The 72,089-nt window shown below is 34.5% G+C and overlaps 3 protein-coding genes and 1 non-coding gene across 6 annotated transcripts; 2 read left to right on the forward strand and 2 right to left on the reverse strand.

Moving 5' to 3' along the window:
* Nucleotides 1–4,920: 4,920 nt before the first annotated feature.
* LOC110110237 (protein ESMERALDA 1) lies at nucleotides 4,921–42,870 on the reverse strand. Of its 3 annotated transcripts, none has more exons than XM_020841618.2 (10): nucleotides 42,232–42,870; nucleotides 30,375–30,444; nucleotides 22,520–22,587; nucleotides 22,307–22,395; nucleotides 17,109–17,306; nucleotides 10,386–10,590; nucleotides 10,110–10,277; nucleotides 8,995–9,162; nucleotides 8,732–8,922; nucleotides 4,921–5,633 (listed from the first exon to the last, which is right to left on the reverse strand). In XM_020841618.2, exons 1-10 carry the CDS (start codon nucleotides 42,655–42,657, stop codon nucleotides 5,471–5,473), a joined length of 1,746 nt encoding a protein of 581 aa, XP_020697277.1. In that variant the 5' UTR covers nucleotides 42,658–42,870; the 3' UTR covers nucleotides 4,921–5,470. The 3 variants fall into 3 exon arrangements, with proteins under 3 accessions (XP_020697277.1, XP_028552204.1, XP_028552202.1); XM_028696371.1 differs by lacking the exon at nucleotides 42,232–42,870 and adding an exon at nucleotides 31,154–31,310; XM_028696369.1 differs by lacking the exon at nucleotides 4,921–5,633 and having other exon boundaries at nucleotides 8,738–8,908.
* An 11,291-nt stretch (nucleotides 42,871–54,161) lies between these two features.
* TRNAK-CUU lies at nucleotides 54,162–54,234 on the forward strand. Its single transcript has one exon. It is a non-coding gene; the product is annotated as a tRNA-Lys (tRNA).
* Nucleotides 54,235–58,932: 4,698 nt separating this feature from the next.
* LOC110110223 (DAR GTPase 3, chloroplastic) lies at nucleotides 58,933–63,168 on the forward strand. Its single transcript, XM_020841604.2, has 9 exons — nucleotides 58,933–59,132; nucleotides 59,347–59,493; nucleotides 59,611–59,727; nucleotides 59,811–59,954; nucleotides 60,047–60,133; nucleotides 61,270–61,385; nucleotides 62,084–62,265; nucleotides 62,546–62,603; nucleotides 62,702–63,168. Exons 1-9 carry the CDS (start codon nucleotides 59,010–59,012, stop codon nucleotides 62,835–62,837), a joined length of 1,110 nt encoding a protein of 369 aa, XP_020697263.1. The 5' UTR covers nucleotides 58,933–59,009; the 3' UTR covers nucleotides 62,838–63,168.
* Nucleotides 63,169–69,449: 6,281 nt separating this feature from the next.
* Nucleotides 69,450–70,648, reverse strand: LOC110110225. Its single transcript, XM_020841606.2, has one exon. It carries the CDS (start codon nucleotides 70,560–70,562, stop codon nucleotides 69,927–69,929), a length of 636 nt encoding a protein of 211 aa, XP_020697265.1. The 5' UTR covers nucleotides 70,563–70,648; the 3' UTR covers nucleotides 69,450–69,926.
* Nucleotides 70,649–72,089: the final 1,441 nt, after the last annotated feature.

Consider the following 72,089-nt stretch of genomic DNA (forward strand, 5'->3'; position numbering starts at 1 on the left):
CGAAATTTATTCTAACAAAAAAAAATGGATATTCTGAGAAATTAATATAATAGAGATATGAATTGATTGAATGACTAATTTAGACATCAATATAAATTCATCTCATCGAGTTACTCGATTCGACTATGAGCATATAAAATTTGAAATTCATTTATCATTATTTTAATTTTAAAAGCTTCCAATTCAAAAATTATCTAAAGATTCGTACATATCATACAATTTTTCTATAGTCATATCGATACAAAATTTCTCCAATTATTAAAATCATTATGACTAAAATATAAAACAAAATTATGTAATTATGATCAAAATAGCTTTTTAAATTATTTAATTTTTTTTAGATCTTAAATAGGGAGAGTTTGTGTTAATATTAAAGTAAAATTTTAATGCTTCAAAATATATTCTAACAAAAAAAAATGGATATTCTGAGAATTAATATAATAGAGATATGAATTGATTGAATGACTAATTTAGACATCAATATAAATTAATAAACATAATCAATTATATTTAATTTAATTATTTATTATCTATCGGGTAATAATATCCATATATTTTTAAATTTAACTAAAATTGATGTTTTAATTAATTATTTATGGAATAATTAAATAATTGTTGTGTGATGAAAAAAATAATTATGGATTTACGTATTAAAATTTATGAATGAATTTGTACGAAGATCCTTCAAATTTAGAAAGTAAAAATTGTAAGGCATAGACTTCATTTGAGACAGTTTTCTTATTTTAGATCAAAAATTACTATTTAAAAAAATTATTGAAATAAAAAATTGATTTAAAAAATAGTAAAAAAATTATCCCAAATATTCAAGGTACATATAATGTTGTACATATAATGTTGTGAGTCGATGAACTTTAAGGCCAAGAATTAACTTGTTCCTTCTCCTTTAAGGTGGAGAGTCGAGAAATCTTATCAATGGGGGAGAAGTCCTGACAAATAAATACTAATAAAAACTTATGAAAGATTAAAATGATGATCATGGTTTTAAAATTCTTTACAAATCTTAGATTTTCTCCTATTTACCTGAGAGAATATCTGAGATATATTTATAACTTTTAGGGAGTAATATAGTCATTTATTATGAATTATATAGTGGTTTGAATTCAAGGAGTTTAGTGATAAAATGATAAGAAGCTTAATAAATTATAGCATAAGCAATAAGACATCAATTGAGACAAAGAAGAGGAGTATTAGTTTTATAGTTAAAAAATTTAATTCACCCACATATGCTTAGCTTGGTTGATGGACGAGTACGGTTGGGAACCCTACAACCCGTGCTCGATTCCCTCGGGCGGCAGCGCCCCTCTAGGGGGGGACCCAATAAGCGCGGGCCACGAGTAGTAATATGTGTGGGTTGCTCGTCTAGGTCAGCCGAGGAGACTAGTGGACATTGTTAACTGCATCACAAGCTGACGTGGCAACGGGTCGATACTCCCTGTTCCAAAAAAAATAGCTTTGATTCTATTTAATGTAATTGTATTTATAGTTCATATATCATTAAAAATTTTTCTTAATTGAGCACAAATCTCGACACGAATTCGCATTAAAACTTCTAAAATTAAATTCGGGACCATCTGAACTTCAATTTCAGCAAACTTATAGTCGAACTGAACATCTCAAAAAGATGAACCCAACGACACCAAATTCGACCCAATTCGAGCCCAAATGGGTCTGAAGCCCATTTGAAAAGTTCAAATCATAAATTAGATGATCAATCAGTTTCCAATAGTGACATGCTTATAATTGAATCTAACAGCTTAATGAGACAAAAATCTAACGAGCCTATGATCGTCAAATTCTGACATCATTAATGCACTAAAATACTTGATAAACTGTCTATGATCAAAGGAATCAATATCGATCATCCACTCAAAACAATCCCAACATGCCTCTGATCTCCTCCATATTTACTGGTCATGTCACTCCCAAAAAATTATAAATGCACCACTCATTCTTGATTGAGGGGGGAGGAAGCACGGAGGAATAGAGAGGAGAGAAAGAGAAATTTGAGATCTCTCTTGCCACCAAGCTCCTCCTTGACCATCGACCATCGTCAGACTTTCTCTCAACCATCACTTATCACCGGACTTCCGCTCGGCCACCAACTATTACCGAACCTAGGCCTGTTCATCAATTATCACCAAACTTCCTTCCAACCACCGACTGTCACCAGACTTCCAGTCGGCCACCAACTATTGTCGGACCTATGCCCAGCCATCAACCTTTGTTGGACTTTCACCGGACTTCCGCCCAACCACCGTCGGTTCCCGCCTAGCCATTGATTGTCGCCAACTATGGCCTCTCCGACGAACATTGCCAACTACGGTCCTTACGACATCCGTTCTCAGACAATGATCTTTCTAACCACCGTCACCCTTTGACTACGATCCTTCTAACCACCGTCATCAAACGACTACGGTCCTTCAAATGACCATCGTCTATTATGATCTTTTCGACTTCCTTTACCCGTGCCCGACGACTACGGTCCTTCAAACCACCATCGTCCGACTATGATCTTTCTGACCTCTATTGCCCACCAACTGTAGTCTTTACAGGCTATATCATTCACCTACTATGGTACTTACGAACAATCGAACATGAAAGCACTGATTCTTCTAACTCTCACCATGTAATACAGTCTATATGATATATATTTACTACATCGAGCCAAGGCCCTCCCCCTAAAGAAGGACCTCATTTGTAGCCAGGCTCTGTGATTTTTCCACTTTTTCATGGATTTTCATGTAAAAACTGTCGTGTCTCTTATGAATGTTACACTCCTACTTTCTTATCTGTTTACATTCGTATAAAGCTAAGACATTAAACTTTATATTTCTCTACCAACACGAACATTCCAAGATGCAACAATATTAATATTTTTTAAAGAATTAGGTCATGACTAATCATTCCCGTTGAGTTTGACTCAAACTTAGCCAGCTAACTCATTGGCGTTACTTATAAATCATTTATCAAGTTGAGCCCTAACAAACTCATGAGTTTACTTGAGTTTATTAATAACACCCTTAAACCCAATTGATTGGCCTAGGCGTTGCCTAGACCACACATATGATGATAAACTTCGATGGTGGTGTCACAACAATCATTAGCAATAATATTTCTAACAGATAGATGAAAGTCACTATCTTGAATTACTTCATATTGGGATCAGGGTAAGCGGCCAGTTGGTCGACGACAATTATGCCTCCTTTCTCACCCCGAGCTCGAATCCCCTAACATTCCCCATATTTATCCTTATTGCACGCTTGAGAGAGAGAGAGAGTTCATAAAATTTATTGCATGCTAGAAATAGAAGCTGTGTTTAATTAGAAAGAAGAATTTATTAATGGCGCATTTAATCAGCTTTGAGAAAATAAAATAAAATAAAGTCCAACAAAAGTAGAAGACGCGTCTGTAGAAAGCTCGCCTTAGCAAAGATTGCGTCCACTTTACGACTATTCAAAAATTGATTTGCGAGTAATTTGCGCATTCGCATAGCTTGATAGGATTGCGAAAGAGTCCAAAGTCTTGTGATTGTTAAACATATGAACACATATATATAATGCCGACACTAAAGTCCAAAAACTCTATCCTATACTTACACTAATTAAATGGCTTTCAACTTTTACAAAATTACAAACTAACCTTTAGTTTCGGACAACTTTCTTATTGCTTCTTAAATCAGATTTTTAGTACATAAATTTTTTGTACTAGAAAGCTGTTTTAAGAAGCAATAAGAAAGCCATCTCAAACAAAGCCTAAATCATTGTACAAACTTTTCTAATAAAAATTTAACGGCTTGCACTGAAATTAACTTCTCTAGAACTTTTAATCTATATGTTAACTTATAACGATTTAACACACATAAATAAATAAAAAAATAATCACATGAGCTAAATTACATTGAACGTAGTATGTTTTCCGATTACAAATATTGGGTAACATTAATCAGTCGATAGTTGATATTTGATGTTGTCAGCCATCGATGAAATGCAACCAAAATCCGCCTTTGTTACATTCAACTTGAATTTGGGAAGTTTAGACTCTTCCATAAAATTAATGTGATCATGCGCTCTTATATACATCAAGCATATTTTCGCAGATTCTATGAGAATATGAATTCGTTTGAAATGATTTTAAAAAAAAACTACTTTAAAAAACAATAAAAAAATTGTTCTAAAAGAAGTCTTTACAACAAACTTGCTTAACTCAATATTCAATTTCTATGTAACAACTAACATAATCATATTATTGAAATCAAACTTGCATATTTTCTATAATCATGAAATCATTGTTTTCCTGACTTTTGATTTGCCTATTTACCTTTTTAATTCATTCGCAAGTATATTCAAAACAGGTTATCATGCCCTCGCTGATTTTCTATTCATACTTAACAATCTTATAATACTCATTTTCCTTCATGAGAACATATGTTTTAGTTAAAAGATAGCTAACTCAGTAGACGAACTCAAATATTGTTGCCATCATATCAATACAAAACAATTCAAATACCAACGATACCACTACCGATCTTGGAAAAATTATTCCATGCGGATCCTTGACAGCGTCGGGAGACCAATCAGAATGCGTCACATCACTATTTTGCTTGGTACTTGTGATCGATACCGCTCTGTACTGAGAGATGTAGCGAGTTCTGATTGGTCTCCAAATCATCCAATCAGCAAATCAGACATTACATTGTGTTTTTTTTTTTTTTTTTTTTTTTTTTTTAAATCAGACATTACATTATGTTTTTTTTTTTTTTTTAACAAAATAGATTGATCGATTTGGTTAACCAAAGGGAGAAAAAATGTTATGAAGATTCGATACATCCCGCAAAGTGGACAATGCAGAGTTATTATGCACATGTTCAGAACTAAATTGTTCAGAATTGAGGGTCAGGTAGAACACTGCAATATAAGCTTCCCTCAATTAGCAAATCTGGCATGGCCATTTGATCAGGATAAAGAAATAGACAAGATAAGGCTCGCTTCAACAGCATTAACCAATACAAAACTTCAATGGGAGCATGAACAAATACAACAGACAAAAGCTCAGCTCCACAAAAAGCTAAAAAATGCCCTATTCTTTCTACCTGAAATCTGCAACCATTTCGTATATAATGAACCCAAAAAAAATAAAAAATCAATTCATATACAAGCTACCAGATATTTGGTCAAAACTGAGGAGGCAGATATATGAATTTCAATGCAGAGCAAGCTCAGTGAGCTTCCAGTTATAGCCATCCTCTCTTGATGTAGTAGACTGTACAAAGGGATGCAATTATCCCACACTAAAAAGAATACGAGCAATGTGCTCTCTGCAGGAGCCTGCAAGATTCCCAAAGAACGAGAGGGTAATCTCCAACAGATGCCAATCAAAGAATGAGTGTGCCAGATCAATTCATAAATCAAGTGAATCACGAAGTATGAAAGGACCAAAAATTTTTCCTGAATCATCGGGCGGGCAAGGATTTTGAAACTTCTGTATTATTTGAGCGACACATGCAGTCTGGGCATGGAAAACTGTATATAGAATCATTTGGTCTTTTGATCTCTATACCCTTGGAATCGCTATGAGATCGCATGCTTAGTAATTGACGCTTCAGACTTTTCCATCTGTTTTGTAAGACAACAAGCATTGTAATAGGTATAGAAATCAGTCATTAGAATTTATTTTTCAATTTATGCGATCTGTCAACAGTGAATTGAAAGGAGTCTGAAGAACATTTGCAATTTAGCAAAACAGAAAAAAAAAATGAATAATAACATGGATGTATGAAAAAATAAGGATAAGTTGATGATATTAAAGGAACAAAAGGAGTAATATCTATTTAAGATAAGATACTAAAAAATAGACTCAACATTGTTTTGACCTTTACAAGAACAACAACATCAAGCCTTTGTCCCACTATGTGGGGTCGGCTACATGAATCCTTTTTCTCCATTGTGTCCCGTTAAAAGTTAATTTCTCGTTTAAATCTAATAAAGAAATATCATTTTTAATATTTTCTAACCAAGTCTTTTTAGGTCTAACTCTACCTTTCTTAAGATAATTCAAATCTAATACCTCTATTTTCCTAACCAGGTCATTGGAAGGCCGCCATTTTATGTGACCAAACCATCTAAGGCGACTCTCTCTAATCGTATCTTCCACTGGAGCTACTCCAACCATTTCAAATATATGCTCATTTTGTATCCTATCTCTAAGGGTAAAGCTACTCATCCACCTGAGCATCCTCATCTCTGCAATACTTAAATTAGTATTATGCTTCTCTTTTAAAGACCAACATTCGGCACCATAAAGCATTGCAGGTCTCACCACCATTTTATAGAATTTTCCCTTAAGTTTGAAGGGGGCTTTTCTATCATACAACAAGCCCGATGCATTCCACCACTTCAACCATCCAACTTGAATTCAGTTGATAATATCCCCATCCATTTCACCATCACTATGAGCTATATATCCAAGATATCTAAACCGTGTACTCTTATTAATGCTTGATCGCCAAAGTCACAATCCCCTCACTAGGTCTATTACTACTAAAATTACACTCCATATATTCAGTTTTAGATCTACTTAAGTGAAAAAAATTTAGACTCTAAGGTTGACCTCCATAATTCAAGTTTACCTTCAACTCCATCTCTAGTCTTACCAACCAGAAGAATATCATCTACAAAAAGCATACACCAAGGTACATCCTCTTGAAGATGTCTAGTGAGAACATCCATGACAAAAGCAAAAAAATATGGGCTTAAGGCTGATCCTTGATGTAATGTTTTGACCTGTACAATGAGGGTAAAAAAAGAACTCACAGCATAAGTAGATAAATTAGAGCTAGTGAATTAGGAAGAACATGTTAAACATAGGGTTACATTGATAGGAAGCCACCAGTCCGTCGCCGACCGACCGATGCCATTCACCGCCGGCCACCATCATCCAACACCACCCACCACCGCTCGCCAGCTACCGCCAGCCACACCATCACCAATGTCGGCCATCAACCACCATTTTTTTTGCACTTTACATTGCATCCATTTACTTCAAAAAAAAAAAATCTCATGCATTCCTTTTACACTTCATCCAAACAACTCTAAAGTATTCCTTTTACAATGCATTCATTTTACATTGAATTCATTTCACACTACATTCCTTTTTCAGGTAACAAAACAGCCGCTTTAGGTTTAGAAATGGGCTAGGTTTATGAGGTATATCATCCATTTGGCTAAATACATCTAATAAAAGAGCTCTTTAGTAATCCAACCAATGGTGGTGCATCATTTTGAATATTGGAGTTGGAGTTTTTGGTGATTTACGGGATTTCCACTGACAAACTATTATTTTTCTATTTTTATAGAATTAGGAAATCCAAGGGGCCTTTTAGGGACCTGGGGTATGTAAAAAATTAAGTATTTATGAATAAACTTCTAATTGGATGTATTATTTCTTCTAGCCTGCTCTTTAATCAAGTGGGAAACTAAATATTTTTGGAAAATATTATATCCTTATAGAAGCAAGAGGCTTGATTTGGCGACCTTTTTTTCTTCTGCACAATTTCTTTTCTAAATCTTGTTGTCGGCATTATACAAGTGCATGATATTAAATTAATTGTATGACATTTTGTTATTTTAGATTTCTAGGTGTCATCTCCAGTGGAAACTATTCAATTATTGCATGTGTTGTGAGTCTCCATATTTTTTTAGTATTCTTTTAAAGTAGATGAATAATTGTCAAAAAAAATAGTTTGTAAATTATTAAATTGTGTTCACAAGATGTATAAATCTGCATTAGCAAATTTTAGATCTTAAGAAAATGATTCAAGACCAAGGAAATTGAGAAATAGTTGGAGAATTATATATTTAGTGATGGAGAGAGAGTTATAGAATGATGAAGATATAGAATATAAAGCAAACAGATTAAATTAGCCCTAGCTTATATTCAAGAAACTTAACTTGTTTACTTGTTTAATTTATTTAAACATTTATTTTGGAGACATTATTTAAGAGTTTCTACTAAACAAGCTCTTAAAACTTGGAATGCAATAAATTTGAATTTTTGTTATTTTATCCAGCATAGTTTTAGGTAATCTTTACAATTTTAAGCTATTCAAAAAAATTCTTCACCGTGAATATATAAGTTTGTTAGGTGAAATAACTATTTCTTTTCAGCGCCTTATATCAGTCTGGCAAGTGCATAACGCTTTAGAAGTTGAGCGGCTATAATGCCGTGCAGGTGCCTAGTTCTTTTAACAAGACTGATTTTAGGAGACAAAGTAGTTATTATTTTGCTTTTGCAATTTCCATTAGCATGAAAGCATCAAGCCTTTATCCAACTACAGGGGTCAGCTAAAAAACAAAAAAATATCCCTAATTATAAAAGGTGATTGTGGAATCAATGTAGGATGAGACGAGTGATAACAAATTTAAGAACATTGTGTGCAGATATAGCGGTAGTAGGAGAGAATAAGGGGTGGGAATCTTCTGTTTAATATTATGTAGCACAGGGCTTTAGTGAAATTCTATGGTCTTTTTTTTTTTTTAAACTAAGTTTACATTAAAAGCATCAGTTGGTGACAAGTTTAACAAACATGAATGACCCAACGGGGTAATTTTGAAATTGAGGGACTTGCTCTAATTGCAGCATGATTAAAGAAAAGAAATCTATTAATTTATTGTTCAAAGATCAGTGTAATGTGACTAAACTTATTAGAACATACCTGATATTAGGATTAGCAAATAACTGTGCTAGCTTTCTTTTATCAGGTTTAATAGTCTTGGAATGCCCGGCATATAGATATCTCCGGTGGCCAATCAGAAAATGTGGAAAATTTCCACCTTGAGTCGTAACAAACACCTCACTGTGGAGACAAACAGTGTAGTCTAGCGCAGCCATCCTAGAGGAATAATTCTTCAAGAAGGAAACTCTAGTTGGTTATATGAGACTAGGCCTCTGATTGAAACATTGTGCGAAACAAGATACCTTAAAGGGAGCAAGCTCTTCAGCTGATGCCAATGTCTCCTTTGTTTGCAAAAGAGGAAACATTTCAAGAAGAGGACGCATGGTCTTTTCTGCCCTGTAAATCTTTCCAGAGGCCAGATAAATCAATGTGTTGTTACTGAATCCCATGCCTCGAAGCATCAGTCCAACCTATGCCCACAAATTCATGTAGACCATAGAAATAGTTTTAGAGTATAATTCAGCATGAAGACAGTTCAGACGATCAAAACATCAAATTCAATTCATCTCCTAATGTCAAGACTAGATTTGAAAAATAATCTTCTTTAAAAACATGTCAACAATCAATAACTTTCTATCAAAAATCATATATTATGCACAAAGTCTATAATATCGTAAAGTCTACAATACCATATGAAACAATCCAACAATAGGAACAGGCAGGCAATTCAATAAGACATGCAAGGAAACAGAAAAAGAAAGACAAGAAGATGGGGAAGATTCTTCATGAATATAACAATGAAGTTCATAACACAAAAAATATATAAGAAGAGAGAGATGTCATGCATCACTAGGGTTTTGAAGATCTTCACCAGGCTCTGTTGATATTCAAGTGCTGCTGGTTAAATTTTTCAGCATCTTGGATATGATAAACTACAATAACAAGGATTTCAGCCTTTTACAAGAACTTTATGACATGACTTCAGGCTTCTCATAAACACAAACGCTTATGGTTAATAACTACTCTTGATTTAAAGGGAGCACTTTCGGCAATGTTTAAATTGCACAATTAGAGGCACACCTCAAGGCATGTTCAAGATATCGCTTGAGAGATGAACAATATCAATTTCTCAACTGAATTTTACATAATGTTTCATTGTCAGGGTAAATAATTCTTCTCAAAGCAGCGCTATCAGTAAGACCATTTTAACTATTAGACCAACTAGGCACCACATCAAGCTATTGGCAGCAGCAGAATGATGTGAATACCTGAACTTAACGGTTATCAAAAAGCATTGGAAATAAAGAAAACATTGGAAGGATGAGAATATGTATGAAAGATGCAATTCTGGCAGCACAATATCTTTTAGATCTGAATAAAAAAAAGTAGTCTGTCCTACTGAATGAATAAAGCGTACCTCCAAAGGTGTGAGGGGGCATTTTCCATTTGTTCTAATAACACCAGGCCGAATGACACGCCCAGGTTTAGTAAATTTTCCTCTCCAACCTCTTTCCCTTGCTGCGATCATGTCTTGCCTCTCCTCCTCCCCGCCATCAAATATACAACATGAGAAAGCAACCATATCCTACAGAAAAGAAATTCATATAAAAATTAATAATCTTGCAGATAATGTAGGCGCGCACAATTATCGTAACAAACTCCAGGGTTCGGTCTCTAGAATAGAGAAGTATACTTCTTCAAAGCGCAGGTGAACTGCAATGTATTTTCCACCATTATCTATGCTCCTTTCTTTCATTCGAGAAACAAGCGTTTCAGCCAAACTTTCAATGGGATTTGAAAACCTTAAGGCCTCAAAATTTGCCAAACATCTTAGCCTTTGAACTGCAGGTGGGACATCAAATGACAGCCGATTTGCAAAAGGAGAAATTCTTATAAACCTGAATAGTCAAAGAACAGAAAGATCCTTGATGAATCATTCGAAAATTGAAAGATGCATAAAGAAAGAATATGGCATATATGCCTATGCCTATAAGGTAAATTCACTTGCTTCAATATTAAGTAAATTAATTTCAGGGATGAAATTTCAATAAAAAGGGATGACTTATACCCAAAAATTTATAATATTATGTAAAAAAATATCAAATTTTCATCCTGCATTTTTTCCACCCCATGAAAATAATTGCAAATGTTTTATAAAATTCTATATTTAATAATGATCATTTTAATATACTATACATACATACATACATATATATGTATATATATATAAAGCTTATATAATTTCTTGTTTCAAAATAAATTATTAAATCTAAGTTTCATTAAATTTACTATTCATAGTAATAATGTTATTGTACAGGACATTAATTCCTATAGCAATCAAGTGGGTGTTTCAGCGTTTCTACTCTTTGTTTAAAATTGCGCAATATGAGGCCTGCCTCAGCGCAGTTCTAGTGAAAAACGCCTTGAGGCTTACGCATTTAGCTTTTTAATGAGGCTTGCGCCTCAGCTTGGCTGAGACCCGCCTTGAGGCACGCCTCGTCTCGCTAGCATGAGGCTTACGCCACACCCTATTTGTATACTTTTTTTTTTTGTAAAAATAACATAAATCACGCTATTTATAATGCAACTCATATAAAAACTACCTTAATAACAGTGCAAATAATTCTTAAGTTGTTGCCAGTTATTTCAGCTTTCATTAAAAATTAAATATAAATGAGTAGAGAATTGAGAAAAAAATTTGGAGTTGAACTTGATGTTATATGATACTTTTCTATAATTTCTATATTTAATATTATTTTGCTTTTATAATATTTGGATTTTAATTCTATTTCACGCAATTTATTACTTGTCACTTTAGATCTTGTGCAATTTTTTGTTTTATATGTATGTCAATTTGTTAATTCATAATTCAATAGGAAGTTAGTATGTCATCATTTAACATATTATTTAGGTATTATATAAAAAATCATTTTTGACATTTATTATCACTTTACGTAATTTTTTTATTTTGAGGCTTACGCCTCGCCTCATAAACAAAAATCGCCTCAATACCCAATTGTGCAATTGTAAACATTATTTCTACTTTCATAAGAATGCAATGGCTAATGTAAAAATGGATGGTTGTGATGTTATATGAGGTATGTTTACATCATAATTAAGAACTGATCCAGCCGGTTCAATTGAACTAACCCTCTCTAATACCCAACCGAACAAAGCAGGCGATCGAGCGGGCCAAACAAATCGCACACGAGCGCAGAAGAAATTGGCAAGGTCGTATCGCGTAATCGAGAGAGAAATCGTGTGCGGGAGTGAAAGGAATCGACTCCTCATTGGAAATAACTGCGATTCATTCACTCCTGTGGAACAGCAAATGAATGAAAGGTATTTATAGTATGTGATTTTAAAATTTTATAGTTTTTTTGACTCTTTCTATGTATTGAAAATAGTTAATTAGTAATTGAAATTTAATCAACCGTCTGACCGTTTGTTTCCGCCTCGTTAATTCAAGACTCTAGGTCGGGTCGTGACAAAAGTGGTATTATAGTGCTAGGTTATATCTTAGGAATATGAATTGTAATGAAAGAGCCATAAAAATGATTTATAAAATTATCCGTGAAGAATTTAGAAATTCGATTAGATAGTATAATTAATTATCTTATTCTTATATAAATATATAAACTATGCGGATGATCAAGAGGAAGTAACTGATAGAAATATGGAAAGAGAAGAAGTACCACCTGAAATGACTGTGAACACAAATATATTTACCCAGATGATAAATGTTATGACCCAACTGCTTCAGGAATCAAGATCAAAGCCTGAAGTTGGAGTGGATAAATATCTGAAGTTATTCTAGGACATACGACCACCTCTATTCAAAAAAGGTAACAAGTGACCGATTGAGGCTGAAAATTGGTTGCTTCGTATAGAGAAAATATTAGATAGCATGTCATGTCTTGATTAAAGGTTGGTGGAGAAGTCAATGTGAAGACAGGTTATGAGATATTCCAAATTTACTAGTTAACCGGGAAGACTTTGTAAAATTATTAGAGAATGGTTCGTACCTATGTCAGCAAGGAGGTAGTGCATGACAAATTTATAAGACTAGTTTAAGGAGACAAATCAGTGATGCAATATGAGGCTTAATTTGTAACTCTATCCAGATATGCACCATAGCTGATTTCAACAGCATGGGAGAAATGTTATTGATTCTTATCTGATCTAAAAGATGCAATTAGACAATATTTAATACCTTTAGGAATCGAGAATTATTCAGTGTTCGTAGAGAGAGCTCGAAGGGTGGAAATTGACTTTCAAATAACTCAGAAGGGAAGAGATTATCATAAAAGGAAGAATATTGAAGAAGATATCCAAAGTAATCAGATTGAAGGATCAAAGGGAAAGAAGCCCAGGTTTAACCCTAGTGAAGTTGGTAGTGCTACTTCCAATAGAGTCATGGATGCTTGTACCAAGTGTAGAAGATTTCATAAGGGTGAATATTTGATGGTTCCAATACTTGCTACTAGTGTCGTTAGCCTAGACACATCAAAATATTATCCTACTTTGGTATAGAGGACTGTAGGAGAGATGAGATCAAGTGAATCACCTTCATAGAAGAGCTTTGACAAACAGAATATGATAGAATCAACATTTTCAACTCCATCACAATCTCAACCAAGGCAAAATGTTCAACCTCGAGCTTATGCTTTGACTCAGCAGTAGCCTAATGAATCAATAGATGGTAATAAAAATGAATAAGATGTCTTTAATATAGTACCTTGTTATGTTAAAGATGTTTAGCTTTATCCAGTTATCTTATTATGTTATATCAAATGTTTCTGTTTTTATGTTATATCGGATGTTATGTATCCAATGTTAAAGTTTATGTTGAATGAAATTTAAGATGTTATTTTGCTTAAGTATCAAGTAGTTATGTTCAATTTAACTCATAAGAATATGCTATAACTAAAATTCATGTAAATTTCAAGGATGAATTTTTTTATAAGGGGAGATTGTAAGAACCGGTCCAACTGATTCAATTGAACTGGCCCTATGTAATACCCAATCGAACGAAGCAAGAGATCGAGCAGGCCGAATAGACCGCACGCGAGCGCGGAAGGGTTTGGCGAGGTTAGATCAAGTAATTGAGTGAGTATTCATGTGCAGGAGTGAAAGGAAGCAACTCATGGGAAATAATTGAGATTCATTCACTCCAGTGGAATCAACAAACAAATGAAAGCTTCAACCGAGAGGAAATCGTGCTGAGAGGAAGAAGGAAAAGGAAGCATGGAATGAGTTTGAGCAGTGAATGAGGGAGATCAAGAGGATGAGTGCCGAAGCGAGGAAAAGGAAGGCATGTGCGTGCGATTAGGGCTTGAGCGTTCTTAGCGGCGAGAAAGGTGTAATTTTTTTTATTATAAAGTTACGTTTAATTTTTTTTAATTTGATAGTAAGTAATATATTAATAAATAATCTGTTAATAATTTATTTTTTTTATATAAACATAAGATTTAATCTAATGCCTAATTATTCATATTTTGTTATTTAATTTAAAAACAAAAAAGTTGGAATTTAGCATTAGAAATTAGTTAATAAGTAAATTTAAATAGAGTCTATTTTATAAGTATATTAGATTTTAATCAAATTTAATGTATGTTATAAAATAGATACGTAAGAATAACATATTTATGAGTTAATGATAATTTGTAAAGAAAATGAAAGTTTAGTGAAGAAATTAATTAAAATTAATAAGCTAATTAAAGAAAGGGTTAGTGAATATAAATAAATTATAATAATGCAGAAAAATCATTTTTAAAAAATAATATCAACCAAATAAATTTATAAAGCAAGGAGAACTAAATTTATCTTTGATTATGGGAGTTATTTAAATGAATTAATTAGTTAATTGGAAAGAGAGAGGGAGAGATTTTAATCAAAGAAATTTAAAATAATAAGTTAGAGAAATTAAGCGTAAATTATAAATTAAATTTTAATGATGGGATCTTTTTATAGGTGTTAAGTCTATTGAATTAGAAGTAAAGAGTAAAAGTGAAGCAGCGCAATACCTAAGCTTAAGGTGAGTACTCGTCTTTTTAATTATAGTAATAATTTTATTTCTCTCTTAAATTAAATGCATCTAAAGATAGTAAGATCTCTTTATTAAGTCTTTATTGCAAGCTAGATTATAATTTGTAAATTTTATATCCAATGATTGGTCATGTTGAATGAAATGAAAATTTATTTTTATGATTTATATTTTTCATAGAAAGTAAATGAATGTTATAAGAATGAAATGGTTATATATATTTGTATGTGCATGTTGAATGATGGATCACACCCTCTTATGGTACTGGCTGGGGACACAATGTACTCGTACATGTAAATGAAAAATGTTATGAAAAACAAATGGAAAAGGAGTACCTTCATTGGTACAATCTATATGGTGTCTATTGTAACAGTTGTATCATTTACAGAGAAGATAAAGATATGTCATGTACATAATAGTGATGATATGATAAAACGAAACTAAATGGAAGTAATTTATATTTGAAAATGAGCATGCATATTATTCTAAAGGCCTTGTGTTACTGTAATTTTAGAAGCATAATTTACTCACTGTATTCTTTTATGACTCACTCTTCCTATTGAAAAATAATTAATGGTATAATTCAATTAACTAAAATGAGCATAATAGAAGAAAATGTGTATCGTAGACGCGATGCTCCAAAAGAAAGGTATTTATAGTATTTGATTTTAAAATTTTAAAGTTTTAGTAGCCCTTTTTATGTATTGGAAATTGTTAGTTAGTAATTGAAATTTAATCAACCGTCCAACTGTTTGTTTCTATCTCGTTAATTCGAGCATCTGGCCGAGTTGTGACAATAATTATATTACTACTATAAGAAAATCCAATAAACCTTCATCCCGAGAGCAGCACACAATTAAATGGCTAGGAGGCAAAGGGGAGAAGCAGGGTTTGGAAATTGGAAGCTAGGTTTTCAAATAGATGTTCAGTTTTTTATAATGTATGCGACCAATTGACATTGGATTGTCATTGGTAGGCATAAATGCTAGCATTTTATCAAGATACTATCTTTAAAAGTAGGGCATCTAATACTTATGATTTATATATAGATGCATAATGTTGATTAGTATTTTCATAATAAAAAAAAATGTATTTAAATGTTTAATTAAGTAAAATGCAAGGAGTTTAAAAAATGTCACATTATATGGGATAGATTAGTAATGTTTTTGAGGACCTATATAGGTGGGACAACAGACTAGCAAGGTGAGCTCTCAACAACAACAACAACAACATCAAGCCTTTATCCCACTACGTGGGGTCGGCTACATGGAGAAAAAAAATCATTAAGCTCTTGATATTAATTTGAAGGATGGTTCAACAGTAATAATGCTAGATTGCACCTAGGCTCTATTAACCTTTTTGATGTTTGTTGACGGGCAAGATGACTACCTTATGATAATATATGATGTGGGTCTGATATAGTCCACTGTCTTATAATGATCAAGGAATCTAAATATCTATACATGATATATTACAGTATGATAGGATATAATATAAAATGAAAAAAAATAACCAAATGAATGTTATAAGGTGATTGAGCTAGGGTGTTACCACATATACGCTTGGATAATTAATATTTCTATTATGATTTTTTTAGTAAAATTACCTTATTGTTATGTTATATCTTGTTATATCTTATTCAAAAAAATTCAATTCATAATGATTATCTATAATAAATCAAATTAGTCTATATTAAATTTAATTATTATGTTCAGTTCATGATTAGCACGCCATATTATTTCATTAAGTATTTGAATTATGTATTATAATTGTTTATCTTGTTGAGTTTTATAACTCATTAGATTATTGTTTTAGTGTCGTTATAGCCCTAAGGAAAGATGGATTGAGCCTAAGTGCTGATCGTTTTTGAATCCTACTTTTTGAAATTTAGTTTTGATATAAGATATAAAACGTGCGAAGGTAATGTATATGATGAAAGTTTGACATTATGAATGTGAAATCTAATGTCTGTTATAACTCTGTAGATGATGAATGAAATATTTTCAAGTGCTTCCGTGCCATTGAATTGTGTTTAACTTATTGAATCTCTGTTAATCGTGATTCATGAGTTATATTGTATGTTCATATTTGGGTCATTCAGGTGATTAAATTTATCAATCACTCTATTATAATTAGTAGAATTTTAAAATGATTATTGGTGAAAATTTTAATAATTTGCGTCGTACCTGCCTCTCAAAGCCTTATACTTGATCAAGAGTGATGGTGGGGGTGACAAGTACAATTAAAAGCATCTTATATTATATTCAGAAACATGTTTAGAAGACATCAATAAAATGATATACATATCTAAGACGAAAATAATCCAGGAATTCCAACATAGATGAAAGATGATCACTATGTTCAACTCACCTTTCTTCAATTAACTTCGGTAGAACAACATCCCTGTAATATCGAATGGAAGACCAAGCTTTTATCCTGAAGTTGTAAACATTGCTCATATTATGGCCAAACCTTTCCATTATATATTCTGGAATTTTATCAACCACTCGTACATCACTTTGCAAAGTTGTAATGAAGTAGTTTTTATCATATATATCATTGAACTTGCTGCAACGTAAATGAATATTGCACGTTAGGCTTATCATCAAAACCATTGAACTAGCTGCAACTACATAAATAAAACAAATTATCACTGCAGACAATTTTACAATAACTTATAGCTGCCTTATGCCTTTTTAATATAACATTTATCAAATAATATGGAAGCAAGAGCATGATTCTTCAGTAGATCCATAAAACAGCATACATGAGGATTATCAGAAACAACAAAGCATCAAATAGAAAAAATATCTCAGCTTAACGCAGAAGATCAGCTGCTGTCTGCCAATCTTAAAAAAACAGCCAAAACCCTTAATTAGGTGCCAAATGACACTCTCACAACTCTTTGCATGCAATTCTCCAAAAAAAGTTGATGCAATCTATTTACGTTAGCGCAAAATGAAAGGCAAAGAAAGTTTTTTGGTGCGACATTCATATAATTCATGTGAGCATAAATTCTGAATTTTTACTGTCATGAATAATGGAATTTATTTTATGTCCTAAAAAACTTTTTATTTTATAATGATTGTTTTAGTCAATGTCATTAAATTTGTAAGCAAATTGCTAATAGTTTGGTATCAATTTGTTTGTAATTTGTTAGCAACTTATTAGTTGACTAGTAGTTTGTTAGTTTGTTAATGGTTTGTTAGTATGTTATTTCTTGTATCAATAAATATAGGAATTTCAAGTCACAGAAAATAAATTCTTCTTATGGATGTAGAAACCATTCTTCTTCATCTATTCTAAAGTTTTAACCCAAGATAAAGTCTGCAACTTGAAAACTTGCAAGAAGATTATTTCCTCATAAAAGCATGAGATTTGTTTATTTCTTTATTTGTATTGATATTTTTGTCTTTTAAATCTACCTTGCCATTGCCATAATATTCTAACACTGTCATTACCAGGTCACAAGTCCTAGATGAGAAAAATTAAGGGTTGCATTAGGTAGTTGACAGCAAGTATAATGAATCATTTAATACGTTGTGTTAATGCTAGGGTATTCCCTGGAAGTGAGGCGTTGTATGGTTTGAATACAGTGAGAAGTGTGCAAGGGTCGCTGCACCAGTGCCCAGGTGCAGTGTTAAATAGGCAAGGGTTCCCAAATCATGGACGGATGTAGGCAAAGAAGATAGTTCATGAAACTGAAATTAGGATAAGAACTTGGACTATAGGTTCATTACAGGCAAATTAATGAAATTAATAGATATTATGATTCATAGGAAGATAAATATTCTAGGCATTCAGGAAACTAAATGGGCTAGAGAGAAGGCTAAGGAGATTGATAATTTAAGATTTAAACTATGATATTCTGATAAGAGATATATTAGAAATGGTGTAGGTGTCATTACAGATAAGAGTTTGAAGGATAATTTTATAAAATTAATAGAATTAGAGATAGAATTATAGCAATAAAGATTGTTGTTGATGCTATGATTATTAATATTATAAATGCTTATGCTCCTCAAGTATATTTGGATATGTGTTCAAAATTAAAATTTTGTAATGACTTAGAAAAACTAATATAAAAGATACATCTTGAAGAAAAAAAAATTTATTGAAGGAAATTTAAATGGACATGTTGGTAGAAAGATATATGACTTTAAAAACATTCATGGCGGCTATTGGTTTGGAGTAACTAATAAATGTGATAAGATCATATTAGATTTTTCTATAGCTTATGGCTTTGCAATTGCTAATATGTTATTTAAGAAAAGAGATGAACATCTAATTACTTATAAGAATGAATATAATAAAATTCAGATTGATTACTTTCTTATAAGAATAAAGAGGCCCGTAAGAAGTCTAAGAAAGGAATATGTGATTCAAAAAAATTTAGATTTTAAAATCATCTATATAATAAATTAAATAATAAGGATGACGAAAGATATATGTATAAGTTAGCCAAACAAGGAGATAATTAGTAAGGATTTAGTGCAAGTAAAGTGCATTAAGGATGAAATTCAAAAAGTATTTTTATTTGAAGAATATATTTAACAAAGGTGGATGAGATTTTTTTTTAACTTTTCAAAAAAGATTGTGAGAATACGATTGACTTTAGTGACATTAACATCATAAATAAAACTAAAAATTTTTGTTTTTATCGACATATTAGTGAATTTGAAGTTAGAGAAACTTTAAAGAAAATAAAGTGTGTAAAAGCTATTGGACTTGATGATATTCCAATAGAGGTGTGAAAATGCTTAGGAGATGAAGGAATTTCTTAGATTACTAAACTTTTTAATATTATTTTGAAGACTAAAAAGATGTCAGATGAGTGAAGAATGAGTGTTTTGATTCCTATTTTTAAGAATAAAGGTGATGCACAAGATTGTGTGAATTATAGATGAATTAAGTTAATGTGTCATACTTCAAAATTTTGGGAGAGAGTTATGGAGCATAAGTTATGATGTAATACTAATGTTTCTCAAAAACAATTTGGATTCATGTCAGGTAGGTCTACTGTAGAAGCTATATATTTATTGGGAGGTTTGATGGAAAAGCATAGAGAGAATAAGGAGGATCTTCATATGATATTTATTGATTTAGAGAAAGCATATAATAAAGTTCCAAGAGAAGTACTATGGAAAGTTCTAGAAAAGGAGTTAATAATGTTTATATTCAAGTCATTGGGGATATGTATGCAGGTGTTATTACTTATGTTCAAACACAAGGTGGTTTAACCAAGCATTTTCCTATTTTTGTTGGATTACATCAAGGATCAGCCTTAAGCCGATATCTTTTTGCTTTAGTCAAGGATGTTCTCACTAGACATTTGCAAGAGGTTCTACCATGGTGTATGCTTTTTTCTAATGATTCTTCTTGTTGATAAGACTAAAGGGAGTTAAAGGTAAACTTGAATTATGGATGTCAACCTTAAAGTCTAAAAGTTTTCGTTTGAGTGGATCTAAAACTAAATATATGGAGTGTAATTTAGTAGTAATAGATCTAGTGGAAGATTTGTGAATTTGGACGATCAAGTCATTAATAAGAGTACACGTTTTAGATATCTTGGGTCCTTTGTTCATAGTGATGGTGAAATAGATGGGAATATTATTAGCAAAATTCAAGTTGGATGGTTGAAGTGGAGGAATGCATCAAGCTTGTTGTGTGATAGAAAAGTCCCCCTCAAACTTAAGGGAAAATTCTATAAGATAGTGGTGAGACCTACAATAATTTATGATGCAGAATGTTGGCCATTAAAAGAGAAGCATAATATTAAGTTAAGTATTGCATAGACGAGGATGCTTAGGTGGATGAGTGGTTTTACTCTTAGAGATAGGATACGAAATAAGCATATACATGAAAAGGTTGGAGTAGCTCCAGTGGAAGATAAGATTAGAGAGAGTCGCCTTAGATGGTTTGGTCACATAAAACTGCGACCTTCCGATGACCCAGTTAGAAAAGTAGATGTATTAGATTTGACATATGTTAAGAAAGGTAAAGGTATACCTAAAAAGATTTGGTTAGAAAATATTAAAAATGACTTGTATTTTTTAGACCCCACATGGTGGGATAAAAACTTGATGTTGTTGTTGTACTACATCTACCCTATTACCTCTTTAATTTTTTTCAAGAGCAACCTGCATCAAATTGGTGTCAAAGTCATGATTTTGATCACTTTGCAATAAAATTCCATTATGTTTTCCTCTTTAAAAAAAAAAACAAATTACAATATTCCCTCCAATTTCTACTGTTTGCAGAACAATGAATTTACCATTGACCAAGCAGTGATGGCCGAACGGTAAAATTACTGTTGAATGCACATGATAATTTACAAGTTCAATGGGTAAAACAAAAAGTTTATACCTTCAGAAATGGTTTCTGGGGCTTTGTGCAGATCTTTCAAACAATAAAAATAATATTAGTGCCAGGGCAACAACGGCCGACCCCAAATAGAGTAACAATGATGAAGATGATAGCATCCAAGTAATCATGAGGCAATTTGTAGGGGTTCAACTGTTTTTAATAGGACAAAGCATCCATAAAACATGTCCAAAGATGATGTATTTAACCCAGTAATGGTTAAAGGAATAAATAAAATACTTAACTGAATTGGACTTGCTCCAAGTTTCACCAAAGAGACATTGTCAGTTCTCATCATTAACAAGATTTGTTTAAATGTGATTACAAATCTTATGTATGAGATTACCATAAAAATTTTCATTTTTAAGAATTACCTAGCTTATCATCAACATAGTTTAAGTGTTATAAAAGATAATTGCCTAGGTGCTTGAGTGAGGCAAGTCTCCAACGTCGCAAATGCCTCCTATGCAAGAATCGCCCGTAGGTGCAACCTAGGCAAACGCCTTTGTGCAAGGCGCTAAACACCCAAGTGCTTGCCTTAATGATGTAAACTCTCTACCATTTTTAAAAAAATCAAAACCATATCATGAGATCGATGGTTACAAATTCAACGATAATATAGAGAGAGAGAGAGGATTACAAATTCAATGGTGGCAAAGAGAAATAGATAGCAGTGAATATTAGATTAACCTTACAATATGGAGGCTACCAAACTAAGTTTTTATTAGCTTGTTTAAACGTGAAAAATAACTTTTGATCCTTGTAGACACTTTGTTTTAGATAATCTATTTGACAAGATCATTTTGATATTTGGAATAACACAATTTGAAAATATATTTTTCCCGCAACATTTTTATATTTTATTATGATGATTATCATATTATATTCTTAAAAATCCACATAATTAAAACATTCAAATTTTATTAGTGCCTCATGTTGCTTAGGCGAGCACGTCAAATGCATTACATAAGCTAAATCATCTTCCAGGCACCTAGCTCCTTTAATAAAATTCAAGAATTCATTAGCAAATGTGAACTGCATGTTAAAAATGAGCAAGGTTAATGAAGAAGATGCATCAGTGATTCAGATTCACAAACCTAGGATCTCTCCAAATACTGTGTAATTCATTTGCAAACGTGAAGATCAAGTCTAAATTGAAAAAAAATTAATGAAGAAAATAAATCAGTGATTCAGTGTTCAAAAACCTAGGATCTCTCCAAATACTGTGATAATGGAAATTTGGGATTAGAAGCGTAGCATTAAGGTAGCCAGCCACCGCCACTGCATTGCATATCTAACAGAAACAAAGAAAAACTAAAATCACCAATTGAATCCATTTAGACTATTTAATAACCAAAACAATGAAGCCAAAAAAAAAAAAAACCTCAAATAAACAGATTTTAAGGAAGAGAAATAACCGATGTGCGCTGTTGATTCAAGCCACCATTTGCTTCAACATATATGTAACCATTAGATTCAGACAAACCTAAAGACGATGCAAAAAGGTAGAAGAGAGAGGACAACAAGGATACAGTCAGCAAATGGATATATAATTAAACGATGAAAGGAAGGTAGATATAAAAAGAACAATATCAGAATAAACAGTGTGGAAAAATCAAAATAAAAAACAGAACAATTGCAAATCAATATTATTTTGAATTCTCCAAAACTAACCTAAGAACTTATTAATGCTGTTTTTTAACTTATCTATAAGTATATGTATGCACACATAGATGAAAGCAGGGTAGATCAACCACGAGAACAAATAATGGGACAAAAAAAGTTAGATTATTTTTTACGTGGCACCATAACAATAATAGGCTATTTATTTATGGGAAAAAATTTTTTATAACAATCTGCTAGAGAACGCATGATAGTTGTGATGAGGACATCCGACCTTGAAGAGTTTACCACAGACGGTGCCGACTATCTACGGCCACGATCGCACCAATATATTTTTGAGTTATTATATGTATTTGATTTATTTATGCTTTTTCTATGTCTACCCTCACTTGAGGGATTAGTTGTTTGTGACCCTTAGGGGCATTTGTATCTTTTATTTTTTCACTGTAAACATTAGTTATTTATATCCCCTCCTCTTTGGAGAGGCTAATGATGATTATGATAAAAAAAAATTCTATACTTGTGTGATTTGGGAGAGCATGAGAGTTCTTGGAGAGATTGAAGTCCTTAGGTGATGGCAATGCAATACCCTCCAACCGCATGAAGCGTCCTTAGGTCTACCTCTTCATTCCCCTTCCTCCCCTCTCTTTTTCCCCCACAAACTGCCGGCCAACCCCTTCTTTCCTCCCCAACCGTCAGCCTCCACATCCCTCCCCCTTAACTATCGACTAAGCCACCTCCACACCACCACAGCCCCTCCCCTAGCCACCGGCCCTAAGGCCTTCCCCACCTCCACAACCTCCAGCCAAACCCCTCCCCACAATCCTTCCCTAGCTGCCGCCCCTATTCCTTTTTTCCCTACCTGACTGTCAACTTCAAACCCTAACCACAACCTAGCCGCCGGTCTCCTTTCCCCCTAATCAATACTTTCCATCTATAAAACATCTTAAACTAGGAAAGTTCCTAATTCAAATTCTAATCTATTTTGAATTTGAAATTCTTTCCTAACCTGAGATATCTATTTTAGAAAAGTTACTTAAATCAAATATATTTGAATTTTAAATAGGATTGGATTTAAAATAATCTTTCCTCATTTAATATTCTAAATAGGGCAAGCCTTCAATCCCCACCTAAAAGTCCCCACTAATCCCCCTATGCCGCCTGGCCCCTCCGTCCCTCTCTCTCTCTCCTATTCAATTAATAACCCCATTAAACCCTCCCTGTCCAGAAGCGCTAGTACATTAAAATATGTTATTCTCACATGTATGACAGATCCATAACTAGATCATGAATTTTTTTACAATGATCAAGGGCAAGTGGACATACTCAAGTCTCCGTTCTTCGACATCAACCTGGAGATCGATCAAACAGTAGAAGAATACGTTGAGAGGATCGTCTTCTCCCTCGCCGCCGCTATTGAAGAACAACTGATGTATGCAAAAGGGGGGTCAAAACAAATCCTAAATATTGGCCTAGGCTGCTCTTGGTTTATGGCCTTTTACTGCTCTCGGGTAGGCCTTGGCTGCTTGGTATTGAGCTTAAAATTCTGGATTTTACTTGAAGTTAGCTCATTAATGATTGAGCTGAAGCTTAGCTCAATAAATGGTGAAAATTATGATTTTTGGAGAGGTAAACCTGAGGGTTTTTGGAAAAGCTTGAGAGCTTTGTCCACTTCTTCTTCTTCTTTATCTTGGGATAACTTGCGAGTTACTCCTATCCTTCGTCTTGACTTCTAACCTCTTCTTCTATCCGCAAGAATCCACCCCACTTGTATCTTTCTTCTCTCAATGGTTGAATGCAACTTTCGGTGTTTGTTTTTATTTCGTAAGTTTGTAAGTCCTTTTCTATGTGTCTTGTAAGGTGTTTGTGTTTGTAAGTGTCAAAGTTTGTAAGAGTCTTTATATGATATAAAAAGTCTCTTTTGGGTTAATTTGAGTCTTTCTTTTATCTAGCAAGAGTAATGTTTTGCTTGCGAAAATTTGGGTCCCTCACTCAAATTTTTGCTTGCATCAACAACTCTCTCCAGTTCAGTAGCAGATTGTTCTCAAATCCTGATAAAAGTGATTTTCTCCTCCATGTCTTTTGTTTTTCTAAGCCTTCCCTTTAATTTGTGGCATCATAAAGGTTGTGCAACCTATTTCCGTTTAGCCTACATCAAGAGTGTGAGTGAGTGGATCCAAGTAGTGTCAAATCTTATTGTTAATTCAGGGATTTCCTTTGAAAATCCCCCATGCTATGTTAATCTTGATTGTAATTGATTATTCATGATTCTAACGCTTATATGTAGTTTGACCTAAGCTTTAATCATCTCTCTATTGTTTTAATACTTGTATAAATCACTAGAAGTCAACGTAATTATTATTGCTCTAATTCAAAAAAGGCGTGTAATTTTGACATTGCATAATTTCCCATACATTTAGTTCTACATCAGGTTGGCTGCCCCAAAAAAGAAGGGTGATGATGCAACCAAAGAGGCAGACAAACGAAATAAGGGGGCAAAAAGATGTAGCAATAATTTCAAGAAAATTTTAAGGGTGATTGCATGTAGAGATGCAAGGTAAGCGGTTGTGATTCGCAGTACAACCAAGTTGTGACTGGCAGACAGCAAAATAGGAAAGAAAGAGATGCTTCGATAGATGGCAGTATGCAGATAATGGAAGCCTGAAAGCACACGGATTCAAGAAGCCTTAGGAAACATTTTAAGTTATAATTATTACTCTTCCTAAATATATACATAAGTAGCTCAATGCATAAACACCCTTTAAATGTATGATAATGAGAGAAAGCTTTTGACATTCTCCTTTTTTCTACATGGTATCGCAGAATTAGATTAGGGTCTAATTTCCAACTACCCAACCTATTTTCAACCTAATTTCCCTCTCTTACTTTTTTCACTATCTCTGAGTTTTGACTTCTCCACAAGAGAATCAAACATCATGAATTATAAGAATTAGGCCAATTCAATCAAAAGAAAACTCCATATGTTGCAAACCTCAAATAAGATGAATAGAAGAAATTATCTAAAGGAAAATTCACCACCTAAGGGAAAAGAAGGAAAATTCACCACCTGTTGGTCATCCTCCAGATATTGCAGATTCAAAGTTCACAAATTGAGATGAACTTCAAAATCATGACATGGCTATGGAACTCCATGATGCCCAATGTCAATGGACCTTACATGCTCCTCATAACAACAAATGAATTATGGGAAGTTGTGAAACAAACATACTCAAAATTTAAGGATGTTGGCCCTATCTAAAAAATCAAGACAAAACTCTCAACCATCAAACAAAGCAACCTTATGACTTTGAATACTTCAATGCAATGTAGGTTTTCTAGTTAGAGTTCAATTACTACTGAAATCTCAATATGAAATGACGTGATGAATTTGTAGTTCTAAACAATATGTAGAATGCAAGGATCTTTAAGTTTCTTGCAGATCTCAATATAGAATTTGATTAAGTTCACATCAAAATCTTAGACAATAAAATCATGTTTGTACAAGCTAAAGAAGGAAGAAGAATCTTAATGTTAGAAACAACCAACTTAAAAGGGTCAGCTTTGGAAATCACATAAATCGTAGGTAAATGATTGATTGCTCTTGACTCTTCTGAAAAATAAGGAAATTTTCTACTACAAAAACAAACGGTGATGCAATTTATACAAGGGGCATACCAAGGAAATTGTTAGAAATTCCATAGAAAACCTCAAGGTCATCGTGGATACAATGAAATTCAATTGAAAGGATAGAATCATTTCAAAGAGATCGGTCAAGTCAACTCAAGACAAATTAACAGGCTATGGAACCTTATCAACTCTCTAGAAAAGCCATCAGGGTCCTGCTCTTTTAACTCAAAATAATGAAACTTCTAATCTTTGTGTTTTTAGTGCCTCAAATAATTCCTCCAACACATGAGTAATAAACTCAGGTGACACTGACCACAACAATCTCTACTAATATCTTCTAAACCTAGCAAACCTATCATAGTAATAAAAAATCAAAGTACTTGATCGCTCCTAAACCACTATTGAATGGCAAGGGAATATTCCTACTTTAACTTCGACAATGCACTATATGTCCCTTATCATGTTATAAATCTTTAACATATTCATAAAATAATGCAAGATAAAAAAAGCAAGGATATATTCTTGACTGGTTATTGTTTTTTCAGGACCTAACCAAAAAGAAGATGAATGGGCAATCTAAAAAAATGGATGAGCTATACCTACTTAAAGACAAAAATGGCTTACAATAATCATTCATTTTTCTCTTTTATGTTTATGTCTAATAAAGATACTATGTATGATCATCATTATAGATTAGAGTAGTTACCTTTTAAAATCCTCAAATGTATGTTTCCTCAATATTCAAAATTGGTTACATTGAATTTTTTATTATGAAACTTGTGAGATTCCAAACATCATTGGATATCATTTCATGTGTAAGTGACATAAGTATATCTTTCATCTCACTCATTTATTCTTTCATATTAATCTACGTGGATATTTGGAGACCCTAAAAAATCTCTAATCTCTCATGTGCCAAAAAATCTATAATATTTATTGAACCATATGACATAGCTATATCTTATAATCTTATCAAATAAAAATCTATCTTTATAATAAAATATCAATTTGGTATCATCATAAAAAATACAGGATGATAATGCCCAATATTATTTTAACCAAATATCATCTCCATTCAACTAAAAATGCATTATTCACCAAGCCTCATATATCGACATCCACAACAAAATGGGTCGACTTGAAGAAAAAAATAGACATCTTCTTGAGATTGCAAGGACTCTTCGATTCCAAAATCAAATTCCAAAAGGATATAGTGGAGCCACTATCCTAATCTCAACATTTTATTATTAATAAAATACCATATATAGTGATTGATTTCAGAAATCCCATGAACTACCTCATTGAATTTTTTTTCCTAAGAGAAGTTTCTTCACAAAAATTACTCCAAAAAAAGTTTGATTGTACCTTAAGTACCCATTCAAAACCAACAATGAGTAAAATTAGATCTTAAAGTACTTAAGTGCATTTTAGGATATTCACAAACTCAAGGGATATAAATACTATCATCTAAACACTATAAAATTTTTCATAATAAAAGATGACACATTTGATAAAAACTAATCTTTCTTTAATCAGACTTATCTTCAAAGGAAGAACAGTCGTAGAAGATAAGTACGAAGAACTATTCTTTCTGTTGTTTGTTCAACTACTAATATAATGAATTGAGATAGTTTATTCCCACCAAGATTAACACTCCGATTACTAAATCACTCCAAGTCAGTACAAGAAGGGCAAAGGTCATCCAAACACTCTTGCAAGTCCAATACTCCAAACCCTTAAACTTTCTACCTCTACCAACAATGATTTTGTTCAACCTATTGTTATACTAAAGATTTAGAAATTAGAACACTCACTATATCAAATAACTCAATACAGATACATTAACTACTCTTTTACACATAAAGTCTTCCTTATATTAACACCATTAAATTCCAAAAACCTTGTTTGAGCTAATAAGAAACAAATATAAGCTGAAAACTATAAGAGAAGAGACGAATGCCATAAAAATTAATCATACTCTAGAAATAGTTGAACGACCTAAAGGAAATAGGGTAATAGGATGTAAGTAGAATTTTACATAAGAATATAAAGTTGATGGAAACCTAAAAATATATAAAATCAGGTTAGTTACAAAATGCGATAGTCAAATCTTGTCGGATAGACTACTAGAAACATTTGCTTTTGTTGCATAACAAAATTACATTTCGTATAGTTATCTCTTTGGCTGCTAATTTTGGATGATCCTAAGAAATAAAATGATTGATATAAAGAATGTCTTTTTCCATGATGATTGGGAAAAAGAAATTTTTGTGGATTCCCCACCAACATTCAGTAACTTTTTAAAAAACTAGGTATGTAAACTAAGAGAGACCATACAAGTTAAAGCAATCTCCAAGGGCATAGCCATGAGTGTAAAGAGATTAAACAAAGCCAAACGACAATACGCTCTTTATGAAACACTCAGTGAAAGAAAAGTGACAATTCTGGGTTGATTTGTACTCCTTATGTTCCAATAGCCAATCAAATTGCTGATATATTCACCAAAAGCTTTTGCAATCCCACATTCAAAAAAATTTTGAGCCAACTGGGAATGGAAGATCTCGATTAGCCAATGTGTGGGGGGGTGTTGGAAAACGGAGGATTGTTAGGCCCCCAAAAATACAAGGGTGACAATACATCCAAGTAAATGGACAAAGGCAGCAAGGGCTGGATAGTTGTGGCAATAAGTTTAGGAAGAATTTATGGGAGAATGCATGCTAGATGGAAAGTATGCATATATGATTGGAGATCCAACAAAGCTGTGATTGGCAAACAGCAAAATAAAAAAGAAAGTGACACATGAATCTGTAGAAGCAGATGAAAATTAAAAATCTAAAGGCCCACGGATTCAAGAAGCATCGGGAAACATTTTTAATTATAAATAGTACTCTTTCTACAGATGCATAGGCAGCTCTCTCTATATATATATACCCTTCAAATGTATGAAAATGCAAGCAAGATTTTCCCATTCTCTTATTTTCTACCATCAATAAAATGATCTCATAAGAAAGGACCATAAGTCTGAGGGTTCGCCCACCTACTAGATATAAGTTAACATTTACAATGTTGAAGTTAAAAATTTGACAAAAGAGTTTTTAAAAAAAAAGAATTACAATATTACTAGTCAAAACAAAATAGAAATGGATATCAAATGAATATTGGAATAAATTGAAAGTTAAAATTGAAAATGAAATTAGCTGTACATCAACAGAAATGAATGCTGCAATCAAGCAATAATCCATAAAGAATTATACAAAATTTGATATATTCACAATGTATAGAATCTACAAAAGAATCAAATGATGGGGATTCATATAGACCCGATGGATTATCAGTAAACATGATCAAAATTCTTTAAAAAAAATTATCACAAATGCAATATTTCAAATATGTTCAACCTTCCAGCCTAAGAAAAATAGTAAATTAAAATTCAACTCCAAATCTATCTTGGCACTAAGTAGCTGCTTATGCTTAATGTACAACAAATCAGCTAATCAACTAAATTAAGGGCTGCTCCCAAACTACCAGAACATCTTTGACATTCATATATCAAGATAATCAATTTTGGAGAAACGCAATTAATATTGAAAGGCATACTTACTGCATTATTGACTGCTTTATGAAGGTTCTAAACAAAGCGTGACCACTATTAATAGTACAGGAAAAGGATCCAGTAGAAAAAACTCAGCCTCCACCTAAATATTACGCCACATCTTTAGAATTGGTCAAGCTACGCAGGGAACTTATCATCCAATCAAACGAACTCATATATAATGCCACAAAAGGAATTGATAGGATATCCGTCAAAATTAAGAGAATAGAAAGTTTATTGGAAGAAAGATGAGAAATCAAACATAAATATGTAGACAAATAATAAAAACATAAAACCGTGCTAGATTATGGAACAATATTACAGTTTATAAAACAAACATAGCATCATTAGAACCTTGAAAGTTGTAGAACTGACAATAACTTCAAACAAAAGTGAATGGCATATATATATTTCATTAAAAATATCAGTACCACTTGTGTTCATGTTTATACAGGGTCTCCAACCATCACCTCTGTTAGCATGTTTCCAGACATTTGCCAGCTAAAAAAGAAAAAAATGGAAATATAAAAGCTCATTAGCTTTGCCGAATTTCAGGCTTATGAAACATAAGGCAGAAATGAAGAATGAAGAACTACATTTCCTTGAATGAAATGACAACATTAGCATAAAGTTGAGAACAAACAGACATTCACATGGTTACTATGCCCGGTTATCTGGCATAAGATCAAACAGAATAAGCTTGAGAAATGACATTTAAGGAGACCATAAAAAAGAAAACTCAAAATTCTCATAAATGGTACTAGGATGAAGCAAGACTCTCAAAAAGCTACCAACATCATGATTCTTCAACAGATAACAAAGTCAAAAAAAATGGAAAAAAAAAAACTATTAAAGAAAAGCGTAGTTGAGATATTTAGGTTATGACAATTTGGAGGTACTTTATTCCAGGCCCATAAGAAAGGCAATGCCTTGTTGCACCAGAATCAGCAAAAGTCATGTTCCCACTTTCTGGAAACATTGACTAAGGTACCCACTATATTATCAAGATTTGTGGTTTGAAAGATGCAGAACAAATAAATAAAAGGGACAATTCGTGTTTATTTTAGACAAGAAAAAACCTGGGCAGTTTCAAACGTAAAGATGAAACTGAAATCAGCATAAACTTTTAAATTACATTTTGTGTATGTTTATGCATGGGATTAAAAGAATGGGATCTTTCTTTCTTCTATGGATCCTTTTTTTTCCTTACATTTTTGTTCTGTGAATTGATGGAAGACGTCCCGGAGCTCATTAACTCCAGATTCAGCTGCACAGTATCTGCTATGACATTTGATAAATTGTTCCGGGATACCAATGTGGATTACAGATGACTGCGGAAAATCCAGCTCCACTTGAGGGAGAAGATGTTCTGGTGGAGAATTCTCCATAATGTGGTTCCCTACCAATGCGTGGTTGTGCAATCGAAGATTAGAGGAGTGCAATTGTGTGTTTGGAACTATGGGAAAGCTGAAAAAAGTGATCACATTACCACTCAGTGCAAGATGCTCGTAGATGTATGTGAAAAGCTTGGCCAATGGGGGGTGTTGATTCCTGGATTCCAATCTCTGAATGAACTTATCACTCAACTGCATTTGAGTGTGGCATCGACTTCACCTTGGGTAAGAACCTATTGCAACTTGGTATATCAAGTATATCAAGCTTAGCATGCACGTACCGACAAGAAGCTCAGGAAACAGTTCAGGACACCTGCCGTGTTAGCTGCCAATGTGCTAGCCACCTCTATCGGCCCTCACCAATCCCCAATTTTGAAGCGATGGGACACTAAACAGCTACCAACATTGCGTCACCATAAACTTTGGTGTCCACCCCTATAAGTTGGTTTAAGGTGAATGTGGATGCTACCTTGCTTCCTTCAAACCAGGCGGGGCATAGCAGCAGTATTCAGAGATCATGATGGCATCCTCCTTGCTATTGGGAAGCAAATAGAATATTGGGACAGCACTAAGGCAGAGCTTATTGCTGTTTTGGCAATTAAAGATGCTAAATAGGATTGGATACTTGAAAAAGATGGAATTATCATTGAAGGTGATTGTGAAAGTGTTATAAAATGTTTCCAAAACACAATAAATGCTCAAAGCCACTCTATTCACATGGAGGCAGAGTATGACATATCCTTTTGATGGACTTTAAACCAGTCCTTTTCCACTATATCCCTAGAGAAAGTAATTCTATTGCTAACTTTTGTGCTTCTTTTGCTCTTTTTGGTGATAAGGTATACATGATAGGGACCTTCCTTCAACTTTTTAGTTTATGTTGAGGGAGGATAGTGACAAAGTTACCCATACATAATTTTATTGTACTCTTTCCTTTATTTTGATCAATGCAAAATGCAACTTTCAAGAATGGTACAAAGATGGGGGCTCTGTATGTGCAATCTTGATTGAAAACTTAATCTATAATCCAAACCAAGGTTTAAAATTGCATAATTAGGTATTGAGGCGTTTTTTGTTCGTGAGGTAAGACGTAAGCCTCAAGATGTTTTGAATTGGAATTGTGCTAAGGCAAGCCTCATATTGCGCATTTTTAAAATTGGATTCCAAACTATACTAAAGCTGGAATTTCGCATTTTGGAGTATCAATTCATGCCACTTGGCTTTTGGGAGGGAACTAAAAGTTTCCTAATCAAAAGGGAGATGTTTAGAAAGGTTCTTAATCAAAGAGGAATTGTTTATGAAAGTTTTAATTACAATTGGGTGAGAATTATTTAGGGCAAGAGATCTAATTTGAATTCAAAATCTAAAAGGGAATTATTTAGAGAAAGGGAGGAGGAATCAAGGGGGGATTGCTTAGGAAAGTTTTAATTACAATTGAGATGGAATTATTTAGGGCAAAAAATCCAATTTGAATTCAAATATGAGAATGAATTATTTAAGGAAAGGGGGTTAATTTGGGAGGGAATTAGAAGAGCATATTTAAGGCTAACAATAGGGTGATTTCATGATTATGATGTCTTGTTTGCTAAATTTATATTGTTCTTAGGTTGAATGGGCTCTAGCTGACGACTAGGGATTTGGGAGAGACGGATCTTTCTCTCCAATTGAAGATCCAACTGTATCTTGTCCTTCTTTCATAGCTATTTGAAAAAAAAATGTTCTTGTGAGTTCTTTGATTTTCCATTTTCTAGTTTGTTGAAATCATATTTCAGCCATAGATTTTCATAAATTCTACATCCACTTACTATCAAATTGGTATCAGAGCAGTATCCTGCGCTAAAATATAAATCCTTCTCGCTGTTTTTGTTGCATTTGTTTCCTCTGTCTTGCTGATTTTTGCTGTTAGAAGACCAGATTCGCTATTTTTTGTTGTTTCTTTTGCTATTTGGAGCATAGACCTGGATACCTCTAGCTGGAAGAAAGGTAGAAGTGTTAGAAGGAGAGATCGGACAATTGAAATCTGATTTTGTATAAAATATTTTAGATTTCAAAAAGCAATTTTTAACTACCATGAGAAGATCGATGAGAAGTTTACCATCATGGAGGAGATGATGAGGAAGATGCTCGAGTTCCAAACCAAAACGGCATCATCACATGCAGAGGAACCGCCGGTAACCAAGTGAGTGGAGGAAACCCTAATTCGATAAGGAGAGTGGAAGATCAGGAGGTGAAAATGTTGGGAGAAGAAGATGAGATGCCACCTTTGGAGCCACTTCCGAGGAGGGGAAAGGATGGAGTGAGATTTTTTGTGGAGCTACAGAGTTTGGAAAGAGAATAAGATGGGAAGAAGATAGAAGCACACATGGTTCAGCCACCCCTACAACAATATTAAGGGGTGTTCCAGCCAGTTCAGGGGTTGTCGCCTAGGCAAGAACGAGAGCATGCTATCATCTTGAAGGAGTCTCACCTATCAGTATTTGTCTGTAACATCATCCCCAAATCTTAAACGAAGAGATTGAGAGATTAATCAAGGAAATGCAGGAGGCAGGGATCATTCGACCCAATGACAGTCCATTTGTCAGTCTAGTACTTCAGCAGCAGTTTTCTTCGTTCCACCTTTAAGACAAGCCGGCAAGGTGACACTTTAGGAGGGGAGTATTGATGGACCGGCTGATTTGATTGGGAGGGAATTAGAAAGTTTCATAATCAGGAGGAAACTGTTTAAAAATGCTCCTAATTAAAGGGGAATTGTTTAGAAAAGTTTTAATTACAATTGTGAGAAAATTATTTAGGGCAAGCGATCTAATTTGAAAATTCAAAATCTAAGAGAGAAAATTATTTAGGGAAAGGGATGAGGAATCAAGGGTAATTGTTTAGGAAAGTTTTAATTACAATTGGGAGGGAACTATTTAGGGCAAGAGATCTGATTTGAATTCAAATATGAGAGGAAATTATTTAGGGAAACAGGACTTATTTGGTAGAGAATTAAGGAAGCCTATTTAAGGCTAACAATAGGGTGATTACATGATTAAGATGTCTTGTTTGTTGAATTTAGATTGTTCTTAGGTTGATTGGGCTCTAGCCGGTGGCTATGGATTTGGGAGAGCCGGATCTTTCTCTCTAATTGAAGATCCAATTGTATCTTGTCCATCTTTCGTAACTATTTTGAATAAAAAAGTGTTCTTGTGAGTTATTTCTTTTGTTTTCCAATTTCTAGTTTGTTGAAATCAGATTTCAGCCATATATTTTCACAAATTTTGCATCCACTTCCTGTCAGCCTTCTTCTTTCATGAAGTGTTATAGGCCAAATTCATACCCTTTGCAATTAACTTTGTCAAATTACTCGGGGTGGGCCTTGTGAATCCTTCTTCGCTAATCCAATTAATTTCTGCAAATGTTAACACAAATTTATAGCTTTTTTTTTAGTATTATTTTGCTATGTTGTCATTTGCCCACCCTTCATTCCAATTCCTTTTGCATTAACGCCATTAACTAAATCACACAACCTTAGCAATGCATCATCTATACTCTTATAAATGAGAACAATCCTATGTTCCCTATTTTCTAATGTCTAATAAAGTTTACTCCTGAAACTAATCTAATATAATCATTCTCCACTCTACGTTCTAGTTTAGCACATCCATGTTAGCTCTCTCATAAACTTAAGTTAGTGCATACACTTGAAATGTAGAGAAAAAAAAGGTGTGGCTAGAATATAACTCAAATCTTATGGGAGAAATCACAATAAATTGATCATTGAAGCAATCAAGACTTTCTAAAATAATTGAGTGCACATTCAAATAATTGCTTAAGTACAAAAGCATCAAGCAAGCCCAAGGATAGCAACTATAAATTGTATAATGATCAGCATCTTCAGATAGCTTAGTCTGAAAGGAAGTGTTGAAATAATCTTAAATTCATGGCCAGCACATTTCCATTCATAGCAACCCAGCAATCTATGAACAACTTCCATCAACAACAATCTTTTAACAGCAATATTCCATTACTATTGCATAGTGAATTATGGATTCTAAAATTAAAAAATAATTTCCTTTTTTTTATTTTTCTTTTTTTTTTATAGTTGCTTCTCTACTTAATTATGTACAGTTTTCCATCTTATTTTTTTACACATAATAATTTAATAAATCCAGTCATACAATCTCCCATTTTCAACTTGCATCACTTCTCACTCTAATTTTCAAAAAGATATCAGAGACATTAGGCATAGGTGCTTCACCGACAATAAAAGTTGGTATTCGTCCAAGAAGAGCAGTGAAAACATATGTGAAGGATCCTTTAAGAAATAAGATGGTGAAAATTGCCATGAAGAAGCTCGTGCTCAAAAAGCAGGCAAATCCAATGCTAGAAATCAAACTCAAAATGAAAATCCATGATAAAATTATGAAAAATAAAAATAAAAGAGAACCAACCTCAAAAAATCACGACATCCATCTCCTTCCTATTTAAACCATTTAGACATCAAAATAAAGACCATCAACCATTCTCCCATCAGAAGCTTATTTCAAAACATCACCAAAATAAGCTTGTTTGATCAAAAAAGAAAATTATCAGATGCCCACATCACAAATAAGAAGAAACATGCTGTTTCGATAAAGTCGGGAGCATCTAATCATGATAGGATACCAAAATATCTTCAACAATTACAACTCATATCATAAAAATTATAAAGTCTGTATTGTAAATTGTTCATAATAGAAAGTGGTTGGAATATGTTTTATTATTCTCTCAAAAGATCTAAAGCTTGACTCTGGTTCTAGTGCCTAAACTAGATTGCAACTTACTACCAATAAATATACTCACTTGAGCCAAAAAATGTGTCACTAATTTCTCATCTTATCTTTGTCACTTTCAGAACTTGAACTCAAAGACAATGACTGACAGTGCAAAGATGTGTTCAAGCCTTTATCTTCTAAATAATGATCCCTTAATTAAGATAAGGGCTTAAACAATGGGGTGTGTATCCACCAAAACCCACTTCAAATTTCAAACACACTTCAAATAATTATAGTGGTGCCTAGCTTTGGCACTATCGACTAGGACACCCAAACTTTACTTGTCTTAAGAAATTAAATCTTTCCCAATTCACCAACAAAAATTCCAAGGACTTATAGTGTGAAATTTTTCATCTTGCTAAATACACTCATAGTTCTTATATAAGTCAAACCTATAAACATTCATAATAATTTGCTTTAGTCCATAATGATGTGTAGGGACATCAAGAGCCAAAACTATCTCTAAAACTAGATAGTTTATTCCCTTCATTGTCGATCATAACTGTCTCACTTATGCTTTCATAATAAAAGAAAAACTCAAACCAAAACAAATATTTAAACATTTAAACACCACGATCCACTTAATTGCAGCCCAAAATTCAAGTTCAATCAATAATGTGAAAGAATACTTCAAATTTACCTTACAAAATAATCTCGTATATCTAGTTATTAACCACCAAAGCTCTGCGTCGACACCACTCAACAAAATAGAGTGGTTATAGGACAAAAAGGCATCTCTTAGAGTTGGATCAATCACTAATACTCTTCACAAATGCTCCTAGGTATCATTGGAAAGAAATTGTTATAATAATGATGTATCTTATTAAAAGAGTGCCTTTAAGAGCACCCAAATTTCAAAACTCTATTCAAACTCTTTGTTATTCATTTCCCAAGATCAAAAACATTTCTTTTGTTCCTCCAAAAATTTTTGAGTGTTCAATTTTCTTTCATGTTCTTTCTCAGCAGCACAAAAACTTAGACCCTAAATCTATTAAGAGTATTTTTATTAGATTAATCCGTAAATCAAAAAGAGAATAAATGATATTCCCTGGTTGTTAAAAAAATTAACAATTCCACAGATGCAACCTTCCATGAACACCAACCTTCTCTTGCATGTGAATAATGCAAGAACATAACTTTCAAGTTTAGAACTCATGTAATCATCCACCATCATCTCTCATCATACATGTGAATAATGACCATTTCTCATTGCCACTCATTCAACCTATTGAAGCTTTGTCACACCAGCAAACTCCCTTATCACCTTGTAAATATATCCAACCTACTGAAGCCTCATCATTACCACAAACTTCCTCATCTCCTTGTCAAATACACTCAGCCAATGGAGAATGAGCTTTGTTTCTAAAAGAAAAAAGAAAAAAAAAAAAACTTAAGAAGGGCATCAATCAATATATATCCCACACACCCAAGAACCTAAAAATGAAATACAAACCTGTGAGAATAATCCACGGATACTGATATTGATCTCCACTATCCTATTGCCTTATGAAAAGTATCGAGGTCATGCACAAAACATCCAATCTATGATTTTATGACTACTAAAAAATTTTTCACTTGATTTCATGTTTTTGTTATTGGTCTTGATAAAATATATATTTCAAATAATGTTCATGAAAGCTCCCAAAACCTCTAAGCGGAAGAAAGCCATAATAGAGGAAATATAAGCCTTTGAAAATAATGGAAGGTAGAAAGTTTTTGAATTTCCACTGAGAAAAAAAAATCTAATTGGATGCAAATAAGTATTTACAATCAAATATAAAACAGATAGAGGGGTGGATAAATTTTAACTTCGACTTATTATAAAAATGTGCATCCAATCATATAGTATTGACTATCAAAAAACTTTATCTAGCATTGCCAAACATAATAAAATTCATGCTACACTCTCCTACGGAAAATTTGGATTAGGCAATACATCAACTTGACATTAAGAGTGTTTTTTAACCGGGATCTTTAGAAAGAAGTATATGTGGAGACCCCACCTGAATTGAAAACTTAAAAAAGAAATGTCATTAAAGCATGTAGACTTAAAAAAGCTCAATATAGCCTCAAACAATCCCCTTGTGCTTGATTTGGCATATTCTCCTAATATGTTGAAAAATGAAAGTGGACTCAGTGCCAAATTGATCACACTCACTTCATCAAATGATTACCTAAAAAAAAAAAGTGATTTTGATCATATGCACAAATGATATTATACTAATAGGCGACTTCAATAATGAGTAAACCAAATTAAAGTGATTTCTGGCAAAAGAGTTTTAGTTAAAATATGAATCTAAAATATTTTCTTGATATGAAAGTGACATGATCAAATAAAGTATTGTTATTTCCCGAAGGAAGTATTCTTGATTTATTTTAAAAAATAGTAATACTTGGATATAAGCTCATAGAAACTTCAATTGACTCAACAAAAAATAAGGAATCAGTACTAATTCCACACCTACTAATAAAGGGTGGTAGCAATGCCTGATAGGCCTCACCTACCTCACTCATGTTGCTATTGGGTTCTATATTAGTATCTTAAGCCTATAAATGAACAAATCTACTAAATACCACATGGAAGTTGTTAATCGCACCTAAGGTGCCTGAAAATGGCACTATAAAAATGCATGTTATAAAAAAAAAGTCATACAATAAAATAATCAAAATTTCAAAGATGCTAATTGAGCTGGAGAGCCATCAAACCAAAGATCCACCTCCAGTCATTGTACTTGTGCATGGGGAAACTTGGTAACATGGAGATATAAGTATGTGATCTCAAGAAGCAGTGCTGAAGCTGAATATACGGTAGCAACACTAGGCATTTATGAAGGATTGTGGTTAAGAGATTGTTAGAAGAACTAAACTATCAAGTGAAAAAAAAACTCTAAAAGTGCATTATGACAACTAGATTGTCATAATTATAGCAAAAAATTGATAGGTAACACTTGTAGATCTCAAGTATTTCCTATCAATCTTCAAAGAAACAACGAGAAAACTCTTTCAAACTCCAATGAAAATCAGGAAAAACAATAGATTTTATTGCAAAAATCAATTAACGGACGAAAAACAAACAAGAAACAAGTGATCCTCAATTCGAGAGGAGGATCGATCTCTCCCAATCTCTACACGCCGCTAGAGCCCAAGACAAACTAAGATATCTCAAATTTCAGACAAATTCAAGATGCCCTAACCCTAGGAAAGCAAACTATTTAATGCATACAATTTAAAAGGAAATCTCTAAGCAGTCCCTACATTTAATTTCCCTCCTAAACTCCCTTCAAAAACCTTCCTAAATGGCTCTCACAATGGTAGTCAGATCGCGCCTACAGGAAGAGGCGGACTCTTCCGCCTCTGTTTCGTTGGGCCAGTCCTGCGTGGACCGGCTGGACCAGTCTAACAAAAATCCAATCCAAAATGACAAAACTAAAAACATTGAGAAAGAGCAATATTTCATCAAAGAAACATAATGAAAATGGATTTAGCCCAACCATACAATATTCCAACAAACTCGTAAATTACAAATATCCTCGCCAAAGCTTTACCCAAAATAGTTTTGATAAACTAGTCAACAAATCGGGAATGATCAACATATGCAGCCTAATTTGATGGGAAGTGTTGAAATAATCTTGAATTCATGACTAGCATATTTCCATCTACAATAACCTAGGAATTCATGGATAACTTTTTATGTACAACAATCCATCAATCTATGGACAACAACAATCATTTATACTATGAAATGAATTCAATATTCTAAAATTAAAGACTTGTTTCTAAAATTTGGTTATTTTCTTGGTAATTGTTTCTTTAACTATTAATATACAACTTCTCATCTTATTTGTTTAAATGAAATACGAAAATATAAATTAAGCATACAATCTCTCATTTTCTAGTCCCCTCTCCTTTCATTCTAATTTCAAATGCAAGTAATTCTCGAATCATTGAGAAGAATAACAATAACAAATTTATTTTTCACAAACAACTTTACAACTAAGAGATCAATTTAGAAGATAATTAACTGTCAACACTTGTATAAGACACCATTGGCTACTAGTACACTAACTCCCCATGTACTGTTTCCTCTTCACATGTACTGTTCCCTCATCACCGTTATAAAAGATTGATGTTGTCTCAACTTTTTCCTAAAGATAACCATGAAAAAAAAACTCAATCGTAGAAAGAAATTAGAGAAAATTAAAAAATAATATAAAAACAAAAACTAGGCTTACAAACTTAAGTTTCCATCTATTATTCCAAGCAAATGATTTCCGTTCACCTCTACTATTATTCTTTGTTCATCTCTATTATTCTTTTTAAGCATAACACCAAAATTCTCTATTATTCTCTTTAAGCATAACCCAAATAATTCAAAATCAATGCCAAAATATGAAAATGAATGATGTTGAACAGCAAATCAACATAGATAAGTAAAGCATTTCTTAGCAAGACAAAATGTCCCAGATCTCATACAACCTACAACTGTAAACGCTTCAGATTTTTCATTGTTGAGGAATTGATATTTCAAGTAATATTTTGATTTCTGTATGATCTTTTAATGAACTAGAACTTCAAAAGTAGTCCAAAACAACTTCCTGGCCAACTTCAAGAAAAACTTCGGCATAATTGACTACTAGTACATCTACCTTTCATTGAACTAAATTGGGAGCAAAAACACTTGAATAGTGTCTCCTGGAAAAGTTTGAAATCATACCACATTTATAGAAGAACTGAAAGGCACTTCACAAAAGCTACAGCATTTATTAAACATTCTGTTAACATTGATAGGCTTCAACCATGTTACATTTCAGAACATTATTATTGCAAGCAATGAAATGAACTAACAAGCAACTACAGAATGAAGAGCCTCATCTCCTTTCAAAATAAAGGTTCACCTCTTAACACAAGGATAACATTGATAGACTTCAACTATGTTACATTTCAGAATATTATTATTGCAAGCAATGAAATGAACTAACAAGCAACTATAGAATGAAGAGCTTCATATCCTTGCAAAATAAAGGTTCACCTCTTAACACAAGGACAACAACCATCGGTTTAATTCTACCTTTTTTCATCAAACTGATACCACAATGTTTCTTTTTTTCATTTTCCCTTAAAGATGATTTCATCTCAACACATACGAATTAAACAAACATCACCTAGACAATCCTACATGGCTCGAGTAAAAGATGAACCCTTTTTGAAGTGAAAATAGAACAAAAGTGAGCTGACAAATAAGCAGGAATGCTCTCATCTACTTAAACCTATTCTTGTCAATTACAGCTCAATGGAATGAAAAAAGATCTGTCAATTGCAAAATGCAGGCACTTCCATTGTCCTAGCACCATCTAGTGCAAGATAGACTACAAGAATATATTGCCGGAAGAGTTTTTATGTTCAAAGTGTATATCAACAATACCTAGAACGGATTTCAGGTTTTGGCATTCTCGGACAAACAAGGTAAAACTGAAAACTACAGAACAAAGTCACTTCAGGCATAGGCAGCAGGAAGGCCATCAACTCAAAAACTCTGAAAGCATGCTAATAAAGATTTAAGAAAAATGGAAGTTAGACGGAGAATAAAAGGCCAGAATACCAGAACTGCCATTAACTTAACATGTACTATTTTTCCTACACCCCATCCTCTAGGGCAGCCTCAACCGGGTTTAAACATCGACTTTTGGAATTAACAGAAAGCTGTCACCTGCTTCCAATGTCAAATCACACTCCATAACAATGTCAAAAAAACATATCAGAAGAATAATCTTGAATCAGATGAAAAATTCATTGCATCACGAAGAATCATTTACTCCAGACACTATCCCAAGCTTCACTATCAGTGTTGTTAGGAACCCTAAATGCACCAATCCTCATTACGAAGAAACATCAAACAAGAAATAAGACTAAAGAATCCCCTCAGAGCTCCATCTTTCACCGATCAGCTGATTCGCCACAGTATTGTCCACACTCAAGGCTTCCTCCTCACCACCGAACTATAAACAATGTCAAACGCCTAACCATACATTGTATGCAACAAGAAACGCAGAGTACTTCAGATCCGGACGAGGAGTGAAGCACTAAAGCTAGAAGGGACTAACCCCGTCGGATGAGTTATCGGCGTCCATGTCAGCGCGGAGGCGTTCATAGAGCTGAGGGCTCCTGTAAAGTGAGCCAGGGGCGGGTCGGGAGATGATCGCAGGAACGCCGTCGAGCGAGACGGTGCCCATGTAGAGGAGCATCCCGGATACGTATATCAGTGGCGCGAAGAGGAATATGGCCTGGCGCCGGAGGAGAAGAGAGAGCAGCATCCACGCCAACTTCTGTGCAAGCGTCCGTGGCGCCCCCGGCGGTAACCTCCGACCGCCAAATCCGCCGCCATCCTTCGCCCCCCGCCGGTGCATCCTCGGAGACCTCCTCGGCGAAGCCGGCGGCGACGGTGTCCCGCTTCCGCCATTCGCAACCGCGGCGCTGCCACCGCCGCTGCCGATGCTCCCCACACGGATGTACGCCTGGTTCGGCATCATAATCTTGACCCCGACAATCGATGCTCCCTTCTTTGCTGTCCTCGTTTCTCACCCCTCTATTTCGTCGACTTGTGATTTCCTTGGGCACGGAGAAAGTCGGGGAAGAAGCAGAAAGCTGAGGGGCGCGATGACCGCAGGTTGGTTGCGGCGCACGTGAGGCGATGTTCTCCACCCGGGGACGACTCTTGAGCTTTCTTTTTAGACCCTGAACACAGTTATGAGTTATCAGACCCACTCCATCTGCCGGCTTTATATTAAAACGCTGGTTCGATCTGGGTTAAATCCAAATTGGTGCGGTGCCGTTCTAATTTATACTATTTTGATCGATATCTCGAACCGTTGGGAGTTTTTGGCTACATAATCCATTAACCCTAATCCCGAGCAGACATCGTCAACGGCTTTAGGGTCTGTTCGGTTAGAGTAATTTGAAATTGAAGGAAGATTTAAATATGAATAAGATAAATATTTTCAATTTAGAAATGTTTGTTATTTATTTTGAAGTAAAATTGAATTCAATGTTTTTAATGATGTAATCCAAAAATTATATATTTAGAAATAGATTAGGGAAAAGGCAGTCGGTGATGAGTGGTGAAGTGATATAATGTATTGCCGTATTGGAAAATTATGTGAAGTAGTTGATTTTAAAATACATTAAAAATAAATTAATTGATAAATTTTAAATATATCGTCAAATTTAATTTAAATATAATTTGTATCTAATTAAATATCTAATTTTTTAAATATTTTTTTATTTTATTTTACACTCAAAATAGCTAAAATTTCATGGCCTCTAAATAAAATAATATCTCTTAAGTAAACAATTATTCTTTTTATATTTTTCTTACTTGAAAAGAAAATTAAAATAAAAATAAGTCAACAAATATGTACTAGAGTAATACATTGGGGAATAAAAATAAGAAGCGTTGCCCGTGTTTGATTTTGTGACAATTTGAGTAAATAAATATTGGCTAATAAGATATTGGTCATGTATTTAGGTAAGATTTGATAAATACACAATTTCGAGGGATTAATAAAGGTGAAAAAAAAAGTTATTTTATTTATATATGAATGAACATTTTTTATGAAGACCTAATTTACCCAAGGAGATGTTTGAATTTGTTGCATTTATTGTGTAATGCATTTTAAATTCATGTATTTTGAGAATTTAGATGTTTAATAGAGTAAATTTCAAATGCAATGTAATTTATTGATGGATTTGTAATTCACCCTCTAGTTCATTTTGTATATTTAAAAATCAAACACTTTGACCGATTTTTATAAACTTTGTAAAGCCGTCACCAACTACTACCATTAGCCACTGCCTCATTACCCTACGCCGACTATCGCTCATCGTTGAATGTTGCTAGCCAACAATCAACACCCCATCTCCGCCAACAACTAGCATTTCACATGAATTCATTTTACTCCATATTAAATCAAAATAGTAATCTTTTATATTTATTTTATACCTAATCAAACAATTTTAAATTAAACACATTGAATTTATTTTATATTGTGTTTCTTTTAGCATTTCTTTTCTAACAAATTAAATGCCCTCTAAATAACAAATAATAATTGCAAGCATATTTTAAGCATCAAATACAAATTTGTATGACCGCCTGACGGCCTCAGTTTGTTTGTTTTTTTCAAAAATCCCAAAAATTTGTTAAAATCACAAGATAAATGAGAGGTTCAATGTTTTTTTATAATGTTGGCTCGATTATTATTATGGTAAATGTGATATAAGAAACATTATCTTAATTCTTAAGTATTATGCTCATGATTGTTAACATTGGGAAGTGTATTGCACAAGAGAATTTCACTCCATGAAATTACACACTTGAGACCTCAGGGCACGTGCTACAATTGTATGCCATGATTTTAGTGTACGAGTCCTATCTTAATTTATTTTTCATGTTGTTCTCATCATCATCTTGTGTGTATGATCGATAAGAAGATATATCTTTTTCATTATATATCTTTTTTAGTAGAGTTTCTTGTGTAGTATAGGAAGGATAGCATGCCTCTTAATTAGGGTTTCTTTATACATACAAGAAGAAGAAGGTTTATCAAATTGGATTCCCTCTAGGAAATGATGATTTAGCGGCATTAACCATTATTCTTATCAACTTCATCTTGTGTTTGATATATTGACTAGAGGTAATCTTATATAAGAGTTTCATTGTGCTTTTCTTATTGAGCATATATGTGCTTGAGAATTGGCATGATTTGAAAACATTTTTATTATATACACATTTTAACCTTTCCCATTGAGGTATATCTTATTCAAGCTAAGCCATATAAATTTGTTTCCATTATGTATTGTTTGATCAATTTGTGATTGTTTTAAGAAACATTGTATTTTTCAGTTGCTAATGATTTTGCATAATGTTAGGCATTTTTTCTAACAACTATTAATGAAGCTTATCCGAGATATGGTGATCATGAAGCTAGAGTTTGAGATGTTGAATAGATTTAAGCTTTGGAAGTCTGAGATTATTTGGGATCGACTAATATTTTGTGTAAGTCTTTGAAAAAGCAACTAAAAGAAACTCGTGAAAGTTAGCTATAGTTTTAAGTTTTAAAATATAATGAGGCACATGTTGAGGGGTGGGAGATTAGGGGTGTCAAAAAATGATCCGACCACCAATCTGACCCGACCCATCCTGAAAAATTTGGATTCGAGTTGATCATTTAATAAACAAGCTAGGTTCGAGTTGACACGCCAATCGATTTCATTCTGAAATGGCATGTTTAATTTTTTTCTTAATTTTTTTATTTGTTGGTATGATTGTCTTATTTGTTATTAATAAATTTAAAATCGATTGCTTGAAAATTATTTAAAAAAAATTAAAAATAAAAAAAGGTTATCAAATTGGGTTTGAGTCATTCAAGTTACTAGCATGTAAGTTTGTATTCACATTTTTAACCACGTTTATTAAATTGGTATGGTTTGGGTTGACCAAATTTAGGTTGGGCCAATTTTAGGTCAAGGGTCAGACCAAAACCCAACCCATTGACCCATTTTGGCACCCCTATGGAAGATGAGATGGGGGGTGTTAACCTCAGTTTTATGTGAGATCATCATGACTATCAAACTTCTGATATTCAATCCTATGATTAATAATCATCCAATTGTTAATCATCTAGCCTACAATCACTTAATCTATAGCTCCTTGGTCAACAATTAGTTAACCTATAATCACTAAGTTATAATCAGTTGATTCAAAATCACCTTGGATATCTAATTGCATTTATCAATCATATTTATAATTAGTAATTATTAATTGTAATCATTGAACATCAATCACCTGAGCAGCTAGCAATCCTACATTGCAATCACGTAGCCTAGTACACCGCCTTATATAGTGCACTAGCCTCCCAGATCTCAGTCACCATCCAAATCACTTTACTAGGAACTCCATACATCACTAGGTCCCTCTAGCCAGTGATTGATCAATTTACCTAGCTGGTCTAGCCCGAGCTAGGCCAATTGATCATACAACACTATCACCCCCAATTAAACCCCAGACCACTATTGAACTTCATTCAACTCCCCTGCATGTGATTCTTAGTGAATTGGACTTGATTGACTACATTGACCCAATTAATAATTGAATTTGTCAACTAAACTCATGTTTGGTCAAATCAAACCAATTTGGGTCAATCAATACATACACTTAAATCAACCTTATCAAATTTCTATAATCCTTTCGAAGCATGAATCAAAAACACTCAAGCCATTGGTGAGTCAATCTTTGACCCAATTGACTCAGTCAAACCATTAAGTATGGCCAAACATGCTTACTTATGCATTCATTTAGTTAAAATTTCCAGCTTATTATCCCATACTCCTTCTATTTCATTCCACAAGTATTTAAAGCCTTCCTCAAGTCCATCTCAGTAGCCATTGACTTCTTAACTAGTCAAATAGTCTACAAATTCATTAAATAAGGCTTGACAAATGGGGTTAGAATAGTACTTACAATATTACTTAACCTCTTACACCTGCTTCCAGTAAGTGGGACCAAAATCCCTCTCACATTTGCATCAGACAGATGGGGCCAAAAGAGCACATCTAGGGCTTTTTATAACATAACATAGAGCGCACTTTTACATACATTAGAATGAAACTCCTCTAATATTATGAATGTAGGATACAAATGTAATGTAAATGTACTTAATTTAGGTTTTTGATGTAGTACGCTGAAAGCATATAAATTACCTATAAAAGCACTTTTACTGTAGAACAAAATGCTCAATGTACTTTCCCTTTTTTAATTTCTACTTTGAGAAGGAAGTTTACAAATAATATTTCAAGACTTTTATATAACTACTATTATTGCCAGAAAAGTCTAAATTGGATAATATGCTCATAAATCCATGCTAAAAAAATTAATAATCCAAAACTCAATTGCATATAACCAAAATATACGTAATAAAGAGCACAATAACCCACCAGAAATCATGCAGCAAAAACTTCATAAAACTCAAGAAAATCATATTTTGTTCATATCTTTTAATAAATTTACTGTAATTGAAATCAGAAACTTGGGTTAAGAAGTCTACCTGAAGCTCTACAATTTACTTAGCTAACCCATGGACGAATCCCGAACCTTGGCCTCCAAATTTCTTCCCTCTTTTTCTTCTTTCTTTTCCTCCTCCTCACATTTTCGACAAGCCTAGGGTGGTGGTGAGTTTGACAAGTGGTTTATGACATTTTAATATTAAAATTTTCATTATTTTGAACAAGCACCGCGGTGCCCGACTATCCCATCGCCTCAGTGCTCCAGAAAATCTTCTAGATTCTCCCAAAATATGCTCATCTAAGACCGAGCACCGCGACGTTCACCGAAGCCTATTTATTTTCCTATTTTCTCAAGAGCTAGACTTCGTTTTCCCTTGCACTACCGCACCCTATGAGCAAAATCCGAACTTAATTTTTTAACTTTTAATCGAAATCATGCTTACTTTCTTCCCCATTTAACATTCTAAGGCTCATAAATACCATTTAACTTAAAATTGAGAAATAATTAGAGAAAATCACTTGAATTTGAAGACGGATATTTCACTGTAAGTGGCGGATAGGAGCAAGGAGGGATGCTATTATAGATGATTGTGATTTCCTAATGCAGGAAGAGATGGCAATGGCAAGAAAGAGGCCTGTTATAACATTGTATCAAATCAACTATGAAAGAAAGTTTAGTATTATACACAAGTTTATTGAATATTTTTTCCTCTAAAATTATGATAAGAATTTGCATATCATCATTTATTAATCTGAGCTTTTGTTATTTTCTCATCATGGCTAATGATAGAGATAATCCGTTGAAATCTATTAGTGTGAGATTGAATGGGGACAATTATTCTTATTGAAAACCTATTATGAAAAAAAAAATGGAAGAGAAAAAATGATGGGTTACCTTTATGGAACTCATAATAAACAAATGAATCAAAATTATTAAAAACATATAAAATAATTAGCTGTTGGAATAAAAAATAACTCAAAAGATTATAACATGCATGGATCAATAATTCATTTGAGACTTCAATGGACATACAACTGATAAAGCATAAAATAACTAAAGAGATTTTGAATCATTTAACTAAAGAGATTTGGAATCGTTGATGACTATTATATTAATTATTATGGGCTTATCTTAGAAATATTAATCTAATTTTCTAAATATTTATAATATTTTTCATACACTTATTAATCCGTCATTTAGCTATTAAAATCTATCATTTAGCTATCATAAAGTATTTTATATATAATTTAGGAGGAAGAATGGTTCGAATAAAAATTGAGACTTACTTGCTTTAGATGGAATAATACATCAAACTGCTTGGAGAGATAGGCCTGAAGAAAATAGTGTTGAAGAATAAAAACATAAGAATATTTTTAACATTTCATGTATTTTGCCGCCCGTTTTTTTTTTTTTAACAAAAATTTATTACAAAAAGATAAGGGACTTACAACACTGACCCAACAACAACGAAGCCACAATACATCAAATACATGACATGAAAGCATACTCAATAAAGCAGATACACAAAGCTGTAGAAAAGGGAAACAAAAGTGGACTCATGAATGGTAGCTCCTTGCAACCACCTCGTAGCCAGACACAGACCATCCTTTGGTGATAGCCACTCAAAATAGCCTAGAACCCACATAAGCAATCACCAAGCAAAAAGGGCAAACCACATAGGTTGCCAACAAGCCCGGACCAACAAGGGGAAAAGCAAAGAGCCGCCTTATCATCATCCACTACGTCCAATATGCCAACAAAACCCACTACAACAAAAGCAAGAGATAAATCCAAAGACTATTTCTTTTTAGATTTACTTTTACGCCTTTTGTTGCCTCCATTGAGCATAGCTTGGTCAACAACACACACCACCATGAAACTATATATATCATTATTAGCATGGTCACCAAAATCCTCTTCCTCCCCCACACTAGGTGTGGAAAGAGACTCATCCAAATCCAGCCAATCAGATTAAACCAATATAGAGTTATTCAAAGATCGGGCCACATGAGCTTTCAATTCAACGTTAGACATAACTGAGATAGGAATATTAACAAATTTGGCATTTCCCTCCAAGGCATTAGCAATAGGAGATAGATCAGACTCAATATTACAAGGTAAATTCAAAACCAAATTAACAGACGGATTAGCAACATCCCGAACCACAGACTCCAAAGGAGAAGAATCATCACTAACACTCAACACATGGATTGGCAAATCAGGTAAGCCAGCAGGCTCACCATCCCCAGAAACCACATCCACAGACAAATCACCAGAATCAGCCACAGCATCCGCACACGAAAGGCTTGCTCTAAGGTTAAAGCCATAATTTTTTCGATCAAATTTCCTTCCTCACCCTCACAAATAGCGTTCAAAAGTGGAATCAAAGAAGCATGATCCTTCTCAATCACAACAGAAACAATATGAGCTAAATTAGAATTAATAAGAGCAATATTATCCCCTAAAACCTTAGCAACACTCCCAACTACAACATCAGCTGGACTCAACTCCAAAGTCCTAGCCATTACATCATCAGCATTCTCCACCCCACCGAGATTAGGTACAACATGGGACAAAGAGGGGGGAGTAGAGGGATTCAAAATAGGTTTAGAAACATCATGGATAATATTAGACGGAGTAAGAGAATGGTGAGGACGACAATTACCCACCACATGTTTGATACAATTAGAAGACACACAAAAGGGGGGGAATTCTTCCATAACAACTTATTGCACATAGCCCGGCTTCTCAGGACCTAACCAAATCTTGTCCGGGTATGATTTAGTGATATCAATCTCCACCAGCACACGAGCAACAGAAGGCCTAGAGCTAACAGAAGTGGCAATGTCAATCTTCAAAGGTCTGCCAAAAGTTGAACCCAAACCGTGAAGGATATAGGTGGAATAGAGATGAGGACAAAGCTGCGAAAAAGAAACCCAAATCGAGATCACCGGAGATTCAAAACCAATGTTAGGAGACCACTTGGTAAGTTTCATGTAACAATTATACACTAGGTAAGATTTATGGCAAAAAAACCCAACAATAATCAAAATCATTAGCTAGTTTGATCAAGATATGTGACGGAGCAAGCAGAGAGACAGACACTTCTCCATTAAGCATAAGATTGAAGATGAATCGCCGAATGGATTCAAGAGACGGATGTTTTGAGGGGAAAAATCCAACTAGCAAAAACTAAAATGGACCAGCCAAAGCTCGGATTTCCTACTCTAAAATCCATAGAGAAGGAAAACCACAAAAGGAGGATGTCTTAAGTTCAGGAAAATTTACATCAGAGGAAGACCCAGCGAGCGCTTCCAAAAACAAACGTGATTTAACCGGACCCTCTAAAAAATCAGGGTCGCGCAGGCGATTCAGCACCATTCTGGGTAAGCGCCGGAGATGGGCAAAACAAAAACAAAACCAAAACCCAGAGAAAATCATTGTAAGAAGAAGAGGAAACTTCCACGGAACACAACCGAGAGCACTAGTGCCACCGCGGGGGAGCCCTAGCTGGGCGAGGGAAACCCTAATGGAGCCAGAGGAGGAGAGGACATATTACCGATGAATTTCTAACTGATCAATCATCAGTCCAATTAGTTATTCTAGTTTTGCAGCCCGTTGACATTGCACAAGGTCTATTTAGGGCAGAGTTTTGTTGTTGCTTTGTTTTTCGTATAACAACCACAACTTTATTTGGTTGTTAATTTCTTAATGTTTTCTCACTCTTGTTTAGTAATTTTTTGAGGTGAAAATCTATTTTTGCAATCACAGTAGTGAGTAACTTTCCCAACCTCAACTTCAAAATTAACTTTATAAAATGCTGCAGCTGTCCAAAACAGATCCTTAATTAACATTTGACAAAAAAAAAATTTAAGGTATTAAATTTATTTGATTTAATGGCATAACATAAAAAAAATAAAATTAAAAATTAAAAATAAAAGTGATCCTACATATTCTGTAACTAAATAGAATGTTAAAGCAAGATGTTTGCTATAATCAAATTTAAACTATATTAGATTTTAGTTAGAGAACTGTTGCGGGCTAGAATATTCATGCCGGTAAAGTATCAAATTTTATGTCTTAACATTGCACGAATATCCAACTAACAAACAAAGAAAGAATAGAAACATCAGAATTTTTTACATGAAAAATGTTGAAGGGAAAAATCATAGGGCCACACCCAGGTGAAATGATTCCACTATTGTTTGAATAGATTACAAATGATTGGTTCATTCTTAAGACTGTGGATGATTAAATTACCACAATCAATCATCATGTTGAAATCTTGGGATCAACAGGGATTGAACTGAAGTCTAATGGCATTTGGTGGTCAGGCGAAAATCCAACGTCAGTTGGAGCCTAAGCGGAAGTTTGGCGATAGCTGGTGGTCAAGCGAAAGTCTGACGATAGTTGGTGGCCAAGCAAAAGTCTGATGTTAGTTCGGTGACTGTTGGTGGGAGGGTGGTGGTTGAGGAGGAGGAATCTGGTGGCAAAAGAATTATGATTTTTATCTCTTTCTTCTCTTCCATATTTAGGTTTCCTTCAATGAAGAATGAGAGATCTATTTATAATTTTTTTGGAGTGGCATTGCCAATAAATAAGGAGAATATCAAGAGCATGTTTGGAGTGTTCTTAATGGACGACCAATATTGACTCTCTTGATCGTGGACCGTTTATAAAGTATTTGAGTGTTTTAATGAAATCAGAATTCGATGATCATGAGCTCGTTGGATTTGTCTCATTGAGCCGCTCGATTTGATTATAAGCATGTCGTGTATGGAAATCGTTTGGTCAACCAATTTATTGTTTAATCCTTTTAAATGTGCTTCATGTCTTCGATTTGGATCTATTTAGGCTCGAATTGGGTTAAATTTGGTGTTGTTGGATTCGTCTTTTTTAGATGTTCAATTCGATTATACGTTTGCTAAAATCAGAGCTCAGATGATCCCATATTTAATTTCAAAATTTTATAATTTGATTTTTCCTCAAGATTTATGTCCGATCATGATTAATTTTTGATGATATATCTAGAACTAAACATGAAGTTAAAAGTAATTCTAATAGAGAAGAATGATCATGTTACGTACGTAGTTGACCGTATGGACGGCCAGATGTTAATGTTAAAAGCGAAGCGAGCCATGCAGTGTCCTTGCCAATTTTATTAAAATTATGGCTTAACGCTCAATATTTCAAATTAAGGAAAAATCGTCCTTGCAAGTAGAAACATTAAAAATGACATATTAACATTGCATAAAAGAGAAAGAAGATAAAGAATCATAGGAAAGTTTTGCTCGATAATCACTTTAAACTTTTAGTAGGATGAATACAACAACAACAACATCAAGCCTTTGTCCCACTACATTGGGTCGACTACATGAATCCTTCTTCTCCATTGTTAAAATTCAAATTCTCGTTTAAATCTAATAAATAAAGACCATTTCTAATATTTTCTAATGAAGTCTTTTTAGGCCTTCCTCTGCCTTTATCAACATAAGTCAAATCTAATATCTCTACTTTCCTAACCAGGTCATCGGAAAGCTGGCTTTTTATGTGACCAAATCATCTAAGGCAAATCTCTCTAATCTTATCTTCCACTGGAGCTACTCCAACATTTTCACGTATATGCTCATTTTGTATCCTATCTCTAAGGGTAAAGCCAATCATCCACCTGAACATCCACATCTCCGCAACACTTAACTTAGTATCATGCTTCTCTTTTAATAGCCAACATTCGGCATCATAAAACATTGTAGGTCGCACCGCCATCTTTTAGAATTTTCCCATAAGTTTGAGGGGACTTTTCTATCACATAACAAGCCTGATGAATTCCTCCACTTCAACCATCCAACTTGAATTCTACTGATAATATCCCCATCTATATATTTATTTTCAAATAAGTATAATATAATTTTTTATTCTTTTTTTTTACATTACACTCATATTAAAGCAAATTCTAATATTATAGGTTGTTGATTGTACAATAAAAAATTATATGGAAAATATCAAATTAGTGTTTCTCTCTAACATTTTTAGGGTTTATTTTGTGACAGACGTAATTTAGCTATTATTATTGTAAAAAATAGCTTTCATCACATGAATTTTTGAAAAGCTGTGAAAAAGCAGCATGAAGGCAGTAGTTAAATGAAATTAGGACTCCTATCTGAAAGCAAAGCAGTGAGAAAGTTATCCCAATTAGATTCTTAATATTAGGTTCTCAAAATTTATTTGAGAAAATCACAGTATAATATTTTAATTTAAAAGTGCTCCAAATGAGACTCTAAGTTCTTGAATCTATTTTAAGATGTAAACATATATAATTTTTTTAGTAACATTTATATTTTTTAAAATAAAAAAATTTGATTTGATGCCACTCAACCATGCAAATTAGGAGTGTAAACGAGTCGAGTAGAGTTTGAGTCATGCTTAACTCGAGCTTGGCTTGTCTGCCAAATCACGAGCTCGAACTCGAGCTCAAATGGCATGCTAGAGCTCGGCTCATGGCAATAGATTCGGGTTGGCGAGCCAGCTTGCGAGAGGCGTAAGAAGAATAGGAAATGTGATTCTGCCTTCGATTCCATGTTCTAGTTCTAGTTTCATCTTCTATTTCTGCGCCAGCTTCCTCCTCCGATTCCGTATCAACATCTGCTTATGCTTTCCAATTCTGGTTATGTCATCCGATTTTCGTTTTGGCCCTGCCTTCAGTCATTCAATTATATCGAGTTGTTGCGTGAGTCAACAAGTCCAACAGCGACTCCATCAAACTTAAACTCAAAATTCGATAAACTTGACTTGTGAGCTCGTTATCTAATCAAGCTTGAGCAAACTCAAGACCCGTATTTGTTTTAACCCACTCAACCCCACGTGCGTCAGGACTTTGAGTGGTTGAACGTATCCGGGAATCGAGGAGGAATTTTAATATTTTAAATGATGATAAATTATAAATAAATATAAATGAATTAATCTAAGTGCATCAAAGCCCGTCTAGCTCAGTAGGTAGAGCGCAAGGCTCTTAACCTTGTGGTCGTGGGTTCGAGCCCCACGGTGGGCGTTAGTTTTTAATTTTAAATATTTTTTTTTCTTTTTTGAAGTCCGCGATTGAATAAATATCAAATGGCGAAGTATTCTTATTATAAATTACGTTAATCATAAAATATATTGGGTAATAAACATCTGCTTATGCTTTGAAGATTTAACAGGCAAATGCTACACAAATTTTATGCTATTTACTGAATTGAATTTACATCTATGGAATTAGAAATCGTATGTTTCAAAATGCCGAAGAAGGATTACAAATCATTTTTAAAAGGTTGTAATTCTAAAACAACTCAACTTGTTTGGTTAAAGGTAATATTATTTTGATCGCTAAATCCATCGTTCTATTTAGGAAAGTTTAATTCTAAAATTCATTAAACTTAATTCTGATTTCATTTCCACTCATCTTATATTTGAAAATTAAAGCATTACATTTAAGTTTTTTCTTTTTAGATGTGTAAAAGTCATTTGATTATTAAATGCATCCCAGCAAATTTTTTAGTTTTCAAAGAGTCAAGTTTTGGTATATACTACTTTCAAATATAAAAAAAAAATCAACTAAAACATTTGCTTAGTTACTTACTTAATTACCTTCAAATATTAAAAAAAATCACTTTCTGTGATGCTATGGACTAATTCATGATAAAAACAAAATGCCTAAATATATTTATTGTTTGAAACTCAATTTGTGAGTTGCTTTGATGATTCATATGATATATTTGGATCAATTACTTAATTTTAATTCAGAAATGTTAGTTGATTATTATATGTATCTCAATATATAAAAAGGTATCAAGGTAATTTGTTATTATACAACAGCAACACAGTAACTTGGCAGTTATATTACCCAAACAAAATTTATTGATTTATATACAGCAGCTTTAAAAAGCAGCTTTCTGGACAACAACTTCACAACATGCTTTATCGATAGTTACAGCCATCCCAAATGAAGCCTAAGAAAATGCATAACGAAGGGCTATCTGGTCATGGTGGGCGCGAAAAGATCATATCACAACTTCATGTTCCTTTTTTTGGCCTCATCTTTTTCGAGTTGTTACTCGTTTTATTGAAAGATGTTTGATTTGTCAAACTTATAAGAGAGGCAGTCAAAATACAAGTTTGTACATGCCATTGCATGTGAAGACAACCATTTGGGAAGATCTTAGTCTCGATTTTGTTTTGGTATTACCTCAAACCAAACATGGCAATGATTCGGTGATGGTGGTGGTAGACATTTTTTCCAAAATGACGCACTTTCTTCCAAGTAAAAAAATATTTGATGCGCCAAACATTGCCCATATTTTTTTAATAAAATAGTTCATTTACGTAGTTTGATAGACCAAGAAGCCTTGCTTCTCTTATAGATGTTAAGTTTATATGCCATTTTTGACATGATTTGTGGAAGCAGTTACATACTAACATCAATTTAAGTTGCGCCTACCACTTACAATTTGATAGTCAAACGAAAGTGGTGAATCACACACTTGGAAATACGTTAAGATGTCTAGTACAAGACCATCCGAAAATATGGGATGACTTGTTGAGTCAAGCTGAATTTGCATACAATAAAATGCCTAAGCGCTCCACCAGTCATTGCCCTTTTAGCATTGTTTATTCAAAGATGCCCAATCATACCCTTGATCGTGCGTTCATTCCAAAATGCAACAATACTGCTTTCCAATTAACTGAAAATTTCACAACTTTAATCAATGATGTTCACAACAAGTTTATTTCATCAAATACTAAGTACACAATGACAGCCGATTCTCGCCGTAGTCACAAAGTTTTCAATCATTGTGATTTAGTTGTAGTTTGTCTCCGGAAGGAGCATTTTGCCCCTGGTTGTTATTCCAATATGTCTCGCCGCAAAGTGGGCCCTATTCCCATTGTGAAGAAAATCAATAATAATGCTTGGATCGTTGATCTACCTCTTGAATGCAATACGTCCTCCACCTTAAACATTGCTGATATATCCAGTTACTTTCCTCTTGAAGACGCTCCAACTATTACAACCTCATAGAGTAGAATCCTCTTTCAGCATGGGAGATCTGATGCGGTGCATCACGTAGAAGAGGGAGTAACTTACTCATTTAGACTCCACTACTATAGTTGCTCTTTTTGTTTTAATTGTACTAGACATACCTTTACTGTTATAATCATCTTTTCATACCTTAGTATATGAATTCAAAGAAAAAGAAAGAGCAAAATATATGATATTTCTTTGAAACCTCAATTTAGAGTTTCCCTGCATTACTCTGTTTTCCCTTTTCCCTTACAGATTGCGATTTCTTCCACAAACTACCACGTCAATTTGTGTGCAGAAGTAGGTTTTACTATTCTCAGATTTTGATAAGAAGGCGACTTTTCTTGATCTCAGATTCTTGGAGTGCATTATGAATTCAACACAAAGCATGATCATTCCATTCCATTGCATCGTCGAAATATCATATCAATACTTAAAAGCATCATTTTATTACTTGGTCAAGAACAAGGCATTCTTATTCGCGCATGCTTAGCAAGTAGGCAAAGCAGCTTCCTTCCATTAAACAAATTGGCATCCAACAGAATAAAGTACTGCCAGAGATTTTGGATTCCCATGCGCAAAAAGAGAACTCAAATGGTTAAAGACCTTAGCTAGATGGCTCTCATCTGTCACTTGAGCTATTCCAACCTTTTTATTTCAAGCCACTCATCCACTTGTGCATTCTCATCTTTATTTTTTTTATAATGTAACTTTAATTAAATATAATATGATAATATTATTGATATATCCTCAAAAAATCATCTTGATCGGGCACGATTCTCGAGGCAAAATCAAGCCGGAAACTTCAAAAATTAAATATGAGATCACATGAACTTCGATTTCAGCAAATTTATAGTCAAATTGAGGGTCTCGGAAATACGAACCCAACGACACCAAATTCGACTCAATCCAGGCCTAAATGAGTCCAAATCAAGGACCCGAAGCGCTGTTGGAAGTTTCAAACCACAATTTGAGTTACCAAACGGTTTCTAAACATAACATGCTTATGGTGGAATCGAGCGACTCGACGAGACGAATCCAACGAGCCCAAGATCGCCGAATTCCAACATCATTAAGACATTCAAATGTCTGACGAACGGTACACGATCAAGGGATTCAATATCGGCCGACCACTCCCTATTTACCCCGATCTCTCACCTATTTATAGGTCATGCCACTCCAAAATATCTATAAATTGGCCCTCATTTCTCTTAAGGAGGGGCCCAAATAAGAAGCAAGATAAGAAGAATAGAAGGATAGGAGGGAAGAAACTCCTCCTTGACCACCGCCGAAGTTCTGTCCGACGCCGAAACTCCGCCCAAGTGACACCGAAATTCGGCCCGCCCTCCAAGTGACGCCGGAATTCCGCCCAACCTCCAAGTGACGCTAGAGTTTCACCCGAACTCCAAGTGACGACGGAGTTCTGTCTGATTACCATCTAACGCCGGAGTTCCGCCCGACGCCTAAACTCCGCCCAAGTGACGCTGGAATTCTGCCTGCCCTCCAAGTGACGCAGGAATTCCACCCGACCTCCAAGTGACGCCAAAGTTTCACCCGAACTCCAAGTGACGCCGGAGTTCTATCTGAATACCATCTAACGCCGGAGTTCTCCTCAGCCTCCAACTGACGTTAGACTTCTACCCGATGCCTGACCTTCACTCGTCGCCAAGTTTCTACCCGACGCCAGACTTCCGCCTGTTGTCAGACTTTCGTCGGACATCTATCCAATGCTGGATTTATGTCCATTACTGGATGTCTACCTGACGCCATCCTTCTTACCTTCGTCGTCAAACAACGGTCCTGCTGACTTATGTCACTCGCCGACTACAATCCTTCAGACCAAACAAACACATAATCAGTGATTCTTTATATTTTCATCATGTAATGTAGTGTATAAGATGTACATCAAGCTAAGACCTTCCCCCAAAAAAGGGCATCATTTGTAATCAACTGCAATACTAGTGGATTCATTCAAACTGGGCTATACCCAATGGTTTTCCCCCCTTTTTCAGGGGTTTTTTCACGTAAAAATCTTGGTGTCTCTAGTGAATGATGCACACTCTCTTTTTATCTGTGTGTGTGCTGGATCTTCGTACAACGCTAAGACGTTAAATTATATATATTTCTCTACCGCCGCGAATACTTCTGGACACAACAATTATAATATTTAAGAAAAAATGAATTCTTCTTAAATTAAAATTAACAAAAGTATGAGAAATTAATATGAATATGATATTGATATATTCCAATTCCTTAAAAACTATATAAATAATTAGTTAAAATTTAGAAGAGTGAAAAAAGAATGATTTTTTTTTTTAAGAATATCTTTATGTTTTTAATAATAGAATAAAATTCTTTTTATTACGCATATCATTGATTTCAACACCATTAATTATTCTCAATACAATTTAATTATTAGATAGTATAATTAAATATTAGATAAATATTAGTAAATTATAAGATATATATTAAACGAACAAATATTTACAATGTTTATTAGAGAACTAATGAATATTTAATTATTATTAATTTTCCATTTATAATTTATGTGAATTAATATTATTATCTAATAACTTTATGATATTAACTAATAATTTAAATAAAATTAAACTGATAGATATTTTATGATAAATAAAATTAAAGATATATTTAAATAGCACAATGCAAGTAGCCAAGTACTAATATCCTGATAAAATTTTTAATCAACGTTAAGAAGATTCGGTTGAGTTACTGGTCATCCTGTTCGCACTTCACTGCTGTGCTCTTCAATGGCTTCATTGGCATCCCCAACGAATTGCCATTCTTGGGCGCCCTTCGCTGCAGCGCCTCGCTTTGGAAGCTCTAATAAGCTCATCGTCCACGTTTCCCCCACGCTTCTCGCTCCGATTGCTGTGAGACCTCGCTTCTAGGGTTTTGATTTTTCTCATACTCTTCATTTCTTTATATGGTTAGCGTATGTTACTTTTATGACCAGTGAAACCTTGGATTTCGATCATTTCATATTATTATTTTTTTTTTCACAAACGGCTTAGAACAGTAAAAACTGGGATACAGTTAATGATTTGAAATCAATGTATTATAGGATTGAAGTGAAGATCTTTGCAGGTTAGTGCTGGACATACCCTCAACTTATCTCAGAAACAGAAAAGTAGCATTCCTAATTTTACAACCGAGGGGCTCTGGGAAGAAACTGATTGGGAGAAGCTGGATGCTGATTTGAATTATTGGACGAGACCACTGCGCCCTGTACAGGTACAAACGAGTTGTTATATTCAAACATTTTCTTTCGGAACATGATCATTTTTAATTTATATCTACTTAAATTGGAAGTGTATTTTAGCGCATTATGGTTTCATGTGCTCTTGGTAGTGGTATCCTGGTCATATTGCTAAAACAGAGAAGGAACTCAAAGAACAGCTCAAGCTAATGGATGTTGTAATCGAAGTTCGTGATGCAAGGATCCCAATGTCCACAAGTCATCCACAGGTTTTAATAATTATCTTTTATCGAATGTTAATTCTAAAAGATCAACCTTTCTGCTTGGCATTTGACTAAATTTCTTTCTGTAGATGGATTTATGGCTTGGCAATCGTAAGAGGATACTAGTTTTGAATAGAGAAGACATGATATCCACTGCTGATAGAAATGCATGGGCTACTTTCTTTGCAAAGCAGGGCTTGAAAGTTGTATTCTCAAATGGGCAACTAGGAATGGTACTTAGAAGAATTTTTTTTTTTTTCCGAAGGCATCTTTCTGATGACTTGTCACACTTACTAATTACATGGACATTGCTTTTCAATTGCAGGGCACTATGAAACTTGGCAGACTTGCAAAGTCATTAGCCGCCAACGTGAATGTCAAACGTAGAGCCAAGGGCCTACTTCCTCGTCCAGTAATTCATATTATATTTTCTTTAAGCATTTGATAGTTTCTTCCTTGTCTTCTGCAAGCTCTATTAGTTTCACAGATTTGGCATTTTCTCATAACCTGTCTTAAAAAATAAGAATAGATGGATTTCATCCCCACAAAAGAGTATTTTTAATCCAAGCAGTTCTTTGGCAGTTAATTGATGGAGGCTCAGGTTTTCTTGCTGCCTATAGACTCTATTTTATGGATTATTAATCCTTGAGTAGTGGGTCAATTTGTCGTGCTTAATTTAAATTCATTATGAAGCTTCTGCCTTGACATATAATTATATGATTTTATTCCCCTCAAAAACTCTTGATGCTTCATTATATTGGATTTGTTTAATTCTACAACTGATTCCTTGTTCTTTTTCAAATGTTTCTTTGTTGGTTTTTTTTAATTGGTCATTATAGGCCCTTCAAATTGCAAATTGACTAAAAAAATGGCTACGGTTGTCTCTACTCTCATTAACAAGTGTGAAATTTGCTTTCACTTGATATTTGATCTTATGAAATTCAAGTTCTAGGTTCATGTGCTTTTCCTATGACACATAAGATTAAATCCCAAAATAGTCCTCTTATTATTCGCTTGTGGCTAATTCAGTCCTTGAGATTATATAATTTAGTCCATTGATTATACAAAATTGATTAGAAAATATTAGAAATGATCTTTCTTTATTAGATTTAAACGAGAATTTGACTTTTAACAGGACACAATGGAGAAAAAGGATTCATGTAGCCGGCCCCATATAGTGGGACAAAGGCTTGATGTTGTTGTTGTTGTTGATTATACAAAATTGATTCATAATGACCCCTCAAATTGTGATAAGTTGTTCCCAATTTAGTTCTTTGCCTATAAAAAAATTGAGGCTAATTTAGTGCCCAAGGGATAATTTTGGATCAGAGACTAAATTAGAGAAATGTGATACTCTGGACTTAATTGACCATATACAAATAGTCGTGGGACCATTTTGGGATTTAGGCCTAGTTTTAGCCATTTCAACATTCTCCTCATTGTTATGAAATATGTTTCAAGTAACAAATAATTGATGTGATATTTTTTCCCCTAAACTATTGCATTAAACTCTTAGTTAACTTTGATAAATTCTTCATTCTATTACAGGTCAGGGCTGGAATTGTGGGATATCCAAATGTAGGCAAATCTTCTCTAATCAACCGTTTGCTAAAGCGTAGAATGTGCCCAGCAGCTCCTAGACCAGGTGTTACAAGAGAGCTGAAGTAAGCAATAAAGATTACATTTTTTAAAATTAGAATCAACACTCAAACAGATCTTTAGTGAGTATAGTTGGAGAGAGTAAAGAAAAAGTTTCAGTTAAAGTGGAAGCCTATGAGTTCCGTTGGTACTATTTAAATCCAAACAAAGCCACAACCTGAAATGATCCCCTTCAAGGCTTTAACCCTCTGTCCTTCATACAATTAAAAACAAACTTACATGGCATCAATGGGATTCTATTGGCGGTCATCAGCACATCTCTTTTATTCTGCACCCAATCAAACACTTACAAGATAATCATTGCATGCATATAGATTAAAATTTAAGATTGCATATTTTTAGTAGTTTTTTGATAAATTAAGGAATACTTATATTAGAAGAAAAGTTAGAGTGATATCTATTGAAGATATGGTGATTGAAAATAAAATTAGATAGTATGAACATTACAACAATGTGTAGAAAATCCCTTGTTTGACAAGTTAATAAATGGTGTCAAAGGATTATGGAGTGGTAGACCGTAGACGGTCTAAAGTTACATGGATAGAAATCTTTTAAAATGATTTACAACAAATAGGTTTAGCACCTAAAAGCACTTAATTAGAATGGCTGAAATTAAAGATTCATAATATAACTCCAAATAGTTGGGCTAAACTTAATGCTGATGATGGTGATTTTTATTACTGATCTAACTAATCTTTAATAGATGGGTCCGCTTTGGGAATGATCTCGAGTTGCTGGACTCTCCAGGCATAATACCAATGCGTCTCACGGACCAAGCAGCTGCAATCAAGCTTGCAATATGTGATGACATTGGCGAGAGATCATATGATGTCACTGATGTGGCTACCATTCTTTTGCAGATGCTTGTAAGGCTGCCAGCGATAGGTGAATTTTCATCTTGATGTTTGAAAATATTAGAAATGATCTTTCTTTATTAGATTTAAATGAGGTAGACCTAAAAAAACTTGATTAGAAAATAATAGAAATGATCTTTTTTTATTAGATTTAAATGAGAATTTGACTTTTAACAAGACACAATGGCGAAAAAGGATTTAAATGAGATTTGGATTGAATTTTTTCTCATTGTACTGTGTATTTAACCATTCCATTTTTGGTATTGTCTCTTGATCTTGCTACTTAGCTACCTCTTTTTTAATCCTTGCAGGACCCGAAGCTCTTTCCAAGCGTTATAGAGTTGATGCGGATTCTTACTTTGGTAAAACGTATGTTAACATATTGTGAACTATCTTGATAATACCGTTTCTTTCGAAAGTGACGACACTTCCAGTTGATGCGGTAAAACTTTCTTTTTTTTTTGTAGATTTCTTGATAAGATTTCCCTTCAGTTGTTCAATGGGGATGTTGGCCAAGCATCATTTCGTGTTTTGAATGACTTTAGGAAGGGAAAATTTGGTTGGATTTCACTGGAAAGGCCCCCAAAGTATGTTGCCAAATAACACAAATTGAAAGAATGACATGCTTCCAATTTATAAGGGATGAAGGTAGGGGTTTAGCTGGTAAGGTGTATGTAACAATGGAATGAATCGGCATTTTTGTAGATAGAAGTGTTTTTCCAGATAAAATTGCCCTTTCATTCTCACCTTAGTTTTATCTTATAAAAAAGGAAGTGATCTACATTTTATTCTTATAAAAAAGGATGTGTTCTTCTGGTAATTAGTTAGGATTCATAAATTTTGATGCTTGAAGCCTTAGTGTAAGTTTCGTCACAGCAGTTGTAAGAAATTTATTTTCTTCACATTTATACAAAAATTATGTTATTGAACTTCATTTAGATATAACAAAAAATCTTCATTCAGAGCAACGCTGATGATCTTACTCATGATGTTGTACCATATATTTATAATCAATTAATCTTCCAATTATGTCGGGATTTATCTTTCACATTACCATCGCTGGTGGCTCAGGTGATTTTAGCTTCCCAGGAATAATCTAAATTGTTAGCTGACAGCCAGTCAACAATAGAAGACCCAAAAAGCCAGGGGTCCCAAATCATAGAAAGAGTGCTATCAACTTTAATAAGGAACTGAAAGCAGTGCTTAGCATTGGCCACCATATTGCAAATGAATTTCCAGTAAGGGGAGGCAAGCTTCTCAATCGGTTTCCAAGGTGAGAGGTATCTCATACGCCACCAAGAAAAAAGAAGTAGATTATTAGGACTGTAGAACCTCCAAATCAAAGAGCTAGTGAATGCATTGTAAACAGAATCCAAACCAGGGATACCTAACCCGCCTTTATCTTTGGGTTTGCAAACATCTTTCCAACTAATGGTGTGCAATTTTTTCAGGGAGATATTACCATAAAATAAAAATCTGGAACACATTCTATTAATAACTTTGGAACAACTTTTTGGTATTATGAACCCACGAATCCAGTAAGCAATGGTGTTGCTAATGATAAATTTGATAAATTGAATTCTCCCCGCTAGAGACAAAGTTTTGGCCTTCCAGCTATCAAGGGCTTTAAAATTTTTTTGAATAAGGGGTTGAAAGTCAGATTGTCTCAATTTGCGATAAAAAATGGGAATGCCCAAGTACTTCATAGGGGAAAAGGATTGAGAAATGTGAAGTAAATTGCATATCTCATTAGCAGTGGGGCTATTTTTGGAGAAAAGAATCGCACTTTTGCTGGGGTTAACATGAAGGCCATATAAATTAGCAAAGTGGCTAAGAATGTCTTTAAGTTTAACAGCATTGCAATAGGTAGCTTTCCCAAAAACTAGGAGGTCGTCAGCATAGAGCAAATGAGTAATAGATGAGTTACCAGAGCTCATCTCAATAAAACTACTATCCCCAACGACAACATCAAACAAGGAGGACAAGGCATCAATGGCAATGCTAAAAAGATAAGGTGAGAGCGGGCAACCTTGACGTAAGCTTGTGGTAGAGTTAAAGTAATCTTCCAGAGCTCCATTGATGCAAATAGAAAAATGGACGTCAGAAATACACACTTTATGAAAATATTGGGGAAACCTTTGGCAGCAAGACGTTTCAGGAGAAAATTCCTTGAGACAGTATCAAATGCTTTAGTAATATCAAACTTAGCACAAAAAAACTTCCCTTTTGCAGACTTGTTGAAATCCCAAATAAGCTTTGAAGCAAGAAGGATATTATCAGAAATAGTCCTCTTATGTATGAATCCCCCTTGGCTAGGGTGAATGATGAAATGCATCACCCCTTTCATTCTGTTGGCAATGATGTTTGCAATAATTTTGTAGATAACATTATAAAGGGAAATGGGCCTAAAGTCTTTTGTGGTGGTAGCATGAGGGTGTTTCAGAATAAGAGCAATAGCGGTAGCCTTAGCTTGCTTAGGAAGTCTAGCAGTAAAGAAGAAAAATAAAATAGCTTGGGTGATTTGAGGGCCAATAAGGTGCCAAGAAGCCTTATAAAAAGCAAAGGTGAAGCCATTTGGTCCCGGGGCCAAGCAGTTAGGACCAGAAAAAATGGTGTTCTTGATCTCTTCAATAGTGACTGGAGCAGTAAGGGAAGGAATTAGGTGAGCTGGAATGGAGCTTCCAGTAGGCATGTAGGGGGGTATTCAGCAGCAGAAAGTTGGAGGTTAAAAAAGGTTTTGATAGTGCTGAATAAAGGCTCTAGAAATATCTGAATGGGATGAAGCCAAGCCATTATAAGTAGAAATTTCTTTGATCTTGTTGTAGTTCTTCCTGATATTAATCTTAGAGTACAGGAATTTCAGATCATCTTCTCCATTCATAAGCCACTTGGCCTTAACTCGTTGTATGGCCCAATTAGCCATGGAAGATTGGAATGTGATGAGCTTGAGATTAATTTGATGAAGGGAAGCAACAATATGAGGATCTTGGGGATTATTCTGTGCTCTGCTGAGGAGAGAGCCTTGGTCAGCCGTGAGGGCGTCAAGCTCAAGCTTCATAAAATTAGAGTTGTTCCAAGGTTGACCTTTGAGATTATTCTTGAGGCTTTTGAGTTTGTGGCAAAAAGAGTAGAGAGGACTGGCATTACAGTTTTGGGCAAAGATATCAATTAGAAGATCTCAGAAAGCCGGCTTGCTCGTTCAATAATTTTTAAACAAGAATCTGTGTTTGTTAGGGGTTGCAAAATTCGGGTAAAGGATAATGGGGGAATGATCAGAGCAAAGGGGGTCACCAACTCTATAAAAAGAGTTGGGAAATTCAGCAAGCCAACAATCATTAACCAGAATACGATCTAGTTTAATATAGATGGGATTGACAATTCGTTGATCGAACCAAGTGTAGTAATGACCTACATAAGTGAGGTCATGTACACCAATGTTGAAGATCATATTGTTAAAGTAACCCACTTTATTGGCGGAAAGGGGAATTCCCCCATCTTTTTTCTTTGGGGATCTACAACAATTAAAATCCCCAATAATGGCCCAGGGTCTGGTTATGTTTGTAGAGATGCTATTAATTTGTTTCCAAAGATCTAGTCTTTCATCAAAGGAGTTTGAGGCATAAACCACTATGACATCACAAATGGAGGAGGCAGCACTAGCAATAGTACCATGAATCAGCTAGTTGGTTTCGAGAGTAGAAGAGAAATCGACCACCTCAGTATTCCACTTAATCCAGATCCTCCCCAGGGAGGAGAGCTCAAAATTGTCACAAGCACCTTCCATGGGAAAAATGTTGTGAGAGGCTAGAAACCAGGGGTCGGCAGTAGAGGAGGGGGTAATTTTGGCTTCTAAAATGAAGATGAGATCAAGATTGTAGGAATTTACAAGCTGTTTACAACTGAAAACCTTGTCGGGGCTGTTAAACCCACGAGTATTCCAAGCTGCAAGTTTGGGTAAAATCATTGGCCTTTGGAGGAAGAGGGGTTGCCTTTTTGGCATTTTTGGCTCTGGTGTTTTTAGTGTTGGTGATATTGTTAGAGCTGAAGATAGGCGTGATAGGTGGAGTTTGGGGAACGCGGGGGAGGAGGGCCAAAGGTTGGGGGGAATTGGGAAGAGGAGCTGGTTGAGGGGGCAGTAATAAGAATCGGGGTTGACCAGACGGCCTTTACCACAATAAAGAATGTTCTTGGTCTGAGAGGTTCGGGAAGGCTGCAAATTTGTTGCTGGTGAGTATAGTAGAGGACTTCGGGGAAGGTGGAATTTCAGGGAGAGAGTATGTGGAGGGGGAGTTAAGGTTGGGGATTTGAGTAGTAGGCTAGACAGATTGGATGGGAGTCATTAGTTGCACATTAGAAGTATTTGGGGGTTTTGAGATGGATAAGCGGGGAGGTGGGGTAGGTCGAGGCTTGCAGCTCAAGCTGCGTCCCCTGGGCCGTGATGAGTTTAGGGTCTTGGGAGCAGCTTCTATGAGACATAAGGTGGGAGAGTGCATGATTGACCCACATTGGGTGCAAGGTTATGGTTTCCAATCATAAAACACCTTGAGGGGGACAACTTTCCCATCTACAAAGTAATAAACTTCATTAGGGAGGGGGGAAGAACTTGTCACCTGGACACAGACCCTCGCAAACGTCAATCTACTTTTTGTGGCAGTCAGAGCGTTCACTGCCAAAGGGATACCGATGCAACTAGCTATCTTTGAAATGCCTTCTGGGGTCCAGATGGAAAGTTCATGATCTTCACCTAGAGAGGAATGGAAGGGAACTCCTCTCTTTTGGGGACGAAATCTGGCGTCCACCTTTGTAATATGAAAGATTTGCCAAATAAAAACCAAGGCCCGCCTAACCAGATAAGCTCGTAATCCTCCGAGGCAGAGAATTTCAACAAGAAAAATCCTTCATCCATGGTGAGGAGCGTCAGTGAACCTTTTAGCGACCAAGTTTTCTTAATCGTTGCAAAGAGTGCTTCGTAGTTGGGCCTTTTGCCTATAAGATATCCAACCAGAGAAAGAGACCACTCTGGGGCACATGCATTAAATTGCTCTTTGGAGAAGAGGGCTGTGGCATTCTTGTTAGGAACAAAGGAAAGGGTGTGCGAAAATTCGGTTGAAACTTGAGAACTAGTGGCCAATAGATTTTTCCAGTCAAGAGGCGCCTCAGAGGAGGGACGGGGGATTGGATGAGAGGAAGAAGGTGAAGAGTTTAAGAGAGAGAGAGAGAGGGGGGGGAGCCATGGGGGCGAAACCCCCGGCCGGGGAAAAACTAGGTCACCAAAACCCTAGTAGAATTTCTCTTTCTAACACCAAAGCCACAAACTTCGCCCCCTACCCTTATTAATATAGCTTTTAGAGATTTCTACAAAACCTTAATGGGACATCTAAAATATAAATTATAGAGATCCGTATGATCAATTAGTTTGCAACAAACATGATCTATTATAGGACGCAAATCAAATTTGGTGGGGACATTTGTTTACCTCTGACTACCACAAAGTTTCAACAACCGTACCCACTGCCCACGATTGCTCGTAACTTCCCTTATGTAACTCCTCTCACAATAATAAACTTTCAATGAACTGATCTTGGAGGGGCACTCACGCAGACATAAATTGGAACTCCCCTCCATCTCTTTCTCTCTCGTCTTACCGTTCTACATGCAAGAAGCCCAACCCACGCTGCTCCTACATGTGGATACCCTCTGCGATCCCGATTCCTGCCTCCGACGCTGCTTCTACACGCACCAGCTATCTACCACACTCACCGATCCACCTGCAATGGACCTCCCGCCGACCGTACTCTCCCAGCTGGAACTTCCGCATGCAACCCAGCCTCCCGCAGCTCGCTCGTCCTCGATCGAACTCCCGTAAGCAGATAGCCTAAGCGTTCGATTTAACTTCTGTAAATGCACACTTCGTCCTCCCTCTGCCTGACCAGCTTCGCCTCTGCCCTCCTAGCCACTCGATCTAGTCCTCGAATCGACCCTAGTCCACACGATCCCTAGCCCTTACATCCAGCCAAACCCATCGGACCCATTCCGCCTCAGCCACCTACTTTTGATCTAATTCCCATCCAGCCTGCATACCCTATGACCCGCTTTATCTAATTCGACCCAATTAGCCCCGAATTCGGCACGATCCTCGTTGATCTCAGGATACCCGGCCTGATTCAGCCTAATATGATCTGATTAGTCTGATCTGACCAGATCAATCCCACTATCTGATTCGATTGCAGGTCATCTTATTAATTATATATATATATAACTAACGAGGGGGCCATTATATATATATATATATATATATATGAAAAAGAGAAGGGTGGAAGGGACTTTTGTAAACAAGTGTTAAAGACCTGCATCGTCGATCTTAGATCGGGCTAGAAATACACAAATTGAAGCATCATGCCATTGATCTTTGATCTGAGCGGGAAGATCCTTTAATTTGAAAACCTTATGCCATTGATCTTTGATCTAGGTATAATGATTTAAAATTTTGAAGATCTCGAGCCGTCGTATCTTAGATTCGGGCGAGAAGAACCAAAGGCAAGTGCCTCCTGATCTCTCTTCGTGGGGAGGGTACGTTAGGAGGCTGTCGAAACTAAAACTGACAAAGAACCCCCCAAGATAACTAATTTCAAACTAATTTATGTCATTTTTTTTTTAAATAATAGGATTCTTATATATTATTTAAAGATCAAATTTCAATATCAAGTTCTTTAAGAAGTTAATCATTGTTGTATATAACTCATTAAAATCTAGTGATTAAAGAAATAGCCAAATTGCTCAGGCCTCTCTCAAATCATGGATGATGGTAATTACATAAACAATTCATATATAAAAATCACCTACTGGACAACTTGATCAGAACAGTTATGAAGTTATAATTTATGGAGATATCATTTGATGAAAAATCCCGACATATGATATTGTATCTAATGATAAATTTGGAAAAGCCTATGTTAATTCAAATCAATCTTTTGTATATTGCGACTTCAGAAGGATATCTAATAGTGAGCATATTGTAACAGCTCAAATTTTTAACTGTCGAGATATTATCCTCTTTGGCCTAAGAGTCTCACGATTATGTCATGTTGATGTAACTTACCATTAGGTCACTCATCCCATAATTCAATCTTAGGCAAGCTTGTATGTCATGTTGATGTAACTTATCAGTAGGTCACTCATCCCATAATTCAATCTTAGGCAAGCTTGAGTATTAGTTTCTATTTGAGCTAAAAATAGATCTGCTTTTTGTGCAATTTTTTTATCTTTTTGCTTCAATTGTCTGGCAGAAATTACGAATGTAAAAGAAGGTTTGATAATGAAGAACATTTTTTATAATCAACAAAAACTGGCTCTAATTTGATCGTTGGATGCGTAAATGAGTGAAGCTCAAATAAGGTTTCTTAGCTTGCTTACTAAATGAGCTGAAACACGAACAAGTTCTAACTCAATTATTTTCATCTCAATAAAAATAAGTAGTAAAATTTGGAGAAATTGTTAGAAGCAAATTTATTAGGTGTCGCACTTAGCTAATCGGACGCGGACACAAAAAAGTGGCTCAGTAGAGAAATCGGAACTTCATAACATTTTTTTTTGCGTTAATAATGGTATATGAAACAAGTATAAGTAAATAAATTTCAACTTAGCCTTCATGAAATTACTTGCCAAATCAAATGATAAAAGCCAATCTAATGATCAAATTAACTTGTCAACGGAAGGCTGGAAGGTAATGCTCTTCTGGTTTGACAGAGCCAGCATTGCAGTATGATCAATGAAGTCCTTTAGTTCTATAACCGAATCCAAAATCACCCTCAGATCACCAGCACAAGGAAAACAAGCGGCTCCCAGCCTCCTTACTGCATATATGTAGAAAGTCAAGCACCCTTTCCTGAACTTGAATCTCGCCATCTCACAGCCAGTGAGCCCAAAGATAAGCCTCTTGTTCACATCACCAAGAGGAAACATGGCTGGCCAGATTCTATCCACAGCAGATTTCATGGTTTCCGTCTCGAACACGAAAAGCAGAACCTTCGACTTTTTTGTGCCAAGACCAAGTGTAAGTGCGTGCCATGCATTTTGAGCTAATATGGTGAAGCTTGTGGGAAGATACATGGTGGTGGAAGGGAAAGGAAGGCCATTGATATGATGCTCAAGTTGGTTTTGCTGAGGATGGATGGCAAGAAGGCGAAGGAGCTCAAGCAGAGATGATCGGCGAACAGTGAAGGATTTTAAGACAAATTGGCCTCCAAATTGAATCCCTTTGACATCAGAGCAGGGCTTGAAGTGGTGATTGTTAGACTCTTTCAGTTTGTGTTTCTTCTTCTCTCCCATGTATGATGCTTTGGTAGTAATTAGAAGACTATAACTTTCTCTGTTCTAATAAAATGCTTAGCTTTAAAGGATGGATGGCTGTATGATTTTTGGCGGCACAGCGGTGCTTTATTTTTGTTTGAAATAATGCATCATTATATGCTTCCTTTTTTCTTTCGGTAGAGATAAGGTGTTAGTTTGTCGTATTCCAAACAATTTTGAGAGTTGGAAAAGCGTTTCATCTTGCCTATGATGATTGCTGCTTCGTCAGAAGTAAATAGTAAGATCAAGCTCTGAAATCCCTCGGGCTGTGAAAGTCTTAAATGAAGCCTAAAGTTTTCAATAAAATTAATAAAAAACTCTAAAATGGAGAACATAAATATCTCTAATGGTTGTTTCACAGACCATAATTTTTACAACTTACCTATTTTTGCTAGTTAAGCTTGCAACAATATCTTTTTTATATATATTTTTTTATTTTTATTAAAGAGTATCCTAGTTGTTGGGTGTAGGGGTGGAACTAGAAAAAACTAAGAACAAGCAATTGTTAACTCTGATTTTTTTTTAGAAAAATAAATATTTAATTATTTTGTCTTCATTTAATATAAATACAATTATTAAAATTCTAAGAAAAAAATTATTTTTTATTTAATATATAATATTATATATATTTCACAATTATATTTTGTCTACCCTTCCAAATAGACGAAGCTGATTCAGCACTTGATTGGATGTTGAAATTAGCCTCATGAACAAGAGAAATTATTAGGTGTGGAGTCCGGACGTAGAGATACGTCCGGACATCCACTTAAATGTGACATGTGGAGTGCGCTTTGGTTGCACTTTTCTGTGCTTTATCTCTGTTTTAGTTGCGTTTTGACTGTTCTTTTGTTACACTTTTTGATTGCGCTTTACCTATGTTTTGACTGCACTTGACTTAAAATTCCGCTGACACATTAAATATATAAATTAAAAAATAAATACAATTGAATATTCACGTGTCTAATCAACATGTCAACATTTTATTGAAGTACAGACATATCTCTATTCCAAACTCAACTCGTAATAATTTCTCCATGAACAAGGCCTCTCATCTCCCATTCTTCTCCCGCCCTTCTTCAATTATTAGATTCGAACACCGAACAGAGAGAATCATCTAAATTTTTATATGTCTACAGTAAAAGCGCAGTCAAAATACAGTTACTATAGCAGTTGCGTTTTGACTGCACTTTTACTGTAAATGAAGAAAAATTCGAATGATACTTTATGTTCGGTATGCACCTAATAATTTGTCCCTCAAACATTCTCATAAATTTGTACTTTCTCTTGGACCCTCATTCCTTGCTGATGAGTGATGTCCTGCTACTTAGATCACGGAGAAAATCTTATTTTAATTATATTATTTAATTAAATCAATTAAAAAATATCGAGGAAAAAGAAGTCCTTCTCACTCTGTCAGGTGGAACATGCAACTTGCAACGTGGCAGCATCAGATTAATTTTAATTTTTTTTCAAATAAAAATATATATTTCTCTCAAAATATTATAA

Source organism: Dendrobium catenatum, unplaced genomic scaffold, assembly GCF_001605985.2.
Source record: "Dendrobium catenatum unplaced genomic scaffold, ASM160598v2 fragScaff_scaffold_740, whole genome shotgun sequence".
In the NCBI taxonomy this organism is placed as follows: Eukaryota; Viridiplantae; Streptophyta; class Magnoliopsida; order Asparagales; family Orchidaceae; genus Dendrobium; species Dendrobium catenatum.

What these genes read in the sequence shown, in the direction of transcription:
- LOC110110237 (XM_020841618.2), bottom strand. Translation starts at nt 42,657, where the DNA reads ATGATGCCGAACCAGGCGTACATCCGTGTGGGGAGCATCGGCAGCGGC. An exon ending in CCGATAACTCATCCGACGGG is followed by an intron (nt 30,445 to 42,231) that starts GTTAGTCCCTTC and finishes TTTCTTTTTTAG; the next exon opens with CTGGCAAATGTCTGGAAACA. An exon ending in CCGAAGTTAATTGAAGAAAG is followed by an intron (nt 10,591 to 17,108) that starts GTGAGTTGAACA and finishes TTGACTATTCAG; the next exon opens with GTTTATAAGAATTTCTCCTT.
- LOC110110223 (XM_020841604.2), top strand. Translation starts at nt 59,010, where the DNA reads ATGGCTTCATTGGCATCCCCAACGAATTGCCATTCTTGGGCGCCCTTC. An exon ending in TGTCCACAAGTCATCCACAG is followed by an intron (nt 59,728 to 59,810) that starts GTTTTAATAATT and finishes TTCTTTCTGTAG; the next exon opens with ATGGATTTATGGCTTGGCAA. An exon ending in AGGGCCTACTTCCTCGTCCA is followed by an intron (nt 60,134 to 61,269) that starts GTAATTCATATT and finishes ATTCTATTACAG; the next exon opens with GTCAGGGCTGGAATTGTGGG.
- LOC110110225 (XM_020841606.2), bottom strand. Translation starts at nt 70,562, where the DNA reads ATGGGAGAGAAGAAGAAACACAAACTGAAAGAGTCTAACAATCACCAC.